This window comes from Lytechinus pictus, chromosome 12 (genome assembly GCF_037042905.1).
Source record: "Lytechinus pictus isolate F3 Inbred chromosome 12, Lp3.0, whole genome shotgun sequence".
In the NCBI taxonomy this organism is placed as follows: Eukaryota; Metazoa; Echinodermata; class Echinoidea; order Temnopleuroida; family Toxopneustidae; genus Lytechinus; species Lytechinus pictus.
Genome location: NC_087256.1, coordinates 25,562,025 through 25,621,446, shown reverse-complemented (window position 1 = coordinate 25,621,446; position 59,422 = coordinate 25,562,025). Strand labels below are relative to the sequence as shown.

At 36.5% G+C, this 59,422-nt stretch overlaps 1 protein-coding gene and 1 long non-coding RNA gene across 2 annotated transcripts; both read left to right on the top strand.

The window, feature by feature from the left end:
- Positions 1 to 27,476: 27,476 nt before the first annotated feature.
- On the top strand, positions 27,477 to 39,932 carry LOC129272623 (uncharacterized). Its single transcript, XM_064107623.1, has 4 exons — positions 27,477 to 28,316; positions 29,509 to 29,661; positions 34,121 to 34,351; positions 35,471 to 39,932. The coding sequence occupies exons 1-4, from the start codon at positions 28,281 to 28,283 to the stop codon at positions 35,732 to 35,734; spliced, it is 684 nt and encodes a 227-aa protein (XP_063963693.1). The 5' UTR covers positions 27,477 to 28,280; the 3' UTR covers positions 35,735 to 39,932.
- A 4,045-nt stretch (positions 39,933 to 43,977) lies between these two features.
- LOC135156154 (uncharacterized) lies at positions 43,978 to 56,525 on the top strand. Its single transcript, XR_010295304.1, has 3 exons — positions 43,978 to 44,228; positions 50,890 to 51,048; positions 53,947 to 56,525. It is a non-coding gene; the product is annotated as an uncharacterized LOC135156154 (long non-coding RNA).
- The last annotated feature ends 2,897 nt before the right edge of the window (positions 56,526 to 59,422 follow it).

Below are 59,422 nucleotides of genomic sequence, written 5' to 3'. Positions count from 1 at the left end.
CAGAAATACATTTGACTGCCCCCCCCCCCTTTCTGGTTCTTCTCCTCCTCCACCTCCTGAATTTCTTATTATTCTTCTTTTACTTTATTTCCCTAGACTAGACTCCATTGTTTTTTCTCATTCCCTTCTTCTTCTTCTTCATTTGGTTGGTTTACCAAAAATAGATTTAAACTGATTGACTGATTTATAGTTTTTTCTAAGCCGTTTAGTTTTATTTCTTCTTCAGGGGCGGTATTCTGAAAATCGTGTTAACTTTGGTGTTAAATATCGTGTTATCTCTCTGATTTAACACGCCCCTAACATACCCCCAAATCGGTATTCTGAAAACCGTGTTATCTGCGTGTTATCTCATTTCGTGTTATCTTCGGCTCCTCCCACTCTGCATTTATTTAATCCAATCAAATGCGATGTTGCAGAAACAAATCGCGCAAAATTTTCAGGGAAAAAGGGGAGTGCGCGCTCGGTGACACGAAGCTTGCATTGTGACATCATTTTTGAAAGCGCATACAGCTAAACAAAAGTTAGAGCAAGAAAGTCAGACGTGGGGAGGGGTGATTGTGACAATTAAGAATGGATTATTTCAGACAGCATGGATACGAAATTATGACAGGAGACAGAGGCCTCGATTGATTGTGGAGCAGGCAGGGGATGATCGCCCCTAAAATATGGGGGCAAGCATAATTTATACATGCCCCCGGCCAATACTAGTAATTTTAAGAACTTGAAAAAATAAATATGTAATGTAAATTTTGAAAAGCATGAAAAGCACCTTAAGAAAAATTAAACCTGACATAGAAATATCAAACATACAAAATTTTTTTTTTCTTTATTAACATTTGATGCGTATAGCAATCAGTCCCCCCCCCCCCAAAAAAAAAGTAATAATTTGCCCCCCTCCCCTATCCGAAGCATATAGATTGACTGGCGGGATAGATGAATTAAGGATAACCTAGAACTAGCATTGAGAGTCAAAAAAAGTGTAATCATTGGAACTATATAACCATTGAAAAGGGGGAAAATTGTGAATATTACAGAAGAGTTCCCCAATCGCCAATTCTATTCCTTTTAATTTCTGTTTGTGACTTTTTTAAAGACGTTTTAAATTTTCTTCCTCTCCTTCTGTCTTTTTTATATTATGGCAGAAAGTAACTAAATAAATAACTCATGAACATTTGTGATAGTGATTTTAATTAATACAAATTAAAGATGCATTTGAAGTGTATTTTCACAGGAAATTCCAAAGAAATTGTTGTTTAATCATTGTTAGTAGAGAGAAAGGTAGATGGAAAATAAAGCTGGAAAAATGAAAGAAAATTACAGTAAATTCTGCCAGACGATAGTTATATGCCCGTTTATGTTCTTTTTGACGTTTGCGTCTGCTAAAAAAAAAGTGCAGCCATCGTCATCCCCAACTTAACCTCTCCTTAACGCAGTGTTAAATGTTCGTGTTATTGTAGGATTGTTAATTTGTCATTTACCTATTTTGTTTATTTCCTTTGACTTGTGTTTTCTTCAGGTGTTTTACATTTCTGTTCTGTCTAGACTTTAGTTCATTTGCATTTCTTTTCAGTACTGCCCTTGCAGTCTGGACTTAGGTTATTTGAGTTTAATGATATTCAGTTGTCATTCATTCATTCTACTCTGAATGCCTTTCCTGTGTTTCTCTTGTCATCTTCATTCCTTCTCTATTCTCTCTTCAGGTGTTCCACTCATTCCATCCCTCACCTGACTCCTTAGTTTCTACTTCCATTATTACATAATCACCAGACATCTTTGTCATCTCATCTCATTCCTTATTGGTTTATCTTATGAATTGGGTTCTTACATTTTAGTTCGATCCTTCCATTTTCTTTAGTTTGATTGGTTGCTATTTCTAATTTAAATATTTATGTAAAATATAGAATGATTTGATTTTATAGCTGAGGCAAAGCAGCCCAGATATTAAACAGTGCACTACCAGACTTCTTCGGTTTAAGTTCTCTTCATTTTGTGTCTGTTTCACTTATTCCCCCTTCAGCATGATTGATTGAGTTTGTTGATTTAGAACTTCATTTATTTTCAACTCCAAACATATAATTTTCTTCAACCCTACAACTGGTAGCAGCGGTGTTTCGAACCTTATGCCTCGCTTATCTGTTCGCCACAAACTTTCAATCATATTTCGTCAACTTTATCGTCATCATGTTCCTGTTGGAGAAACATTTAGCCCTTCACACTTCTGTTCAGCCGTTACCTCTTGCCTGATTGATGCTAGCCAGCAGCTCGCCTACAACTTCAACGTCAATGCTGTGGCTTGTCTAGTAGGATGATGCTACTACCAGCCAGTCTTCGCCTTTAGCTCTATACGTGAGTGGGTGAAAGCCTTGCCTGAGTACCAGCTCGGATCTTCGCCTATTGCTCTTCGTGAGTGGATGAACGTTCTGCCTGATTACCAGCCAACCTTTGCCTTTTTCTCAACGTGAGTAGATGAAAGTTCTGCCTGCGAGTCGGCCTCTCGCCTTTAACTACAACCATTGCCCGACTACATGGAGTGGATGACGTCGCTGCCTATTTTTCTTCATTCAGTCTCTTCGGCTCAACAGTCCCCCACCTTTGCCTCATGATGCCTTCCAGCCTCTCGCCTTGCTTCTCTTCGTCGAGTGAATGATGCTGCCTTTTGGTCTTCATGTTGCTTTGTCCCTTTATCTTCGCTCGATGCATGACACCTTCCAGCCTCTCGCCTGTTACTCTGTCGCCTACGCATCTAGAGTTGATGACGCTCTGCTTTGATCTTCGAAGCCAGCCGCCACCTTTTGCTCTTCAGTTGCTCCAGCCCATGAGTGGATGATGCTGTTCCCCTGGTCTTCATGCATACAGTGAAAACTTTTCGCCCCCTAAGAAGGTTCGATATTCAACAACTTGAACTTGATGTCTCCATTTTACCACCAGACTACATTCTTCTCTCAAACTCAAACTTTATTTGGAACTTTTGGACAATTTATTTCCCTGATGGTGAGAACACTAACAAATCTCTAAATCTGAAAATAATGTGAACTAAGTGCAATATATGAAATCGTAAAACTAAAGGAAATTATGACAAACTAAACTTTTGAAATATTTCATTTGTATATACCTTAATGCTCAAAACTATTTCAATTTTAATCACTGTATATTTATTAAAGTTTTATCAATGATATTGCACAAAGTCAGACTTAGTTCAATGTTCAATCTAAATCATTTCTTATTTTTTACTATTGAAGTTTCATCATTGTAATTTTACAAATTATACAAAATAAGTCTTTTTTATTTGTATTACTCAGTACTTTCTTTTTCCAACATTCAGTTAAAATTCCTAGATTTTTGATACCCCTAGTTTAATGTCTTTTTTTAAAGTAAAGTCAAAGATTTTCACAGATGTACTTTGTCATATAATTTCAGAAAATATGGCTTTATATAAATTCAAACGTTTGATTTTTCATAATTTCTGGTAATTATGTTATTTGCTGAACGTCATATGTTTAATTTTTGTAAAGTTCAGTAGTATTTTGTCCTGCACTTTTCAATGTTCAATATTCCTTTGAGCTACCATAATTGTTTTTATCTATTTGTCTAGTGGTGCTCTCATATAAGTTTTTCATTTTTTTTGTAAGTCCAGGAGATACATTTTTCCAGTTGGCAAGACATGCATAAATTTAACAAAAACAGAAATCTTTAATAATTTGAAAAATATATATATATATTCAAGATTATAACATTTTTTCTTTTCCGAAATCAGACAAAAATTTTCAATTCTTGTTTTTTTTTCTTATTGATACGGTATTTCATTTCATGGCATGCAAGTATAAGATATACATTGAAATTATTTGCATGTTCATTTTCCATAGAAGTTACTCATATGATGCCAAAAAGGAAAAGTTCAAAATTCTGATAAAATATATTTTTTTTCAATTTTTCCATCCTCTCCTATTCACATTTATTGTAAATATTGAATTAAGTCATGGTTACGTTACTTCTTTTTAAATACTTTTATGTAAATAATTTTAGATGTTCCTTGTCAAATTCTGGTTTTGCAGCTTTATTTTATATTTTAATTCTTTCCTTTATGAAAATTGAGGACAATTTTTTGGAAGGAGAAAGTTTATGTAGGATTGTTAATTTGTCATTTACCTATTTTGTTTATTTCCTTTGACTTGTGTTTTCTTCAGGTGTTTTACATTTCTGTTCTGTCTAGACTTTAGTTCATTTGCATTTCTTTTCAGTACTGCCCTTGCAGTCTGGACTTAGGTTATTTGAGTTTAATGATATTCAGTTGTCATTCATTCATTCTACTCTGAATGCCTTTCCTGTGTTTCTCTTGTCATCTTCATTCCTTCTCTATTCTCTCTTCAGGTGTTCCACTCATTCCATCCCTCACCTGACTCCTTAGTTTCTACTTCCATTATTACATAATCACCAGACATCTTTGTCATCTCATCTCATTCCTTATTGGTTTATCTTATGAATTGGGTTCTTACATTTTAGTTCGATCCTTCCATTTTCTTTAGTTTGATTGGTTGCTATTTCTAATTTAAATATTTATGTAAAATATAGAATGATTTGATTTTATAGCTGAGGCAAAGCAGCCCAGATATTAAACAGTGCACTACCAGACTTCTTCGGTTTAAGTTCTCTTCATTTTGTGTCTGTTTTATTTTCAACTCCAAACATATAATTTTCTTCAACCCTACATTATCTTTGAACAAAATTTTAGCTAACACCATTTTTAGAATACAAAATTTCGTGTTATCTTCCTCCCTAACACCGCGTATGGGGGTTGCTCGTTGCGCTCTGCGTATTTCATGACCTGCGTGGTGTTACCACTTGTTTTTCATGCTAACACAATTTTCAGAATACCAATCGTGTTAGCTAACACCGTTTTTGTGCTAACACGGTTTTCATAATACCGCCCCTGAACTATAATATTATTCAACTTAGGCCTAATTTAGATCTTTGACTTATTTTCATTGATTCTTACAAAACAATAGATGCCAGACATATTTGAATTTCATTTTTTTTTAGCTTTTTATTGCCTTTAGTTTAATTCAATTAGATTGATAATGATAAGTACACTGGGCCTACACATTTCAAATCGAAACATAAACCTGGTTAAGTTTCTGTTTGTGCCAAACCAAAGACATAAAGAATGAAGCGGAAATGTGCTGTTGATAGTGTGGTAAAATGTACCACAGTCTGGGGCACGCGCGACTGCTCCCTACATACATGTACTACTGTGGGATGGGTTGGAGCAACTACCTCCTTGAATGGAGCATAGAATATACATGTATATGTACTATGGGCTAGAGGCTGTGTGCACACAACAATAGACCCAAACCCCAAGCCCTGTGCATTCTTCCATGCTTGGGTGCACAACTCAGGTCTCAGCATAGCTGCATAGTCAGGCCAGCCAAGGGATCTAATGACCACTTGAGAGTCGACCGGTGCGAGACGAGGACGTCTGTGATTAGATAATATCTACACAAATCAACCTTCGCCCTTTCGCCTAGCTGCAGCAACTATATATCACACCAATAGCCATCTACAGCAAGAATACCAGTAATATCTACAAGTTACTTTGGGCCTGCTTTTTGGTTACCGTATCTATATTTCACCGTGCCTTGCACCAACTCCTGTCTGGTGAGTATATCTAAAGTTTCCTTCTGTTAATCCCACTTTCCCCCTTTTCCCTCACAGGTGATATATATATTAATATACCCCAAAAATTACCACAGTGGCGTTGCGAACCTTACTTTGCGCGAATTGGTATCCCATTGGATTTCGATTCATTCATTTTCATTTTGATTTATTTTGAGTGTGTTTTGGGAGTGTTCTGCTTCCTTCATAAATTTTTGGAAGGGGGTAGATATTGGATTTATTTAGAGTGTTTAAAAGATCAAAAATACATTGTGCTTTTGATTTTGTATTGCTTGTGATCATATGATAGTGATATTCTGATTATATTTCTGAATGCTTGTTGTGTTGCATGGGAGTGAGACTCCACAAATAAATTTGTATTTTTGACATTTTGCAAAGCATTATCTTTACATTGGCTTTGAACGTGGTGTCTTGTATTGAGTTAGATGGTCAGTCCATCTTCCTTTAATAGCATTTGTACCACACGCCCAAAGTCAACCCTTGTCTTTTGCAATTCCTATTTTGGATTCAAAACTTGTACTAATTTTACTGTCCAACTTCAGTGGGATAATTGTATCAAATTTGTTTCCAGATTATCCCAGCTATCAATTTTGTAACATTTCCCAAATTGCAAGATTTTGGAATTTTGATTTTCAAATCTCTTTCCCATGTTTTGTTTGTGTCATTTTTGAGTGATTCAGAGTGCTGAATTTTCATGCTCTTTGCTGTGTTTTGTTTGTGAATTTTTGCCTTGGGCGTGGCTCAGTTAGTGAATGGACCAAGCTGAATTGTGCTTGTTTTCTTTCACTTGTCTAGCTGAGCATTAATTCAATAGTTTGGTGATTGTTATATTTTATGTATAGTCACCACATTTTCCAATTTGAAATTATTCTGTTTTCTGGTTTAAAATAAAATAGGTGGATACTTATTTTCAACCATTTTCCAAGGAAGTTCCTTATTTAAAAAAAAGATAGGCTAACTGTTTGGATACTTGGAATTGAAATCAGGATAGACTATATTTGATTTTCTTGGGTAAATTGTCTTGCTATCAAATCTCAAGGTGGAATTAGGAATTGTATTTTCTGCTTGGAAATCCATGTTATCGAATCTCAAATTGTTCTGCACTGAATGCAATTTAGTAGGAAGGTATTTTCAACCTGGAATTTTATATTCTACTTATATTCCTTCACTGTGATTGGTTTAAGTTTAAGGACTAGGCGAAATTGCTGTTAGGTCAAATTGGGTTTCATGTTTTTGAAATATGGTTGTTTGAAATACTTTTGATCAAACTGTGGAGGATACCACATGTTTTATAGAAGTTGATGGCAGACCTCTTCCACTTGGTTTACTAAAGAAAAAGTTTCTGTTTTAGACAAACCAATTTATGATGGCATTAATGGAAGTTGGGAAGTTTTTCTTCAACAATTTTCTCGGTATGCCGATAAGGCAGGTTGGACCGCCAGGCAGAGAATCAATAATTTATACTTGTGTTTGCAGGGGCAAGCTGCTGAACTTTGCGCGGCTGTATTTGAATGTGACCCCAAAATTGATTACTTTGATTTAGTTTTTGAATTGGGTCAAAGGTTTGGACGTGATTCACCTAAATCATACCCTCAGAATGTCCAAACTCACCGAGGGCATCCTGCTTTTGTTAGCCAATTTTCTTCATATTATTTTCCCAACCCCAGAACACAATGTCCAGTTCAGGCTACCCCTGATATTTTGCGGGATTCTACCCCAAAGTCATGTAACTATAATTCAAGGGACTCTGATGGAGTCGGAAAGTCTCAATGGAAAACTGAGATGGTCTCTATTAATAACAAGTTAGACAATCTCATTAGTAAGCTTTCTAAACTTTCCAAATCTAATAATCACCCAAACTGGGAATGGTTGAAGAGAGAGGCCGACCTTCAACCTTAATAACAGAAGGCCAGGGTTCCATAAGCAAAAAGAAATTGGATCCACCCAAATCTGGTAGTCTGATCTCTGGCAATGGGGAGGGCTTTGACCCAATAGTTGAAACAGATGTGGCTTCGACCACTTTGCATCAAACTGAGGACTTCAAATCCAATGGGGAGGGTCTTGTCCCGAAAGTTGATTCAGATGTGGCTTTGACCACATCTCTTGATACTGAGGGCTTCCAATCCATTGAGAAGAGCTTTGACCCAACAGTTCAGACAGATATGGCTTTGACCACTTCGCATCAAACTGAGGGCTTCAAATCCAATGGGGAGGGTCTTGTCCCGAAAGTTGATTCAGATGTGGCTTTGACCACATCTCTTCAAATTGAGGGCTCCCAATCCATACCTGACCAGGGACCGACTTCATCCGCAAGAGCGAATCTTGATTTGAGTAACAAATTAGATAACGCTTTTTCCTCACCAATTTCTAGCGAGGGCCCATGTTTAGTTATTAATTCTCCTATAGTTTCTGAATCTGCAAAGGAGCAGTGTAATTCCATTATTTCTGATCCTTTATTTCAAAGTTATGAAATGGCAAAAAGAGAAGCCACTCCAGCCAAAACAGAGTTGAGAGCTAACACTGTAAATAATAAGACTTTCAACTCTGATGACATTTCTGATAGTTCAGAAATTACCATTCAATCTAAGCCGAATTTGTATGATGTAAATATGTGTAAGATTGGGTTGAATTTGTTAGGATTTAATCCTAACCCACATAAGCATGCATTGTACTGGGATAGCGCTGTAGCTTTTCAGCTGCATCAAAGTCACGGGTGGAGTGACCCACTACTGTATTTTGGCATTGAGCGTGATCACCGTTGCTATCCTTTTAGGTTGTACGGTACTACATTGGTACCACCGTGGTATTGCGTAGATCTATGCTTTATTTTGCTCGCATACATTCAAGAGGATGTATTTTGGCATTGATCATTTTATGTTGCTATAATTTGATTTTCCCAAGTTCGATTAGGGATTTGAATGCTAGAGAGAATTCTCGTAACATTCCTTTTACAGTTATTACTTAGAGACAAATTGTCTTGTAATCATTGATTAATTTTTGACTATTAAAAGAATTTACACCATTGCTTGATATTCATATTTTGTACGAAAATTGATTTAAATTTAAAAGCATGGTGTTCTAAATATCCAAACCTGAAGATTGACTTCCAGTTGTGATTAGGAATCAAGAGCTGAGAAGCAGAGAAAAGTATTTCTTTTGCTCAATGACTCTAACCCTAATCATGATTTGATTTTAACTTCATAAAAAGATTTCAAGGGAAAATTATCACGAAGTGTATTATTTTCATCTTTTGCATCTAGAATGACCATTCATTCTTTTTACGATGCACTAAAACAAGTGAGTGAAAACCATTGCTCTGATATTTTATTATTCACAGCATATTTTTCTGGGAATATTACCCCTGAATCCTCAAAAATAAAAAGGAGGAGGTAGGGGATAATGAAAATTTCTTTAAATATTATTCAGTGATTTTATTAATTCAAAGTAAACCGTGTCTGTGAACATTGTTACTTTATCCCTTTAAAGTTTAAATGATTATACTGAGGAATGCTTTTAAAGTCAAGTTTCTTCCATCCAAGCTTAACATGCGCATATAACATACAGCACACCCTTTAGGTTTTATCAAAAGGGGTAAAAGGCTTTTGAATTCAAAATGATTCAAAGTTATTTCCATTGATAATGTTTGTAAGCAGATTCCTCAGGTAATTGTGTTCAAAGCTTTTATACAAAACTACTCCCCTTTTAATTAAGCAGATGCTAGATAATTTCATTCAGTGCTTTCTGTAGAAAGTTATTTCCACTGATCAACAGGAACTTCAATGAATGAAGATCTGCAGAAATCATCCCAAAATAAGCTATTGATCAATTTCCATCAAATATTACAAATGTATTTCTTTTGTTTCTTAAGCAGACCCTCTGAATACTTGAGAGCAGACTTGAGAAACATCCAAATTTATTGTCTTCAACCCTGGTATTTCTTCCATTTAATTGCAGAACATAAATAATAGGTTGGAATTGCTATTGTCTATAGAAAGGTAGGGCAATCTAATTGTTTAAGGGTGATCCCAACTTTTCAGACTAAAGGTGAAAGCATTGTAAATGGCTCACCTTTGGAGCAATTCCTCTTCCAGGGCAATGAGTTATGTAATTTGCATTCTTTTAAAAATCTTCCAGGGTTACAGTAGATACAATAGTTCATAGGAAGCCAAGTCTATCCGAATTAATCTTAAATATTAATCACAGGTGTTACCGGGGAGTTCAAATTCAGTTGGTTTATTCAGCACATATTTATTTTGAGAGTACTTGTTATTTCCCATGTGCTTGTCCATGGTCAAAATACATGTAGTTACCTCAGAATATTTTTTGTGCTGACGAACTATCAATGTCTTTGTCAGAGTAGCTGCAAAATTGACATTCATTTTCTAAAATCTGACATTTTTACTATCACTCTGAATGTCATTGACATCATTGAATACAATTCTTTTTTAACATTGACATAAGTCACTTAAAATAATGGGACACATTTTTTATCATTATGCTATGAATCATTAATTAAGTTGAAAAGCTGACACTGTTTTAACATTTAATGTAATTGGAGACAAGAGTTACATGAATGTAAACACTTGTCAATAATCTATATATCTTTTTGATAGATGGGGGTTTAATTTGTGGCCTTTTCTTAAATTAGTTAATGAATAGAACTTATACCTTGAGCAAATTAGTTTCCAGTCCATTGCTTCCAAAATGTTTGAGTAGTTTACAAATCAGGTGAAAAATATTATGCTACTTCACATTTGGGTGCAATATTCCTGGGATTATTAACTCTTTAAACGCCATTGGCAGCTATGCGTGCCCTTAGCCCTCAAATGCCATTGGCACGTATACGTGCCCAAATAACTTTTTTTTTTTAAACCAATTTTACAGCCAGAAAATCAACACCATATTCTCTGTTTTTTATGTTGTTATACTAGCAAGGAATTCACAATTCATTTTATCATATAAAAAATAGTGGTTTACATAGACATTTTTTGAGTAAAATTGTATTTTTTCATCATTATTTTGAAGAATTGATTTCGGATATTGCCGCGATCTGAATCAAGATTTCCCCTATAGACACGTGTAATATAACGGTTGTGTGTAGCAATACACGTACTTCTATGGGCAGAGCACAGGCGAATGTGCGGAGACATTCAGCTCGGAATTGACCAATGACCGAGCGGTACGATGTTCCCCACCCAACGCTACTCGCCCATTCGCTATTGTCACATGAATATTCATGAGCTATCGATCGGGTCTTTTGCAGGCCGGTATGGTAGTATTCTTGAGTCAAGGCTTTTTTCTGCCTGCAAATGTGCACGGTTTGGGGGAGATTTTTTTTTTTTGGGGGGGGGGGCAAAGGTCTTATACATTGTTTTTAGCATTCTCACAAAATTTTTCGCGTTATAAATACATGAGTAAAGAAGCCTGTCATTTCCAACTCTCGTCTGCGCACTGCAATCATCACACTCATTATTTATTTATTCATTTATTATCGTTATTAATATTATTAATATTATCATTATTAGTATTACTATTATCATAATCATTATTATCATTATTGTTATTATAATTATTATTATCATTATCATTATTCTTCTCCTTCACCTTCTTCTTAGTATTAAAGGGATGGTCCGGGCTGAAAGTATTTATAGTTTTATAAATAGAGCAGAATTCACTAAGCAAAATACCGAAAATTTCATCAAAATCGGATAACAAATAACAAAGTTATTGAATTTTAAAGTTTAGCAATATTTTATGAAAACAGTCGTCATGAATATTCATTAGGTTGGCTGATGATGTCACATCTCCACTTGTTCCTCTGTATTTTATCATATGAAATTAGGTTTATTCAATTTTTTTCCTCCAAGCACTAGAAAAATTGAATTGACAACTGATTTAATGCATTAGATATTTATTGCTGCAACTTATCTCATTATAAGGGAGACATATTATTCACACAAGTATGAAATAATTATGATTTTATGTTGCCAGCAAAAAGATGATGGGTAAATTCCCCTACACGCTGAGCTCATATGTCAAATCTGATAGCATGTACTACTAAATGAAAACAAGTGGAATGCCTCTGGCCGTCTCACCTGCATCACGCGATTCAATATAGCAGCAGTGCTGATTTTGAAAACTACTATAACTCGCACAAGATGTTCAGTGATACTTGGTTACTCTTATTTCCACCTTTTATGAACTAGACCAATACACTTATAGAGATATGATGGCAATTCAACAAATACCCCCAACGTGGCCAAAGTTCTTTGACCTTACATGACCTTTGACCTTGATCATGTGACCTGAAACTCGCACAGGATGTTCAGTGATACTTGATTACTATTATGTCCAAGTTTTATGAACTAGACCAACACACTTTCAAATTTATGGCTGTAATTCAACAAATACCCCAATTTGGCCAAAGTTCATTGACCCTAAATGACCTTTGACCTTGATCATGTGACCTGAAACTTGCACAGGATGTTCAGTAATACTTGATTACTATTATGTCCAAGTTTCATGAATCAGATCCATAAACTTTCAAAGTTATGATGGTAATTCAACAGATACCCCAATTCGGCCAAAGTTCATTGACCCTAAATGACCTTTGACCTTGGTCATGTGACGTGAAACTCATGCAGGATGTTCAGTGATACTTGATTAACCTTATGTATAAGTTTCATGAACTAGGTCCATATATTTTCTAAGTTATGATGACATTTCAAAAACTTAACCTTAGGTTAAGATTTTGATGTTGATTCCCCCAACATGGTCTAAGTTCATTGACCCTAAATGACCTTTGACCTTGGTCATGTGACATGAAACTCAGGCAGGATGTTCAGTAATACTTGATTAACCTTATGGCCAAGTTTCATGAACTAGGTCCATATACTTTCTAAGTTATGCTGTCATTTCAAAAACTTAACCTCAGGTTAAGATTTGGTGTTGACGCCGCCGCCGCCGCCGCCGCCGCCGTCGCCGTCGGAAAAGCGGCGCCTATAGTCTCACTCTGCTATGCAGGTGAGACAAAAATGAATCAAACAAATTTGATAACAACACCAAATTACGTACCAAGTTTGGTGGAAAAAATAAACATCAAATTTGCATCGGTTACGGAAAGAAACCTAAATATTATTTTGATCATCAACAAAATATATGTTGCCAATAAGAAAAGGGTGAAGTAAAAAATATGATGGGTGTAAGGAAGATTTAAAAAAAGAAAAATGTGAGTGAGCGAATCGAGCGATTAAACGCACTTTCCATGATCTTTTATTTACAAAATTCTGTGAATGTCATGCATTTTCCGTAATGCGTTTTTTTTTTGTCATTCTTCCTCATTTGTTTTATTAGCGAGAAATAATTTATATCAATCAATGTATAATTTCTTCCGATGATCCGCTTTCTTTTGTTTCTCCCTTTTTGCCAGCAAAAAAGATAATTAGTATATTCCCCTACATGCTCATATGCCAAATCTGGTAGCATAAACTGGATAACTACTAAATGAAAAAAATAATAAATCAAGCAAATTTGATAATTGGAAATGTGAAATGTACTAACATATCGAGTATGTTGATTGTGCATAAATCCTACCGCATGAATAAAATATTGAAAATGCACGCTATAAAATTTAGTGGTGTCACTTATATATCATTTGAACAGCAAATAATGTTCATATCATTTTTTATTTCAGGGAAGGGGAAGTAAAATTAATCCTTACTAGATTGATATTTTTAATGACGGGGTTATAAATATCACAAATAAAGAGGTGTAGAAAATATAATTTCTGATATTGTCGAAAGCAATATCTTTAATTCATTACAAACATATTATTTGAATCAACAATCGTAAGGTTCAACAAATTATAAAGATCTAAATTTCTATAAATTGTTAGTAATTTCTACCTTCACACCCCATTGCTTCGTTATTTCTGTTTCCTCTTTTATCTTTCAATTTCCTGTATTTTTGATTTGTTAAGGACTATAGCCTATACATTTCTTCAATCTTAAATCTCATCTTTATCCTTTATTTCTAAATATGCAAAATAGGCTTCGGCTACAAGTAAATTTAATTATTTTAAATTATTTGTGTTTTGATAAGTGGAAGTAACGATGCCAGTGTTTGTGCTGGTGGTCGTGGTGGCGGAGGTGTGCTGTTTCCCCCGTGATTTCTTGTTATCATTCTCGACATTATCCATGCCATCTTTACCATCATCCCTATCATCATCATCATCATCATCATTTAGATTACAGGAAATTTGACGCATATTGTCGATGCTAAATGTCTTAAAGTCGAAACAAATATTTGAATAAAAATTATGTATTTTAATGGCAATAAGTCAATGGAAGGTGTTGGGGAAAGAGACAGAGGAATTTTAATCTTGATCTCAACGGAGAGAAAAGTTATTGTTCGTATCGGAACCTTTGAAAGTATTCAATTGTCAAATCAAAAGACGCGCGCGTTGCCCGATTTCTATGAACATCCTGTGCTAAATTGCTCTCCTCGATAATAGGTCAGGAGGGAGCGCGGATTAGACATTCCTCATGAAAGAGAGTCTGGGCATCTATTGTTCATGACTTGGTGGCATGAACAATAAAATGTAGTCGCTATCAGACAGGTGGCTACTTTGGTCGAAAATTATTCTTTTTAATACCGAAGCAGATATAATGAATATTTCACCCCCATCATGAAATGTCCACAGAGTGAATTTTACCTGTTATGTTTATCGTTCTTTCACTGTTCAGCTACGATTTTATATCAAATAGAGATCCCATTGGGCTTCCTGGCATGTCAATGAAGACAGTTTTTTTTTAATTCAAAGTGCTTGCTATGTATGCTCGCTCGCGGAATGAATGAAGCCAAACGTTTGAAAATAATCAATTATTCAAAGACATTATATGCAATGAGGCCCTTTTCTTGTCTAAAATTGTCATTATATTTCCATATTTATATTGCATTATATTTTCCACACGAAAAAGAATATCCGGCATCTATTGTCCATTCCTTGGCATGTACGAGATGCATAGTTGGCCCAGATTAATATCCTTTTATAGATGCAGCTACAAAGATCAGATATGATCATATTTCAAAATATTTTTTTTTCCAGAGATTTTTATCTCCTCTCTATACAAATCATCTTTATTTCATTAAAAAATAGAGAGAGAGAGAGAGATGTGAGATCAGTTACGTAATAATGATAACGTATGAATATTATGCTAGAATTATGTTTTGTAATAAATACATTTAATTTTGTATTCAACCTGGGTCACCACAAAAAGGGCTAAAAATCAACATAAACACTTCCACCTGACCTCACATTTTTTTAGGCGAGGGGGGGGGGGGGTCAGACCAGAAATACAGAACAAATAGGCCTATTTTCTTTTTGAAAACCAAACTTTACACTGATTCATGCTTTAGAACGATAGTTGAGTGGGTCGCAAATGTTTGTTGCCGACACTGGATAGAAATCGCCTACATTATCCAAAACAGTATATAGTTGAGTGCATCGCACACCACATATCGTATCCAGGTTACGATTTTTCTAAAACATGTTTTGCATTACGACAATATTGACAAGAATTTAAATGACATAAAATTTACTCTGCACTAATAATTTTGTTTCCCCCACAGCGGTTGTTGCGGAATACCGCGCATTCTGAAAAATTACAGGGTCTTGTTTTGAAGACTACACGAATGTAAGGGTACGGTTGGCTGCACTGTGAAGATACATGGCTCTAATATATTATTGTGTGTGTTTGCGTGGAGATCGCAGCTGTGCTGTGATTGGTCACTTGATCGACGACAATGCCCTTGTTTGGAAAAGCTCGGTTTCAATTGCGTGTGTATAAACCCTCTCGTATTTCAGAGGAAATAACTTGAATAGCAAAATACTATTTCATTCAAAAGAGCATTATTTTTCATATTTCTGTTTGTTCAATTTCATCAATAGATACGTCATTTGAAAGGGTAAACATTGAACTTTCATTTTATCTTCTTAATTTCTTGGTATCTCTTCAATTACTCAGGTTATTAACTCTTTGAAATGTTCATGAAATCATAATTTTCTAGGTTTTACTTATTTAAAAAAACGATGTAAAATATTTCATCTTTTCTTAATTTTTCCAATTGCAAATATGAAAGGTCATAACATGATCATAAAGTCCATGAACCATGCATCATTTCATTTGTAGAAGGTTTGATTATACAACGTACGGGTAAAGAGTTATGACCGTTTAAAAATCAGTCTCTGCTTACGTTTCGGTCAATTTAGGATTCCCTCGAATATCCCTGGCACTAGAGGGGTATTGGGCCTGGCATAGTAAGAGTTAATGTAGGTTAGATGTGTGTGAGGTCTTGAATTTTATGACTTCAGACTTCATCATTGTGCAGGGGTATTCATTTTTAAACAACCAGAATGTCTTTTTCTTTATTCTGATTATAACCTCCTTGGGAATCTGTTAACTTATGGATTTTCTGCAAGGAAGATATAAGAATCGTTAAAACTAAGCAAATTGATAGAGTTCAATAAGGTTCTCTTTTTACTGGATAGATGACAAATATTAACAGATTCTCCTGAATTTGATTGTTCGTCTCTTGGCAATGAGGGCTTAGATCCATTGTGTAAAACCGTGGACTGTCGACCCAAATCTGTCTGAGGACTAGCCTCAGAAATTGGGATTTGTGTTTATTCAGTAATAATAATCAAGCCCCAAATCCTCACAAGTCTAAGAATTTATCTTCATGGAAGGGGCTTAGTGTAAAACAAATTTTATAGAAATTTTGTGAGACCTTTGGGCCCGGGGGGGCCACTTCCATTCACGAGTGGATACCATGCGCGACCATGGTGTCTCGAAAAGCACCCTAAACACGTAATTTCCATATTCTGAAAATGCACCCCTTAACAAGTATTGGCGTGTGAAACCCTACCCTTAACAAGTATTGGAAACAAAACGATACTCTTGGCAAATGTTCCCTGAAATGAACCCCTAAACAAGTACAGGAATGTTTGATTGTTACGGGTCCTTCGGTCGTCGGCTTTACCTTATTGGTTTAGTACGACCCCACCTTCTACACCTCGCGCAAATCGGACTCTAAACACGAAGTGTTGGGGCAAAAAGGACATCCTTTATAAAACATTTTAATTTTGTTTTATCATCCCCGCGAATTCTACCCTAAACACGTAATTTTCATAGCGAAATAGATACCCTATTTTCATTATTTTTGTGTTTTTGACACCCTTATCACGTTACGTACGTAACGTGCCCTGTCGTGAAAAAGACATCCTTTTTACGTGTTTTTTTGGTCGCGCATGGTATCCACTCGTCAATGTAAGTGGCCCCCCCGGGCCTTTGGGTCAACCATTTTGCTGGCTGCTGCAAGCATGCGTTCATATGTACATTACAAATTTTAGATATTCCAGTATTCCTGGGATGAGGTTAAGCTTGTCAAGTGAAAGGTTTAACAATCAAAGGATCCTTTCACAAATTCACATTGATGAGCTACCCCATTAACCGTCTGCTCAAAAAGCTTAGACTTTTTCATAAGAATTATTTTTCTGGTTTAAAATGAAATGTGCATATCGGCTTTTGTAAACAATTGTTCGGGTGTCTTTCCCTTACAGGAGTAAAGATTTCTAGATCTTGACTTGTGTGGGGTGATAACAAGCCAACAAAGTCATTCTCCCTAGATTTCTTATTTACATTGGTCAAGTTCTTTACAATTGACCACGTTTTCATCTATGAATATGAGATATCATCTCCTGGGATTTCCTCTTGGAAGTCAAGTTCCAATAATGATGGGATTAAGACTTGCAACAATTGTTGTAGCATATCCAGTCGTTTGGCTAGAACTTGCCGCGAAAGTCAAGTCTAGAACTTGCAGAGAAACTCGTGGTCTAGAACTTGCAGGGAAAGTCAGGTCTAGAACTTGCAGAGAAACTCGTGGTCTAGAACTTGCAGGGAAAGTCAGGTCTAGAACTTGCAGAGAAACTCGTGGTCTAGAACTTGCAGCGAAGTCAAGTCTAGCAGTGCAATCAGTTGCAGACAATCTAGTACAGAACTAGAGTCAAGACACAGCTATGACTTGTGCTAGACTTCAAATCTCGTACTACATTGTGTTTTTTTTATCTGGTCAGTTTCTGACCTGTCGCAATACTTCGGCAGCAACATCTGTATTTGACGCAATTGCGTGGAAGCATTAAGTAAGTCTTCCAAAGCATTTTAGAAAATATGCATTCATGTATTCTTTTTATCCCTTGCGGGCGTAAGGCTTGACCTTCGCTCTTTTGGCATATATATATATATATATATATTTGCAAAACTTTAGAAATGCCCTTGTAGTCTCGGTATTAGCATCAAGTTTATCATGTGGCAGCGTTTGTTTGATTAAAATACTTGTATCCAAAAGTCACATTGATAAGTCTCCCCTTGACCTTTTACCTGAGAAGTTGGATAGTTGTTTTATTTAAAATAAATTTGGGCATATAAATATACCGACTAAATGGCATGTTCATCCTCTGACCCTTGCGACTCCAGACAGTTTCTTACAAACCTCTGAGAGCGGCAGTGGATTAACATTTATCGTTCCCTCCTTTCACTGAGGACTGCTTAGATCCACATGTGTACATATGACATATGGCCGGACGGCAACAGTCCAAAAATAGAGGAAGTAACGATGTCCTAAAGTCGGGGGGAGTGTGGTAAAATGTACCACAGTCTGGGGCACGCGCGACTGCTCCCTACATACTTGTACTAGGGATCCCAAAACGAAAATCTATTTTTTAAAATCTATGTTTAAAAGCATTGAAAAGTACCTCACCTGAATCAGCATATTCAAAAACCCCAAGTGAATGACTTTTAGTGTTCCAAAGAGATCTAAATATCTGTTAATCTGAGGCTAAAGTTGGTCCGAATTGTGACAGATTTGTGTACAAATTTAATTTTGAAATTTCGTCGACACGTATTCACAGAGCTCGGCACTGAACGAGGGATTGTGGGCGTGTCCTTTCTCGCCTCGGCGTATTGTTACGTAAATACACAACTCGAACGAAAGTGCGTTCACCGTCCCAGTTAGTCTCGGATCCGAGCTTATCCAAATAAACAATGATTAAATAACAACAAAAAATAGAAAGAAGAGAAAAGAGAAAATAAATGGCTCAAATGCAGTCGTTTGGTGACGGATAGTATGCTGTGACCTCTTGCTGATATAAGGATTAGATATGACAAGTTTTATGCCATGATAACTAAAGCATGGGGGGGCGGGGGCACTCTGACTTTCAAAATAATTAATTCTTTAAACATCTATATCTAGGCAAGGGAGGGTCCAGGATTTTCCAAAGGGGGGGGGGGCACTATTAGTGGCGGCAGTCAAAAAATTTAGGGGGGCACCAAAATCTTTGACAAAAAAAGGTTATCAAAGGGGGGGGGGACCGAAAAAAAAATTAGCAAAAAAAGGGTAACAACGTCCCCCCATAGGCAGCGGGGGGGGGGTCGTGTCCCCCCTAAATTTGAGGTGGGGGGACAATCGCCCCCCCCCCTAATTTTTTTGTTGATAACCTTTTTTTTTGCTTGACAATTTTTTTTCCTGCGTGCCCCCTAAATTCCAGTGGACCCCCCCCCCCTAAAAATTTCATGTGGTCTCCCCTGGGTTGATAAACTTTTTTTTTGGTGGGGGGCCTATGGAGGGCATATTTTCCCGATGCAAATTTGATAAGCATTACAAAATGTTTTTACAAAAAATTCAAAGTCATTTCGTCCCTAAAAATTTACAAGCAAAAAAATTGGGCCTATATATATATATATATATATATATATCCTCACTTTCAAGGGGGCATGCTTGGGTAAAAAGGGCATGCTAATGTTACAAATTACAATTTTGGCTCTCGATAATTATGCCCCTTGGATCCACCAGTAATCTAAGGGGAATTTTTTGTTTTTAGTTTTGATATGGCTACCTTCTCGGAGGGCGTCCTCGCCGCGGTAGCTGGATAGTGCTGCAAAAGAGTAGGCCTTATACATCTTTTGCAGCATTAACTGACACTCCGAGACTTATAATTTAACCTTATACTTAAAAATGAATAATACAAAATAAAACATAACACTTGTTTTTAGAGAAAGTTGATGTCAAAATATATTCAGTCTGGGGCATGAAGACTTGGAACTCTGCCCCATATCATTGTACTTGCCTCGCTCGATTTGTATCATAATGTTTTTTTAATGTTTCCACAATAAAATATAGATCTAAGTACAATGGCCAGAAATAATAGTACGAATAAACTAGCAGAATTTGTATCATATCACCCATATTATTGAACGCCAATAAAGGCAGTCTCTAAAACTTGTTTGCTTTATCCCACTTTTCCACTAAGATCTATCCCTTTTGCGTGTCATATAAAAGCAATTTTGTGCGCAGATCTAGCGTAACGGTGGGACCACATGCAGTCATTAATAGGTCTCTTTAATTTTTTTTCAACATATGATGTCTCATGCTTTCTTTAAAATTAATAAATTAGAATCCTTGTATATGGCCCTGAGAAGTGGGGTGCTCGGGTTGTTACCCCCAAGATTTTTTTTTTTTTTGGCTGGTGGTGCGTTTTTTGTACACGTACGGCAGGGGGAGTGGAGCGAAGTTGGGGGAACAGAAAAGGGGCACTTTTTAGTGCTTTTAGAAGTGGGGCATTGAGCCCGTGCCTATCCCCTGGATCGCCGCCCCTGCACCAGAGGCAGCACCCCCTGGAAATCAGTTTAGTATGATATTCGACCAAAATCAACTTATCTTTAGAGAGATAATCTCTTTCTTTTGGCTTTTTTTTCAAAGCCAGCAACCCCTCTTTAAAAGATTTCTTTTCGGGCAATCCTCATGATTATCTCAAAAATTTGAACATTTTTTCTTCAAAGCATCTTTATAGTGACGGATGGTATAATCATATTACTAGCAGTGGCGGTATGGCCAACCCCCCCCCCCCCTCCCAGTTTTTTTTTTCAAGTAGTTTAAAACAGGAAGAAGAATTACATAGATTTTTGTACCGAATTATTTTCATTAATGATTTTATTGGTAAAAATACCCAAAAAAAAAAACAAAAAAAAAAAAATCAATTTTTCATGTTTAACCCCACTTTCAAAACTATTCCTCGGTTCCTGGAAGAATGGAGAGATGGATGGAAGGAGAGAAATAAATAGGATGAAGGGTGGATCCAGCTTTCGCCAAGGGGGGGGGGGTTCTTTCACCCATATTTTTCCCCAATCGGCCGCGCGAAGATGATTTAGGTTTGTTTCTTTGAATAAAATGTCACTTCTTAGCTTTTGTCTTATAAATCAACATAAATATATAATATCATAACTCTTTTTTATATAATGCGAGCGCAAAGCGCGAGCTAATTTATCATTAAAAAATATGTGTTTTTTCCCCAAAGTTTGAAATTTCTGGGCAATGTTTATCATGAAAAAGATGTGTATGCAACTAAATAATTACTAAGAACGCGAAGCGCGAGCAGAATTGAAATAATAGGCACTTTTTGTAACTTAAACAGGATAGGTATATAACTTAGCAATTGATGCGAAGTGCGAGCACAAAATTTGAAGATTTAGACCTAAAAACAAGACATGTCTATTCATGTATTTTAAATCATGCATGGAAAGGATATCAAATTTCCGATCTTTGTTAAAGCGCGAGCATAAGATTTTTGTTTACGTTTTCAACTGATCAAAAAGGTACCTGTTAAGGACTGCTTATTTCACTTAGCCATGGGGAGACGTTACATATTTCAACAATAAAATCATGCAAGCGCGAGCCGATTTTTTTTGGGGGACACTTCTACATAAAGAATGGAAAATTTAAATCAATTGTAACCATGAACAGGATCGTCGCTATAAAACAATTAATGCGAGCGCGAAGAGCGAGCGGAAAAAAAAATCGAGATTTAGACCTAAAAATGGGACACTCTATTCATGTTTTATATATCATGAAAAGGATGAGATAAGAAAGAAGTAGTAGTGCATGGGCGGTATCGCCAATAGGGGGGGGGGTGCCAATTCGTCTACGGCAAACTCGTCCACTCACTACATGGTCTATTTTCATTAAGTCTAATGCCAATCTGTCCATCAACATTTCGTCTAACAGCCATTGGTCCATTAACCATTTGGTCCAATCATCACTTCTTCTAATAACCATCTCGTCGATGACCATTTAGTCACATAACCGGTTGGTCTAATAGCCATTTTATTTTCATAACATTTATAGTCCAATTAGATGAAATGGTATATGGACCAAATGGCTTTTGGGTCCACTGGTCATTAGACGAAATGGCATTATACTAAATGAAAAAAAGACTATGTGGTGAGTTGACGAACTGATGGACCAAACGATAGTAGACGAGTTGGCAATTAAACAAATTAGAAATAAACCGGGGAAGGGGCCGAAAAATATTTGCTCTGCTCAAAGTTAATAGGGGTAGTCCTAACAGTCACTTCTTTATTCTCATTAAACAGCATACACAAAACACAATATATAATAATCTCATAGCCCCTATAGTGCGAGTGAGAAGCGCGAGCTAAAATATCTTTGAAATTTCATGTTTTTTATCCTCAAAATTGAACATTCTGGGCAATGTTTGTGAACTTGAACAATATGCGTATTTTAATAAAATTTCTGCGAGCGCGAAGGAGGAGCAAAAAAAGAAAGAAAAGAGAGAAATATACATTCTGGTCTGATCGAAGAGGGACTTGCTAATGGCGGTTTACAGTTCAATCAAAATAATGCGAGCGCAAAGCGAGCTAAAAATGTTTGAAATTCTGACCATAAAAATGGACATTCCAAGCACTTTGTGTATGAACAGAACAGAATAGGGCCTAAGTAATATTTTAGGTACAAAGTGGGAGCACGAAGCGTGAGCGGATAAAAATTGAGATATATAGACCTAAAAAAGGAACACTATTTTATATTCATGTTTTCTAAATCGTGAAAAGGATGGGTACTTGGTTACACCTTTACTTGTATAATGCAAGCGCGAGAAGAAAATTTTTGATATTCTAATCTGAAGCGAGATACATGTAATTTAAGCATGCTGTTTTCAATACAGGATAAGCAGCCCGTCTCAATAAACATGCATGTTCTAGAATTTGCGCATTCTTAATACAGTACTTTTTATCACGGAAATCAATAATGCGAGCGCGAAGCGCGAACTGAAAATATTGGATATTCCGATGTGAAAAGGTCAAATTAAGCACTGCACTGTGTAGGAAAATAATCGTGAAGTGGACATGGATTGCTCTTAAAAATGAGGCGAATGCAAAGCATGTCGAGCTGAAGTTATTCTGGACCGTAGGACCGGGACATTCTAAGGACATTTTTTCATCATTATGAATGACTGTCTTCCGATTCCTCTTCCCAAGCGCAAAAAGACATGTCGATCTTCCATTCTGAAAAAAGTGACAACTTAATTACGGTATTAGGAATTAATGAAATGTTATCAATATCTTATTTACTAATCTAATAAGCCTAATGAGAGCGCTAAATTTGTTAATTTTAAAGTGTTAACCTCGGAGATTATAAGCACTTTTGTCATTATGAATAGGATGCATTAATTAACGTACTTAACGAAATTAATGCGAACGGCAATTGCGAGCAAATTTTTAATTTAATAAACTTATTATTAACTAAAAAAATTGTAATGAAAAGGGGAATGTGAGTACTTTGATTTATATATATTAGGTATACATGACTCACCAATTCTAGCACGTGCGCGCAATATAGCTGATAAGATATGACAATCAGACCTTAAAAGTTATATTTTGAGAAATTTATGGAATAGGGCCTACACGAAGAGGAGGTACTCCACAAATCAAATAATGCTATAGGGCACAGCGTGAGCTAAAAATGTTGATACTCGGATCATAAAACAAATATTTTACAAAGCACTTTTTATTGATTCGTTATACCTCAGTCACATTTTTTCTACGGCGGCCGTACGGCGAGTCGAAAACAGTCGTTTTAACATTTTTTTTGTACCAGCTTAATATAGGTGGTTTGAATAAAAATGAATAAAACGGCTGCTTTCGACTCTCCGTACGGCCGCCGTAGAGCAAATGTGACCGAGGTATAAATAAAAAAGAATAATGAAATATCCTAGCTGACCGTACAGTATATGTTTTGTATTTTGACTGCAAAGCTTGAAATGTCAAGCTCATATATATCAGCCTATTGAGCAATATGTATAGCTCATCGAAAATGAGCAATGTGATGTTTTTTTTTTAATCATCAAAGTCTCCCCTCCCTAGTTTTATTCACTTTTCTCCCTCCCTTCCCCCCTTTTCCTTTTCCCCTCTCTTTTCCTTCTGTTTCTTCTTCCTTCTCCATTTTTTTGTCTTTAATCCGCCAACAGAGGGGGGGGGGGTGACCGGCCCCTCTGGATCCTTCTATGGTAGCGATGGTGAAAGCATTTGAATTATTCACCTCACAGTGTTAAACTGGGAAAATAGGAAATGGCTAAATTTTGAAAATCATCAATGTGGAGCCCTATTCAAGTTTAGTTTAGTTTAATCTATATACACCTTCGACAGGGGCTGATCCAGGATTTTCCAAAGTGGGGCATTCAATACAAAAAATAAACAAGACCTAGTATACTAGAAATTTTGCTAGGAAAAAAATCATTCCATACACAAAATTCCTGGGAAAAGTTGAAAAATAAGTCCTCATCTGAGAATGAACGACAAAATCCACTAACAAATATTTGATATATTACGGGAAGGGACACCTTTATCTTTCTCCCCTTTCCTTATTCCTCATCCATTCCATAGGCAGATCCAGGTGCCGGACCCAATTATGGGCGGCGGCACCCCCTCTTACTGGCGGTGCGAAAATTAAAAAGAAAAGTTAGATCGTGCCGTTTTGTTAAAGAAAAAAAAATCGGCTTTTAACGGCGCCGATCGGGGAAAAAAATTGTTGTCCCCCCCCCCATTGGAAAAAAATTGATCTACACCGGGTATTTGTCTGTCGTACCTCCCAGCATTGGCGGCGGAAGCCAAGGGGGGGGGGGGGGTCTACCTGAAATTTTGTGATGGACACAGGTAAAAAATAATTTGACAAGCAAAAAAAAAAAAAAGGTTATCAACCCCAATTTTAGGGGGGGGGGCCGTCCCCCCCCCCCACCGCAAATTTAGGGGGGACCTCCCCCCACTTCCGCCGCCTATGCCTCCCAGTAAATGAAACAACAAAATCAACAAATCACCGTTGCACTAGTACTAAAAATTTTGCGAGTCTTTATTTTTTTAATATTTTTGTTTATAATGGTATTCATTAATTATATAGTGGAGGTTCGCATCCCGAGAATGTGAAATGAAAAAAAAAATGCACAGAACAGGAAACACTAAATGTTCTTTTCAATTCCAAATTTACTCAGTCATTCAAATAAAAAAATAAGCATCATTTTTTGATACCTTAACTTGTTCATCACGAATACAATAAAGCCGACAATTATTTGCTTTGTTTTAATTGGATTAATCTTTATAATATTATTAATTCACTTCAAATAAAATTCATACATAAACAGGAAAATATCACAGAAAATAATGTAACAAATTAATTGCAGTTGTATAAAACATCATAGAAAATAACATGACAGATAAATTTTATGTCGATAGGCACACTGTTCATTCGATCATAAAACAATCGCGCTGTTTCACTCCTTGTACACGCACAACTCTATCAGTATTGTTTCATCTTCATCTGTCCTCAATGGCAAGGACACCAGCATAATTCATTCACTTCAAATAAAATTCATACAGAAAAATATCAAAGAAAATAAAATAAAAAATCAACTTGCAGTTGCATAAAACATGATAGAAAAAACATGGCAGATGAATTTTATCTCGACAGGCACACTGTTTCATTCGATCATGAAACGATCGCGCTTTTCCACTCATTGGACACGCGCGACTATATCAGAATTGTTTCATCTGTCCTCAATGCGGCAAACACCAGAAGTGATGATAAGTGCACAAGTTGCAGTTGCACGTGCGCGGAGAATGAATTAAATTCGGCGGCTGAGTAAAGTCTAGCGAGAGAGACAAGTCACCAACGAACTTCACGATAGACCACGCCTACTTGCCGAGGTAACCAACGTTGATTGACGGCCCATTTAGTTTTTTGAGTAGTATGAAAAAGTACAGGCATGTATAAACATCATTTTAGTGTGAATTCATTCCAAAAACACATTTTTCTTTTAATATAGATGTTTCAAACATATTCCATGTGAAAAACATTATTTTTAAAACATTTATTGCTATATTTTTATCATGAAAAAAGGGTTTCTTACGCAACAGTCAGTATGATATGTGTGGGCACGAGATCTGCCGTTTAAGCCATAAAGTATATTTTTTATGATTTTATTGTGAGCCTACTCAAAGGATTTTTGTTTATTTTTTATGAATTTCCAGACCAAGTTCAACAGCGCCATCTCGAGCTTGCAACAACGCATGCGATCGCACGCATTTTTCTCCATAGCTAATACACGCGACGTTACTCTGTGGATTTCTCGTGGATTTAACCTCCAAACGTCACTTTCGATACCACATGAAGGTAAGACACTTCATCCCACATAAGTCAATTTTAATATAGAAAGCACAGGGAATAACATTTGTAACTAAGATGAACTAATTTGCTGAGGAAAAGCATTTCAATGCTCATTTTTGCCGTCGAGAACAGACGATGGTGGCAATGCACACTGTTTACGCACTTGCAATTGGCTTTTCATTTGCCCATAGCAATTTTGCTCAGTGGATCGGCCGACCTTTTGGTAACTCTACTTGTACTACTGTGGGATGGGTTGGAGCAACTACCTCCTTGAATGGAGCATAGAATATACATGTACATGTACTATGGGCTAGAGGCTGTGTGCACACAACAATAGACCCAAACCCCAAGCCCTGTGCATTCATCCATGCTTGGGTGCACAACTCAGGTCTCAGCATAGCTGCATAGTCAGGCCAGCCAAGGGATCTGATAATGACTTGAGAGTCGACCGGTGCAAGACGAGGACGTCTGTGACTAGATAATATCTACACAAATCAACCTTTGCTTCGCCCTTCGAGTTTCAACTAGCTGCAGCAACTATATATCACACCAATAGCCATCTACAGCAAGAATACCAGTAATATCTACAAGTTACTTGGGCCTGCTCTTAGACTTTAGTTTGACATTCATTTCACCGCTGTCTTACACCAACTTTCGTCTGGTGAGTATCCCTAAAGTTTCCTTCTGTTAACCCCACTTTCCACCCTCTTTCCCTCACAGGTTATATATACGAATATAGGCCTACCTAATTTTACCACAATAGTGATACTGATTATAGTCCAAAAGCTTCATTTCAGTCTCTGTATTTTGGTTGTTCCTCTGAACTGCGTTGGCTCACTCACTTATACATATGAATGGGAATGGGGATTATAGTAAAATGTCAGAAATTGTTAAATAAATCCCCAGAAACGACGGTTATTCCTGTCTAAGCTGGCCTAAGGCAAAGCTAACGCAAACTGTTACATATGGGACTGTATTAAGAATTAACTGGACCTACCTGGTGGAAATTCAACACTTGCAGTTTTACTGTCCTTTTCAGCTAATCGCTGCAGTTGCTTTTCGATCAAGGTTTTTCTTGCATCTGGAGATTCAGCTTTCAGTAAGGCAGAACTGATAAACTGGATAGTTTTATCCATAATTCTATGATTCTCTAGCCCCAATTCTTCTTATGCGGATGTGGTGTGGTCCAGTGAGTGCACTGAATTGAACCAATATCACCATACACGCCGCGCCCAATACGGGGATTTCCCTCTTGCTATTAACGTTAGCTGGTATGGTACAGCCTACCGGTACGTAGTTGTTGTTTGTTGTACCAGTCATATTTGATTTGACTATTACCGCCAACTCGTTAGTCCACATTTAGTAGTGGCGAGGTCGAGGAAGAACTGTAAAAAGAGCTGTGACTTTGTCTTGAATTGCCAAATTCGAATTCTTTCGGACATCATCTACGAATTTTCAAATATTTTGACCTGACGAGAATAAGTTGAAATGGCACTTTTGTGTTCTAGCTATAACTTTAGAATTTGCTCGAGTACAGTGGCAGCAGCCGCAAGATTCTGTCGTAATGCATGATAGTTAAGTTCATTATCAACAAGTACTCCTAGGTCTCTCTCAGCCTTGGTCTCTTCAAGTATCTGGTCGTCGATGTAGTATGTAGAGTTATTGTTGTTGCGACCCATGTGCATAACTTTACATTTGGACAGATTGAAGTTAAGGAGCCAGGAGTTTGCCCATTTTGTGGCTTCATACAGATCTTTTTGTAGTGATAGATGTTGGCTATTTGAAAATACCTCTCCATAAATCTTGGTATCGTCAGCATAGATCTGAATATCATTGAAAACTCTGTACGGAAGATCATTGACATAGAGGATGAAAAGCTGGGGCCCGAGGATGCTACCTTGCGCTACTCCACTGACTACCTGAGACCAGTCAGAATACTCTCCTCTTAGGGCGTCTCTCTGGATTCTTCCTACAAGAAAGGCCTCAATCCATTTCAAGACATGACCATCTATTCCGTATGCTTTCAATTTCATGAGTAAGCGTTGATGAGGGACTGTGTCAAAAGCTTTTCTAACATCAAGGTACAGTATATCAATCGGTCTTCCATGGTCAAGGAGATCAGTCCATTTTTCCATTTGAGCCATTAGTTGAGTGCAACAGGATCTGCCTGGAGTAAAACCATGCTGAGCATTGTTTGAACATCACATCTTTACAGGGAATTACTTAATTGTCTTATAGTTGAAAATAAGTGGAATAAAGTGGAAAATAAACAGGGAAAATACAGAAAGGGACATGAAAAAAGTTGAAGAAACAAAAGAACTAACAATTTAAGAAATGTAATTACCAAGACTAGTATACAAATGTTTACTTTGGATGAGTTGGAATCCAGACTGGAGGATTTGATGAAGTACTGGGTAGCTTAATACCATTGTGGCCAGAATATAAAATGGGAAATAGAGACACACACTATGCAAGGAAAGGATGAAAAATTCTTTAAAAATAAGCCCATTAATATAATGGTTTAATAATAATAGTTTAATAGACAGCGCACGCTGTGCGGGGCGAACATTATTTCTAGAGTCACTCCAAGAATTGTTACTGTAAACAATATTCAAGATTATTTAGAAAATCTTAATTCTATCTTTATGGCAGAGTAGTGATAGTTGCTTTTACTGCATAATTGCTTGTTACCCCTAAAAAATAGCCCTTAAAATGAAAGAAATAGCCCCAAAAATTCTGTGATGACTCCAATGTGGAAAAAAAAGGGAGCCCCTAAAAAATAGAAATAATTTCTTACCCTGGTTTAAGATCAGCATTTTGTAAAAGATACTCAATCAGGGATCATAATTGCTATCAGTACCGGTAGCTTACCTGTTTCCTGTAACTTGAGTAATAACCCCGCACCCAACAGTCCAACACAAAGTGGTATTATTGGCCAGTTTTGGTTGACTACATGTGCCAGTCTTGTCTTTGAACCATTTTTTCCAGATATATCTTCATCAATTATTCAATCACTTACCTATATTTAATTTGAATGATAATGTGATACATGTTTATTTTACCTAATGCACAGACAATTACTCTTGACTGGCAATCAGTATAGGAGAGGTTTAAATCCTGCTTGTTTCAAGATTTTTGAAGACTTATTTTTCAGATCGAATATATGCAATCTTATTCACTGGTGAAAGCCAAAATTGTATATCAACATGAACCTTCCCCAATGCTCAAGCCTTTAACATTCAAATCTCCACCCACTCTTATTGCTTCATTTAGTGCACTCGGCTCTTAGGAAGGACTCGACCGATCTGCACATCGTCTTCTAACTTGCAAAGTGACAGCTCCCCTCCTATCAGTCGTTTCCCGATTCCAGATAGAAAGACCCTTCCTGATGATCTACAGGAAGTTATGGATGAAGTAGAGGAGAAGGTGACAATAAGCTTGTAGGGAAACTCAAGGCTGACAATCCGTCGGCGGTCATCCGAACCGTCGTATCACACATACGACGGTGCAAACTCATTTCAGAGAAAATCAACTTCAAAGTTTACTATAATTTTCACACTTAGTTCCTCAGCCTAACATCATATTCATTGCTTGAAAAATACATGGTTGGAAAGACCAAGAAAATTGCCTGACATTGGTATCTTTATTTTTACACAAAAGTAAGGATCCAAGAAAATATGGCAAAAGAGCTACATGCTTGCGTTTTCGATTTGAGCGACTTAGATTTTCCCTGTACAAAAACGCCATAGGGAAAAAGCGATACAACGTTTTGACTGACCGCGATTTCAATGCGCGCGATCAGTCAAAACGTTGTATCGCTTTTCATGTGCAAAGTCGAAAATCCCCTCATATCTCAGAAAATGAAATAAATTGCTGCCTATAATTAGTTATAAATAGAGTAGGACTTGTACTTTCATTTTCTGCAAAAATATCAAAATCAATTTTTTGACCAAAATTGACTTGTACGACGGTTCAGATGACTGCCGACGAATTGTCACTTTTTTAACAGGGCTCAAATAAATCCATGGCCACAGCCTCCGATGCCCTCAGAAGTAGCTTTGATGCCCTTCCAAATATTTGTGGACTTAAGGACGTTCCACAGTTATGTTTGTGCGCATCATTATCTGCGCATATTTTACACTCTGCGCGCTGACGTCACAATGGATGAACTTGTGATTTAATCAGCTGTAGGTAATGTGAGCTGATTTTTCTCCTTATCTACATTAACTGCAGATCTGATGTGTTATTTTATGAAGCTAATAAACTGGAATTATTCCATGGACCATTTTTTTAAATTCCTCTACAATTTCAAAATAGTTTCTCTGTAGTGCTGCAAAGTATGAAGATTATGACCCCCGAGTATGAATAAATGGAAAAGTGGTTCGGAATTTTTCCTCACAGATACTGCTTTTGGCGCGTTTTCGGGTGTTTTAAGAAGCATATTTGCTCTAATCAGAGTGCTGATAGTTTCAAAACAAGCACATGAACCCATATTTTTTAATGTTTGCACCTCTTAGGTATACCTTCCTGAACAACTTTGCAAAGTTTGGTGAAAATGACATGGATTTTGAATAAAGTGCAGCATTTCTTATACTTCTCAAGTTTGTTATTGAAATTTGAAATTTTTGAGGTTATATCTTTCCCGCAATTGCTAAGAACTGAGAGTGTTGTTAGACTTAAATGAGCAAACAATTGACAGCAATCGATAGATTATCCATCTTACGGATACAATTATTAATCATATTGCAAAATTTGACGAAATTTTCATGGATTTTGACTGATTAATAGGGCTTTAATCTCAATGTTGTGATCTCGTGAGGTCTAAAAATGCCGAATTCTTTTGGATGCGCAATTCATAAGAACATCATCCATTTTGGGTTAACTTTCAAGCTCTATAGCAAAAAATCAAGCACATGGACCGATGTTAATTTTTGCATATTTGGAATATTCAGGTGCTAAAGTATCTATGTGCAAAGTATGATGAAAACGACATGGATTTTCAATGTTTGGGAGCAAGACTACGGAACCACTCGCATTTTAGACGGTATTAACAGACTTTTGCTTGTTTTCGGTGCATTTTGGGCTGTTTCAAGCCAACGCGCAATATTTTGGACACTGATAATTTGAAAACGAGCACATGGACCCCAAATTTGTAATGTCTTAACTTCTTTAGAATATATTTTTCTACAAATCTAGAGAGTATGATGAAAATTACATGGATTTTGAATGTTTGGGAGCAGGACTAAGGAACCATTCATATTTTAGACATTTTGGACGGTATTAGACTTTTGCCCGTTTTAGGCGCATTAAAGACTGTTTAAAGCCAACTCGCAACACTTTGGACACTGATAATTTGAAAACGAGCGCATGGACCCCATAATTTAAACATCTTTACTTCTTCAGAATATATTCCTTTACAAATCTAGAGAGTATGATGAAAATGACATGGATTTTGAATGTTTGGGAGCAGGACTAAGGAACCATTCGTATTTTAGACATTGTAGACGGTTTTAGACTTTTGCCCGTTTTAGGCGCATTAAAGACTGTTTAAAGCCAACTCGCAACACTTTGGACACTGATAATTTGAAAACGAGCACATGGACCCCATAATTTTAACATCTTAACTTCTTCAGAATATATTCCTTTACAAATCTAGAGAGTATGATGAAAATGACATGGATTTTGAATGTTTGGGAGCAGGACTGAGGAACCATTCGTATTTTAGACATTTTGGACGGTATTAGACTTTTGCCCGTTTTAGGCGCATTATAGACTGTTTTAAGCAAACTCGCAACACTTTGGACCCTGATCATTTGAAAACGAGCACATGAACCCCATAGTTTAAACATCTTAACTTCTTCAGAATATATTCCTCGATAAATATAGAAAGTATGACGAAAATGACATGGATTTTGAATGTTTGGGAGCAGGACTAAGGAACCATTGGCATTTCAGACATTTTTGGACGGTATAATCAGACTTTTACTTGTTTTCGTCCCGCATTTTGGGCTGTTTCAAGCCAACTCGCAACAGTTTAGACACTGATAGCTTTAAAACTAGCAAATGAAACCCATGTTTCTAATATTTTAACGTCATCAGAATATATTCCTCTGTAAATCTAGAGAATATGTTGAAATTGACATGGATTTTGAATGTTTGGGAGCAAAACTACGGAACTATTCACATTTTAGACGGTATTATTAGACGTTTGCACGTTTTCGGCGCATTTTAGGTGGATTTCAATATTTTCAAGCCAACTCGCAACACTTTGGACACTGATAGTTTAAAAACGAGCACATGGACCCCATATTTTTTATATCTTAATGTCTTTAGAATATATTCCCCTACAAATCTAGAGAGTATGATGAAAATGACATGGATTTTGAATGTTTTGGAGCGAAATATGGAACCATTCGCATTTTAGACGGCATTATTAGACTTTTGCACGTTTTGGGCGCATTTGGGCGATTTCCATGCCAACTCGCATCACTTTGAACACTCATAGTTAAAAAACGAGCACATGGACCCTATATTTTCAATATTTTTATGTCTTCAGAATATATTCTTCAACAAATCTGGAGAGAATGATGAAAATGACATGGATTTTGAATGTTTGGGGGCAAAACTACGGAACCATTCGCATTTTAGACGGCATTATTAGACTTTTGCACGTTTTGGGCGCATTTGGGCGATTTTCATGCCAACTCGCATCACTTTGAACACTCATAGTTAAAAAACGAGCACATGGACCCCATATTTTTAACATCCCTACACCTTCGATATGCATTCCTCTACAATTTAGCCGAATTTGATGAAAATGACATGGATTTTGAAAAAAGTGCAGCTTACAAAATACTTTTTTAATTTTTGAGTAGATTCACGTCTTTGAAGATTTGTTTTTTCCGAGTTTTTGCACCATTCTTGCCAAATGAGGGCGCTGCTGACTCCAAATAGATATAGTTCTACCAATTAAAAGACTTTCTCTTTCTTTTGTATACACTTTGTTATATATCTTGAAAATTTGATGAAGTTTGATGCGGTATCTACTGAGTAAAGATGATTTACACTCATTTGAAGAATTCGTGAGGTCTAAGAGAGGCATAATTCTCTTGATTGCGCAATATTGCATATCATTCAAATACGGCGACTTTGAAGACCCGTAGAAAAAAAATAAGCACATGAACCTATGTTATTTTTTGCATTTTCATAATGCATAGATACCAAAGTAACTCTCTGCAAAATTTGGTGAAAATGACATGGAATTCATTTTAACTGTGGAACGTCCTTAAAGGGATGCTCCGGGCTGAAAATATTTGTATTTAAATAAATATCTAAATTCACAGAGCAAAATGCTGAAAATTTCATCAAAATCTGATAACAAATATTGAAGTTATTATTTTAAAGTTTAGCAATTTATTGTGTAAACAGTTTAACTGTATATGCACGTCATCATGAATATTCATTAGATGGGCTGATGATGTCATGTCCCCACTTCCCTTTTTCTTTGTTATTACATGTAATCATAATTGTTTCATTTGTTCATACATGTTTGAATGATATGTCTCCCTTATAATGAAATAACTTGCAGCAAAGAATATCTAATGCACTTAACCAGTTGTTATTCCAATATTTTTGGTTCTTGAAGGAAAAAAATTGAATAAAACCTAATTTCATATGAAATACACAAGAACAAGTGGGGATATGACATCAGTTTGCTCATTGACTATGAAGACATGCCAAGAACTGTTTCACCAGAATAATGCAAATTTTTAAAATCCATTTTCATTAACTAGAAGAAAAAAACAATTTGGTGATCAGGATTTGTTCTAAACCTGCTGGAGCTCTTTCTTCTTATTATATTGATCACCTTTACCGTGAATCACAGGGTGGATTTCTACCAAACGTCTTCAAGATGTTGTCCTACCACCCCGACTCCTTCCGCTCGTTCTTCAAGTATTACAATGTCTTGATGGAGGACAGCGGTGGCAACCTCACCAAGGCCGATAAAGAGATGATTGTGGTGGCAACGAGCTCCGTCAACAACTGCATGTACTGCATCGTTGCTCACAGTGCACTGCATAGAATTTACAGCAAGAATCAGACCTTGGCAGATGAGGTGAGAAGGAATTTTGCACCCCATCAAAATGAAAATGAAAATCCGTATTTTATTGTTTGAAATAGAAATGAAATGAAATACTCTGAAAATTTGTCAGATTCGCCAGATCGCCGAGGCTCTAACCCTTTTAATTGTTGAACGCCAAACAGGGTAATAGCAACTCCCATCTTTTAATGTTGTTTCGTCTGACGCGGCCGGGGTTTGAACCCCCGACCTCCCGGTTGTGAGACGGACGCTCTACCAACTGAGCCAACACACCGGTACATTCTGAAATAGTACATTTTAGTGGGAACAAATTTGTACATGTATGACCACCATAGGAGATGGTTGGAACTAAATTTTATTTTGGGATCGATTTGGAGATGGATGAAACACTTATCAGACCATGCTTTAATTTATTAGGAAAAATGAGAGAAAAAAGTAAGAAGCTCAACAGTAATGACTATTAATTTTACATATTTAGATTGGTGTGTTACCAGTAGAATAATTGATTTTAAGCAGAATGAAATACCCCTCTGATAATACGTTTATGAGAAATGAATATTCAATTATGGGCCTACTAAAATATAAAAGTATGATAAATGTAGAATGTATATTAAAGTCATCAGCCATGCTTATTAACCTATGTTTGTACTGGTTTTGATAGATCTTGAACTAAATAAGAAATTAACTTTAATGATACCATGAGACCAAATAATTTGATCAAATTATTATAAGATCATTTCAGAATAAAATGAACTTACTGGTCACTTAGTAGCGTAGTAAATAAACTTATTAATGAGACCATGATTAAGGGGAGTAATAATTAGGGGTCTGATTGCATATTGCATTTAAATGCAACTTTTCAATTAATCAAAAGCACATATTTTAGAATTCTGCTTGATTTGTAGGCTATTTTGAAACCTATCTCTTTTTTAACGGGCCATTGATTTGATAAATTGAAAGCTCTAGGTAAGTTTGAAAAATGTGATATATAGGCGGTTATGACATTTTCGCACTGAGCTGCATTTTGTCAGTGCACTGAGCTGCATTTTGTCAGTGCCTGTAAGAAACATGAGAATTGTCTTGTCTGTTTAGAAGTGCATTCACTTTTTGTACGTTCTATTCTACCCCCCACAGATCGTTGCAAATGAGCACATGGCAGCCTTGGACTCCCGTCAGAGGGCCATCCTGGACCTGGCCTTGGCCGTCTGCAAGAACGAGCCCATCACCGGAGAACACTTCTCCAACCTTGAGGCCCATGGACTGGACCAGGAGGATGCCTTCATGGTAGGCAGCGTGGCCGCTTTCTTCGCCATGTCCAATCGCCTGGCCCACCTGACGAGCTGCAGACCCAACAAAGAGTTTCACCTGCTTGGACGGATTCCGAGGGAGAAGAAATAGCGAACCTTGACACATGGGCGGAAATCCCAGGGGGGACGTGCCCCCCCCCCCCCTACTCCAAATAGTAGGGGGGACACAATATCAAATGTCCCCCCTACTATTTGTGGTCTTTCATGATGGTAAGAAATGCATCATTAAAAATCGAAATAAAACATGTATTTTAGGATGAGATATGAAGTAAATAGTCGACTTTTCACTGACCTATTTCTTCCGGGCCAATCAGGCGAGCCTTACATGACAGGACTTGTCAGACATTTCATCCGACATTTACTATACTAAAAGAGCTTCCAGCTAATCTAAGCCAAGGAAAATCAGATCTGACAACTGTCCCATGAAGTAAAGAATCAGCAATTTTCATTGACTTATTTCTTCTGAGCCAATCAGATGCAAGGATTTTAGTAGCTTATAACAGTTCTCAGTGAAAAATCACCATTTATTGTTTTCATGTATTGCTCTCCAGGGGCCCTGGTGGGTGTTTCAGAAAGCTGTTCGTAAGATACGAATTACTTTATGCACGACTGGTTTTCCTTTCTTGTGCTATGTGATATCCCTACATAATTGAGTGATGACCTAAGAACATGTTCCAGTCGTGCGTAAAGTCGTTCGTAACTTTACGGGCAGCTTTTTGAAACACCCACCTGGTTCATAAAGACTTACAATTGTGGTAAATTTGCGTTTATTGTAACTTCCATGGAAACCTTGATTGTGATTGGCTGCTGAACCCCGTTACCACGGTCGTTGGGACAATGGCAAAGTTGGCCTAGTTGCAATTCTTTTTGAAGCAGTCACCGGGTCCAAGTGTCTGAAATAGTCTTCCCAGTGGCAGACGCTCTCGTCTATTAAAATCATCTGAAACAAACTCAAGGGCACCAACTGTTTTTTTTTTTTTACACATGCTAACGGGGTCTGCATTTTTTAGCCTACCATTGCCTCAGAAGAATTTTCAGTGTACTAAACGTTCACTCTTTTGATCTGAGTTTGTTTGAACCTGTGCTAGACTTCGGGGTCTGTGCCTGCAGACTACCTCGAAAGCATGATGGAATAACTGTCAAATTCTTAATTTTTGTTGGTTTTTTTTTTTTTTTTTTTTTTGGGGGGGTTAATTATGAAGATTCTATGGTACAAATTTACTAAGAAGTTTAAACCTGGGTTATAGGTTTACCTCGGAAAGTGAACTGAATTAATCCAGGATATTAGGCACATGTACACATAATAATTAGAGAATTGGATTTTAATAACCCCATGCATTCAGACTGCAGGTCCCTATGCTAATGAGCAAATAGGCCAGATTCATCCAAATCCTCTAGTGGCTGAATCCGCCTCCCTGCAAGATCTCCTGAATCATGAGATTTTCTTTCTCTAAGAATTTACCTTCTTTATCCTTAAGTCAAATTAAATATCTTTGCACAATTGGACAGAGTAAAAAAAAAATTTCTTTCAGATTGGACATTTATTTTGTATAAAATATTTTGATAAGTAGTGAATTTCAGGCCTGAAAATATGCCTCAAAACTGAATTTTCTTCCTTTGTTTTCTTTTACAAATTGTGCAATATTTTTCTTTTGAGCCTCGAAGATATCAATATCACCACAAAGCTGAATTTCTGTACTTTCTCACAATGTCACTCTTAATATGCAGCACCTATTAATCGGGTCAAGATCACACTTTTCCCACCAAGGTACACGACGAGATTTCAAAAATTTTGGAGTAGCATGAAATCTAGAGTTCTGATTGGCTGGATAAGGCTTCAAATCAACAAGCGCAGGTAATTTGATGAGATTACCACATGGGAAGTGTGACCTTGCCGTGAATCCAGCACTGGAACCGTTGAGTGTATGGTGTCTTTGACCAATCAGAGTGCAGTATTCTTGTTTTCAAGCTGCTTAATGTACTTGGCCAATGAAAAGTGTGATCTTGATCCGATTAAACCAATTCTTGTTTTGAAACCTATACCATTTTAAAGCATAGGTATTAAGCTTTATCATGATCTAAAAATCATTTGGGCTCAAACAAAATATAGTGTGAAAATAACTTTTGTCAGGTGAAAACGATTATTTTGTAGCATATTTTAGTTAAACAGTTTCACCTACATTACAAAATCTTTGAATAAAATTCAAACACATGACCTGAAAGAATTATTTTTCTTCTCTAAATTGATACCAAAATCATGAAATTTGATTTATATTTAGAGCAGCAATGACTGAATTACAAAGCGGCGTTTTGGTCTGCATCAACCTCATTAAATATGCAAATCCTCTCGAGTCATGAATATCACTTGGATGATAGAAGCCACTTGTTGGGGACCTCCCTACTGACTGCATGGCTTGAAAACTTTCTTGTCAATATGTATATTCATATATTCATGGGAAATTATATGGAGTGAATAATTATTGAAAGTGTACATGTATGTATTACGTATCACCATACTGGTGTGTTGACTCAGTTGGTAGGGTGTCCGTCTCACAACTGGGAGGTCGGGAGTTAAAGCCCCGGCCGCGTCAGACCAAAAGACGCTAAAAGATGGGAGTTGCCGTAACTCGATTTGATATTCAACGATTTAAGGGCAAATGTTGCCAACATCGATCTGGCGCTGCATAGTGGCTGTAGGGTCCAGGATCAATTTGGTAAAATTAATTTTTGGTCATGTCACACACTATTTCATTCGTATTTTACAAAACATTAAAATTTTCTATTTTTGTAGATTTGACTACTGAATCATAATAAGAAAGAATAATTACCCACGTTTTCAGGTGGAGTCAGACCCTCTCTTACACTTCAAGAGGAAGAAGTGAAATATTTTTTTGTATAATATTGAAACAGAATATTAATAGTGAGTACTAGGCATATTTGTTGCATGCTACCCATACACGGTGCGTCCCACATAAAGGAAACCTGTTTTTAGAAATGCATTTCAAATTATTAAATATGTTTCTATTACAGATTTGACACGTATGGTAAGAGTGGAATCTCTTCTTTAATTTGAGACCAACAGCTTAGCAAATCATTCACACATGGCAGATTGCAAACAATAAATACTGAGGCATATCAGAGACGAATAGTGCAGAAACTCATGTGTGAATTTGAATCCACTCTCATTTAGAGGTCAGTGACAGAAACTTAACAAAGATTACAAAAGAAATGCGAATGAGCCTATAGTCGAATAAGCACAATCGTCATATCGTTAACCAATCTTTTCCGATTTTTCTACGCAACCTGGTTTTTAATTAAAATTTCAAACTTGTCTTGCTCATTAATGCGTGAAGTGTTCGTCTCATATCAGGTATCAAAATATAGAGGAATAACTGAATCTTATGATGATGAAAATGAAATATCATAATTTACTTGCCTTTGAAGAAAAATAGGTGAATCCTTGTTTCATTTTTTCTGGGATGCACTGTATATGTTTTATCAAAATAAGTGAAAATCTAGCCTATTCTTACGAGATCTTCAGCTATGATTGTTTTATTTCTATTTTTTATCAACTTGTTGTTGGAGTGGACTTGGACTTTAAGTATGCAGATCTGATGATTTTATCTCTAATCATTTGAAATTAATATAATCATGCAATACCTAATTTTTGCACTATCTGTTAAAACAAATGATATGCATTATGACTGAGCTAACAGTGTAATCGAAATTTTGTGTTATACATGTATTCCATTATCTGAAATCTGGAATCATTCGTTCATTCATCCATCCATCCATTTATTAATTTATTATAGTTATGATAAATGTGCAGTATATATTATGTTGATCTTTTAATGTGGGTGTATTTGATTTACAGTAAGTTCTAGGGGAATTGTGTTTTTCACTTTGGTGGGGGGGGTCCTTACTTCTCTCCATGCATAGTAAGTATAATTTCCTTGTATATATAAAAATGAAAAAAAGTTTACAGGATAAGGCTATATTAGGAAGCAATGTTATAATAATGGACTCATAACATCACCATAACAGTTTATATAGAAGCTCCTGTAATTGATTCAAATGCAATGATCAAAGTGCATTGTAATTTAAAAGAAGGGTGTGCTCATCACAGCCAGCAGAAATTGTGCTCTTATATATTCCGACATCTGTTGGAATTATTTCTTGATTCCTAATGTATTCATAAATTGTGCAGATATTTATTTGGTTGTGGTATCTTATTGAGATTAATATATCAAAAATACTTTATTCAATAAAGGGCATCTTTTGTACTGAAATCATCATGACAATTGTGTTGAATGTTCATGTTATTTCCAAGTTGTGGTATTACTTGTTTATTTGACATGAAAGTTATCCTTTCCACATTTCTTTTTTTGTTTCATTGAATAGAATAACAGCATATTTTATCATATCACATTTCATAATTGTTATTTTCCTTTTCATTCTTTCCTTTTCCTTCTTACTCATTAAAAGTTTATTGGGGGGGGGGGGGGGGTCTGCTCCCCAGCCCCATCCAGACCCCCCCCCCCCTTCTGCATGTGAGTGGGTGTTGTTTCCTTATGTCCTCCATCCAGGCCTGCTTCAATCATGTATCTACTTTTCAATTATCAGTGTATATCACTTCCTTTAAGTTCCGATGTTGTTTGATCTTTTTTGCATACAGTAATTTCTACTTAACACCACGTAAAAGATTTTTAGAATCTCGTTCATTGATTAAACGTAATTTGAAAGACAGACATTGCTTTGAAAGGATGAAAGTCTTTACATACCATTTCAGTCCAATAGAGGGCGTCTTTGAACTTAGCCTGACAAGAAAAAAGTGGGGCTCTGTCAGTCTCAAATACAGCTCCGGACTCGCACGACAAAGATTCAGATGAACCCCTCCTCTAATACAGGGGCAGTGATCCTGGGGTGGGGGGAGGCCGGGGGCATGGTGCCCCCACTTTTTAAAGCACTGAAAAAGTGCCCTTTTTTACGCAAGAAAAATGCCCCCTCATGAACGTGTGCTGTGCCTCTTTCACCTGAGTAGGACACGTTCTTGGTGTTACCAAGTGCCCTTTCTCGTGTAAGTGTCAATTCTTACCCCCAAAATGCCCCCAATCGAACGTGTTCTGTGCCCCTTTCATCTGAAAATGACCCGTTTTATGTGTTAGTAAGTGCCATTTCTCGTATCAGTGCCAATCTTTAACAAAATATGCGCCCTCACGAGCGTGTTCTATATATATTCCTTTCACCTAAGAAGGACCCGTTTTATGTATGAGCAAGTGCCCTTGCCTTCTTATAAATGTCGTTTCTCGAATCAGTGCCCCTTTTTCTCAAGAAAAGTGCCTCTCACGAATGTGTTCTGTGCCCCTTTCACCTTAGAAGTGCCCGTTTTATGTGTGAACAAGTGCCACTTGCCTTGTAAGTGCCCTTCTCGAATCAGTGCCCCCCCCCCTCACGAACGTGTTCTGTGCCCCCCATCTGAGAAGGGTCCGTTTTATATATGAGCAATTGTCCCCTTGCCTTCTTGTAAGTGCCTTTTCTCGAATCAGTGCCCCTTAATTTTTACCCAAGAAAAGTGCCCCTCTCGAACGTGTTCTGTACCCATTTCATACCTGTTTTATGCCGTTAGCAAGTGCCCCTTTGCCTTCTTATAAATGCCCTTTCTCGAATCTGTGCCCCTTTTTACCCGAGAAAAGTGCCCCTCACGTGTGCCCCTTTCATGCACCTGTGAGAAGGACCCGCTTTATGTGTTAACGAACGCCATTTGAAACAAGTAAACATTATTCTCATATTTAGATGTTACTACTTATGAAGGAAAAAGCTTGTAAGAATAATCATTCGTGCCTCGTTCATGACTCATGTGAGTGGGGTAGATAAGCAGTGGCATACAGATTGGGGGGCTCTTCCCCCAATTCTTTTTTAACGACCAAGAAAAAAAGGGAAAAGGAAAGAAAATGAAAGGGAGAAGGATAAAATATGATATTATTTTCTTTTATATTATGTCGAAATCTATCACAAAATTGGATTTTCGTCTGAAAAATGTCAAAATTTTGGCTCGCTCGCTTCGCTTTCTCGCAGCTTATAACAATTTGACGTGATACGACATATCTAGCCCCCCCCCCCCAGAAATTGTTAGCTCATTGCACCACTGTAGATAAGTCATTTTTCTTTGTTTTAAGATAGTGCCCTTTTCGAAAGAAAGTGCCTTTTTTCCCTGTGCCCCCCCCCCCCACTTTCAACTTCGCTCCGCCGCCCCTGCCCTAATATCTGCGATGATTCCCCATTTGATAAGCTGATGATAGGCCGTTATTGCCCCTTTAAAACTATGAATCCCTATCGAGGGGCAGATTCAGCATTGACCAGATTGGGGGGGGGGGCATTTTTGCAAATAATGAAAAATCAAGCAATATACAAATACTGGTCTTGCATTTAAAAAAAAAAACTTATCACCACCCAGTGAGAAAATTTTCTGTCCACACTTTTTCCTAGCAAAACGAGGGCAGCGATAGAGGGAAAAACGATGTGCGCTCACCCCTCCCCCCCCCCCCGATCCTCGTCTGTCCTTATCCTCCTCTTTTCTCACCCATGGCTGGGCCCATAATTTCCTTCACATTTTGTCTCTATTTTTTACAGAGCCGTACAAAATGGAAGTGTTACCCACCCTTCCCAAAATTGAATTTAGGCAAAAATATGTTTGGAAAGGGAAGAATGAAGTTTAAAAAAGATAGAATTAAGGAATGGGGTAAAACATCTGTTAGAGTAGTATTATAGAGCGCTGTTCAGGAGTGGCACCACCCCCCCCCCCGTGTTTTTTGATAAAAAAGGATGAGATGAGCTTTCCCGAAGGGGTTAAAACATGACAGAATAATACTCTGACTTTATTGATTATAGTTTATACCACTGCAATTGGACCTCGAGGAAGAACAGAGCCATTTATCAACGGCTCTATGATCCATCCGTATCTTTTTAAGTGTTTATGTATATTAAATCTTATATAATGTACAATGTATTTTGTTGTGATTTTTATACAGTAAATAAAATCAAACCAAACAATCTGTCACTCTAAACGGGGGGGGGGGGGGATGTCGTTAGAGTGCAAAATCAGCATCAGACGGAGATGTGGACTTATCGTGCATTGAAATAGCCTTATCTCAAATTAAAAAGAAACTTATCAAAAGGTAAAGTAATGTCGAGTTTAAGTGAAGATAACATTAAATATCTTACATTGACCACTTTATAATTTGAATATACAGTGCAGACAAAGAAAACACGCAATTTCGATGATTTGACACAAAAGAAGCATAATTTTTTCAATACTGTATCCATATTCATTTATTTTTGTACTTTATATAATACATATAAAAAGAATGTCAATTAGTGGGAGAAAATAAATGTTTTACTTGAATTGAAATGAATTGTATTTGAAATGAAATGAATAGGCTCTAATAGACAATTTATTCGTACAACACGAACACTGATCAATTGTTAGGTTCAATCGGCAACTTTTCAGAATGTGAAATAGAGAAAAAAAAAACAATAGGAAGATAATTATATGGCGATAATCGACAAGAAAAGATAACACTTTTCTCATATAGAATTTTGGGTACCTCAGATAGCACTATAGGCCAATTACGATTAAACTGGCCACTGATGGGCATTGATCAGACGAAAATATGGTATTTTCAAACAGAGTGCTATTATGTTCAATCGATTACTTTACAGAATTAAAAATAGAGAAAGGATCACTACACTGCAAAAACTCCGGTGTTGATTTAACACCAGCCCGGAATCTATATATGTCTACACCAGAGAAGGGTTAAACAACACCAGTTTCGTTTTGGTCTAACACCAGATAGGTGTTTATACAACGCCAATTAGTATTAAAACAGCATCGGTTTGATTCCAAACTGGTGTTAATTGTTTTAATACTTCTCTGGTGTGGACATATATAGAATCCGGGCTGATGTTAAATCAACACCGGAGTTTATGCAGTGTATAAGAAGAAAAGTGTGCACTTAACAGTAATAGAAGGGGGCACTTATCCAAGATAGAATTTTCAGACACCACAAAAGTGCGCATGGGACCCTCACCCCCCCCCCCCCCCCCCCGCCTCCTAGAGAGCCAACTCGGCTCTTTATACAGCATATATTAAATCCTTTGAGTCGAGCATCGACGAGCAAGGCAACCAATATGATACCAGCAAACGCAATTTGATGATGAGCAAAATATCTGTGTTGACTTCATCACGACAGATCAAAGTGCGATGGACCGTATGGCGCTCCATTCACCGCGTACTCCTGCTCAAATATTAAAACCCAGGTCAGCGGGCAATGCGGCGTAGTTTTGAAATGTTAGCCGAGCTGACGTCTACCTACTAGCGGGAAAATCAAGAATATGTTTTCTTGAATTCGACGACATACCAGCTTGTTATCTGTGAAACAGACATTCATCGTTTCCATCTCCAAAGTTTTAGACCGAGAACAGCGATGGCGTTATCCGCTTGTAAAATGGTCTCTCGCTCACGACCAGCTCTTAGTATTGGACTCCTTAGGCAGGCACTCTCTCCCCCTACGCACGCCACAAGCCAGGTAAGGAATATATATCCCCCTATTCGTTTCATTTTATTTTAAGTCGTAAGACATACAAACCACAAATTCATATTTGTTTCTTCATTTTGTTTCGATATAAAGACCTTTCTGTCAAATGATGAGTTCCGAATTTATTAGAACTAATCGATAAAGCATCCAATCGAAAAAGAATATATGACTTCAAACTTTTGTTTTGATTTATGATTGTAGTGTATCATCTTAGCTGTAGGTGCATCATCATCTCCATGGTGGCAGTCACACAAATGTAAACGATTTCAAACCGATCACTGCTGCGTTATTCAAATAATCGCTGATCCTGTTGATCGGTAATTGGAAGTGAGGTTAACTGATATGACTGCAACATATAGAGAACAGAGACTTATAGTTGCGGGAAAAGAATACTACGCATGTGATTAACATGTTTAAAGTGTTTCAATGTAATATGTGGTAATGGTGTATCTGTAAATTTATAAATGCGGATTATAATAATGTTATCATAAAATCATCGTCGTGACTACATGTACCCCACCCACCCTTCAAACAGCCTTATCTCTTCCCTCTTTCTTGGCAACGATTTCTTATATTTTACAAGGATGTAGGCTATAAACTTGTTCTCACGGCTTCATTGGATATAAGACCAGGATATATGACTCTTTATTGAAAATGAATAATGTCATGGGAGTCCCTGCATGCGAGAATTAATATTTATCATTAGTAATTGGTTTTTTGAATCTATTGAATTCTGTTCATATTATGAAAAGGGGCGGATCCAGGAATTTCTAAAAGGGAGGGGCACATTAATTTTTCCCGATGAAAATTGACAAGCAAAAATTATTTTTTTTTTAAGAAAAAAAAAACATTTGGGTAAAAACGGTATATTTACATTACACATTTTGATTATGGCTCTCAAGGCTGTGCCCCCCCCCCCCTCCCCGGATCCGCCATTGGTTATGATAAATAGCATCGATTTAGAGTTTGTCACAAGGTTGTAATGAATTAAGGTCCAGCTCGGTATAATGTATATCTAAAATCATTCGAGCTTATCCTAGTCTATTCTCCGAATACAACGACTAATACAGCCCTGTCCCAGTTATACCAAGGTTGCCCGCGACTTGACACAGTTACTATTCTAAGTCGACCATGCCTTAACACTGCCTTTTCGGCTGTCAGCAAATAACAAAAACAATTATAACACTCTTTTGGAGGTTTCCCGGTGAGGAGCTGTGAAAACTGGTAACAATCGTGAATGGATGTTCACAGTATAACCCTTTCGATGACGAGCCCAATGTCAGTTACATACGTAAAACATTAATACATTTTAGTATCTTACATAGCGCCTTTTTTCATTTAAATATGCCCAAAGCGCTTTTTAAAGTTCATCAATTAATATTTCTTTTTTACACTTGAAGTGCTTACAATGTACATGTATAAACTGGATCTTCCATAGAATTAAAATGAATAGTTTTTAAGCTCGTGTTTGAATAATTGTACTTCGGGACATGAACGGATTTGGCTTGGGAAACTATTCCAAATAATATGGGACCAGTAAAATTCATATGCTGTCCTGGAAGTTCATTCTGGGAATTTGTAAAGAAACGTATATCATAGTGAGTGAAGTGAGATATGTTTTCAGGATTCATCATGAAATTCAATTATTTGATGATCATCTGGATTCTGGAAGATGGCCGGATTTGAAACATTTTCTTCAGAGCAAACATTATTCCACTGAATGGTTTAGTGTTTGAGTGTTCAAGGTTTAAGGTTTACGGCTAAATGAGCCAAATTATTATGTTATATTATGTTTTTTTATCAGTAATGAATGTTAATGAGAGAGTAGCCTAGATAGGTCTATTTGGCTTTTGCTATTCTCTCACATCGCATTCATTACCCTATGTATTTTGTTATTTTTGTTAATTTGTCATTTAAAAATATTACTATGAAAATTTTTTTTATTGATCTCGATGTATTGTATCTTGTATTTTTTTTTTTTTAGAGATGTGAAATAAATGAATTTGAAATTTGAAAGACAACATGACCGCCGCACGCATCTGGTATATTTTTTAAGGGACTCTGGCAAATTCCACCTTAAATTTTAAATATGAAACCAGTAAACCCGTTCTAACGACAGCTCGGTCGCTTCGCTTCCTCACTTACCCCCTCTCCGCTTTTAATCCTGCTAAATGAGATGGACACAAATTTTCCCTGATGTCTCAACAAATATGACAAAATTTCATATAAGTCCCATCAAAAAAGAAATAATAAATTTTGCATTCAAGTATATTAAGCTACAGATCATATCACTTTGGCTGATTAGAGTTAAGATGATCGAAAATTTTATTTACTATATACCCCAAAACATATTCTAGTCGTTCGTTTAAACCTGCGTAAATAATATTGTAAACATCTTTATGACCGGGATATGGAACCCCAAAAATCTCTCAAACGCTAGGTCAATTTTTCAATGAATATATTTTGTAGCATAGTAAAAGGAAGCAATGTAAAATAAAAATTGATTTATGTATATACCTACCGTATCCATTTTGGTAATTTTCTTATCAGGAATATGATATTAAAAACAAAAGCTAATGGACTAAGTTTGTGAACAATCTTATGAGGATAAGATTACTCCGACATTGAATTTTTTGAACGAAGGCATTTATTTCCATAAATTACGCACGATTTTCTTTTATCGTGAATGATTGTTTAATTCCATTAAAATTCAATCAAGTTCGAGTACTGTCAGTGGGCAGCTTATCGCAGAGGTGTATAGTGGCGCCACGTAATGGTTTTAATCAGATGAAGGGTTGCATAAAGGGGCAAACCGCCGTTAACAAAATATATATGTGATGGATCCACACTCAATAAGCCCTGCTTTTAATTGATCCTTCAATTTCCTCAACTTTTATTTTATTGAAAAAAAAAGATATGTAAAAGTAGCCTTGCAAATTGTTTTATTTAGAATGTTCTACAGTTATTTTTTTCTTCTTTGTATATATCGTTATTTATTAATATGATTATCACACTGTTGTATATCATAATCACCTATTTCTCTTGTCATATTGCTTCCGATGTATATTTATTTGTATTGATTTGTATGGTTATCTTTTTATAAATGTGTAATTATTTGCCATGTTGTTGAGAAATGAAATAAACCAAACTTGAAATTTGAACTTAATGAAAATTTATTTACGCCTCGAATCTGATCAGATTGTTTAGGCGCCATGCACTGATATGTTATTTCTTGGAGGTTCAATTCTAGCTGAAGACATTTAATGCCAACTAATATCTTGTCAACAGGTCGTTAATTGTATAAGGAGCAAATTTTACCGCATGCATTTGAGTGTGAACTCAATGAATAGCGCTTTTCAAAAAAGAACAAAGATGTGAAATAATGAAGTAAGATGACGGGCGAATTTTGATTCAATTTTGAGTTTGCATGTACTTTCCAAATCTCGAAGAAAAGTTCATCGCATGTTATCATCCTTTTGGTGGGCAATTAAAACTGTGTTTGACGAACATTGTGGATGAAGGTCACACCTTTGGGAGCTTTTCAGGACAGGGACATTTCCCTGGCAAATGCGCGCTCAGCCAATCAAATGACTGGATTTCGATAGCTTATAACAAATCCACAGTGAGAAACGCTCCCAGAAGTCTAGTTCATGGTATCGCATCATTTGACAAACATATAAGGACGAGATACCGGATTAAGAATACATTAGCAGCTTCTATGGGAAAATGTCTATCTTCACTTCAGTTTGGAATATTCGTGACTGCTCGTGTATTGTTATCAAAGGACCATTATCCCTCGGCATGATGAAATAACATTTCCATTCTATAGAACCCAAGCCCGATGCCTAATCTTTGAAATATTACTCGAGAATGGTTTGATGAATTGGTGAGTGCATGCGACAGAACTGGCAAATGAACCGGCATTGTTACTTAACTCGTTCGCTTTTGCGATATTTTGTTGTTGTCCCCCCGGGTGCAAAATGATGAATGAGAAAGAAATAAAAAGAAACGTCCTTCAAAACGTACCGTATTGTTCATACTTCAATTTGGTGTGGATTATTATTTATTTGTTTGCTACCGGTGCAGGTTTTTTTTTTATTATCATACCAATGCATCTTATTTCCAAACGAATTCCTCCACTCTGTATTTGCCACAGCTCAGTGAAGTTTTTGAGGTTGTTACCTTGTCATTTGTGTCAAGTGCATAGTTCCGAACTCGGAGCATCACGTTCTAATAAGGCACAATAACGAAATACCTTGTGGGCCTGAATCTGAAGGTCTTTCTTTCTATTCTAACTTTTTAGTGAGATAGAAATATTATTACCATTGTCTCTGAAAATATGGCTAATGTACTTTTTGCCTCCCCTGAGCCGACTATACGGGCTGATTCAAGATTGAGGGCTCTGCCACTCCGTGCCATCTCGAATTCCATGAATATGATTGTTCCAAACACAATATTCTGTGTCATTACTTTTTTGGATAATATATTACTGGGTATGTCCGTGTACATTTAACTTAAGTCTAGTTTTATTACCATTGCTAGTAAAGTTTACTGCTTCCAGATTGAGGGCCTAGTCAGCAAGTGACATCTCGAGTTCCATGAATATAATTGTTCCAAACAAAGTATTCTGTGTCATGACTATTTTGGATATATAATAATGGGCAATTCCATAAAATAATCAACCTTTTTGTACGTCCGACCCCCAATTTTCTCAAGTCTTACTTTACTTCATAAACTGACCAAGTCATGGTCCATTGAGAACATTACAGACTGTCAAAAGAACAAGAAATCAGAGACAGAAAATTTCATTTTATGGAATTACCCTAATAATAATAATAATGGTCCATTTATATAGCGCAGCTACGATAATAAAAATATTGCATATATACTCTACTGCGCTTGACTTGGTATCATAATATTATTACCCCGGCTGTAGCTGAGCCGCCATATAGGCGCTAAAGCATTCAAGGAATAAATCATATACCCATTCACCTCACCTGGGTCGAGTGCAGCACAATGTGGGTAAATTTCTTGCTGAAGAAAACACGCCATGAAAATGGCTGGTTTTCGAACCCACGTCGTAACCACTAGACCATGACGCCCCCACATCATTGGGTACATCTGCATGCATGTGTACATTTAACTTTAGTCTAGTTCTATTACCATTGATAGCAAAGTTTATTGAATTATATATTGTAAATGGGTACAGCAAGTAAAGAAAGCCTTTTTAGTTTTCCTCACAGAACGTAAATTAAAACTCATTTGGAAAATGAGTATGGTTGAAATTAATGATTAGATAGATCTAGAATGAAATAAATAGTTACACAAAATAATCAATGGTATATAGTAGCTTACGGCAGCCTATAACGTGTCTGGACACTGTCTTACAAAGAACTACGATTGATCCGATCAACCTCAATTATATCGAAATCCATAAAGGACATATTTTTCTGCAAGAAATGTGCACAGTGTTATTTATAAAGAAAGAGAGGCACACTTAATTTTCAAGTAAGTGATGAATGTATGAATATACAGCACATCTAGAAAATATTTTGCACAAACATGCATTTTGGATGCTGGTGTTGCTGGCTCTCCATACTTGTGGTTGATCGGATCAATCGCAATTCTTTGTAAGACGGGGCACTGATCTCTTTTATGATGGGTATGACAAATTTGGAGCACCTTGACATTTTTGTTACTTATGACCCTGCCACCCCCCCCCCCCCCATTTCACCATGTAGAAATGCTTTAAAATAATGCTATTTATAATTATACAGCATCATTATGTAAATTGTTCGATATGATATTCATAGAAGTAAGCTATATGATGATAATCATTTGGATCAAATATAGGTCAAAATTATGGCAGTACTATATTGAACACTCTGAAAAAGGGTTTACCTAACTTGAGGAAGAAACATATATCTTTCTGGTTGACTAGTCTGACTTGCGCTACAGTATATTAATGGTACGTAGGCCAATACTTATCATTCTATTTTATTCTTCTAATTTTATTTTACCAGATTTCATTCTCCCATATTTATTATGTCGTTTATATGTGAATGAATTCTCAGATTTCTTCAATAAGTGTATTACATAATCATTATTTAATTTGCTACGTTCTACAAACAGTGCTTCTTATAATGGAACTACGCATTTTCACACGTTTGATATTATTTTGTACAAGCTTTTGTAATCATATACTAGTATGTTAAAATTGTACAATTCTTAATCATTGATCTGCAATTGATTTGTACTTATATTTGATATGTATTTGTAATTACCTATATCTATGATTGGAATGAAATAAACTTCTTGAATTTTGAATCTTGAGCAGGTTTTATGTTACTCTATATTACTCAACACTGGGTAATTTCTTACCCAACCTCTCCTAGAGTGTAAGTCATATACACTGTAAAAACATTTTAAGCACGTTGTTTAAGCCCGTCACTCTAACAACTTCTGTTTAAACTTTTTACACAACTTGTTTAAACTTTTAAACAATTTGTTTAAAATGTTTAAACAATGACAAAAAAGTTTAAACAACTTGTTGTTAGAGTGACAGGCTTAAACAGCGTGCTATTTTTTTTTTACTGTGCTTATACACGTGTCGCTAAATTGTTTGTTGTTCATTCCTTTCGCATAATTATAGGAGTCCTTATTACGGTGCTTGAACCGTTTCCAGGGGACCTCCTCCAAGCTCCACGAATCCCCTTCCCCGGATTCGAAGCCGATCAGTCGCTTTCCAATACCAGATCGAGATACGCTCCCGGGTGATATTCAGAGGGTGATGAAGGAAGTTGAAAAACAGGTGAGAATTTCAATTTGATTTGATTTTGATTTGCTTTCTTTAACATTCATATGTTTCGTGTAATAATACATATTTATAAATTACATGACGAACATAATATGGTGATTGCTTTTTTTTTGCGTGGATCATAGATTAAGGGTACTAAAAATGTTATTACAACGAGCCTTAATTAGGTAATGAGTGAAACCTGACAAAATGGTATTTCATTAATATATACAGTTTTATAACACGGTTTGTTATAAGAATTGTTTTAGAAGAAATACATTTTTTGTTTTTGCTTTCAAAGTTTGCTATCGGGGGGCAAATTACTGTCTTGGTCATATTTCCTCGCATTTTCACTGAATCTTATTTAACAATGATATAATATTCAAAGCCATGTCGTTGTTTTCTCCTCAATGGCGACTTTTCGTCATATTCTTTGCTTTCTCATCTTCCCCATTCGCGCGTCCTAACCAAATATGTTTTCATCCTTCACCTTGCTCCGTTGCTGTTCTATATTTGTGTAGTCTATATTCAGATGGCAACGAATTTTGCTTTAACTACAACCATATGATGAGAGGCATGTTGACGATGAGTGGGGTAGTATAGCTCGGGTGCAGAGCGCGGGTGGTGGAAGGGGGAGGGGCCGGTACCCCCTGTGTAAAATATTTGTAAAGTTTTATCATTAGGTTAAACCAATCTTTCATGAGAAATTGCTTTATTTTTAAACTTATGTATCCCCTATTTCCTGATAAAAGCTTGGAGTTTATTGCTAAGCGTTGGGATTTGTTTCTTTAATTTTCGTTCATTTAAACTTTTGTAAAATACAAACTAGGTTTTCATTGTACAGTCCCACCAACGAAACCGGCTCCAAAATTGACAGATGATCTGTCATAATTATATTGGTGATACCATAAAAATGTTTTATCGGTCTGCAGTTCATTTAACCAGTGTGACTAAAGCCTTAAAGTATACATCCGAAGAATCAAAAGTATTTTATAATGACTTTATGTGGTCATCATTGTAAAGGGGAAGTATTACTAATCAGATATATAACTTCACTTTTCAAAATAGTGATCAGAGATTGCAGAAATCAGCTCTCAAAAATGATTTATTTTCATGCCATATTTCTGCCTTCCACCGGTCCTCTTGCGAGCTCCAGCTGAGTGACGTCACACAATGAGCAGTGAGCAGCTGAGCTGACAGCAGCCCATTGGAGACGATCTTTCCAATCAGCGTTTTTTGCTCTTAGAATTGTTTATTCCTCTTAAGATTGGTCTTGTTATATAGATAAAAGTTTGAATTTACTGAACAGTGAAAAAAAGTGCACATTTAACGTATTTTGGTAACCGATATTTAGCTTAGAATTTTTTTTTTCAAGAAATATATGTGAATAAACAAAGCATATTTTCACGTAGAAATCACACTTGCGACACATTAATGTTATAATCAATATAAAGCATAGACATTCTTCTTTATGACTGAACAAAAATTATGAAATTTCATTAAGTAGCAAAGTCAGGAACCACAAAAAAAACACGGCAATATCCATCGCGAAATGACTGAAATTGCAGTTGAATTGCCGAAGCATTATTAGGAAACAGCGGCGAGCGGACTTTCTTTCATATATCTTAAAAATGCCCTTTCTATTGGGCGATGGTCTGTGGCCAAATGCGTGGGCCATTGTTTTGTCATGTGCGAGGACACTGGTTCGAAACTCGGATTTTTTTTCTGGGTATTTTTTTTTTAATTCCTTCCGCGTCCCTACCCATCTTTTTTTCTCTTTTTATTTTCTTGTGAAATTCTATTCAGACCTGTATTTATCAAATCTTGCTTCTTAATTGCTGCTTTTGATTTTCAAGTTCTTGATTAGATTATTTCTACTCTTATTTGGGATGGGAGGGGTAGAGTTAAAAGTCAAGTCCACATCATCTAAAAATTATTTGAATAGAGTAATTTCCCTTGTTGTTTTTACTCAAAACAGTCATATACACAAAACAATGATATGCAAATTAGAGTTGTCACTCACATCACATTCGTTTCTATTTTTTGTGGCATTTTGTTTTTTATTCTTTGCAGATTTGACGATAGGAAACTCTTCATCTGATCACAATAGGGTATATTTACGGAACTGTTAAAATAGTAATTATATAAATTTGAATCAAAGTTTTTATGAAATTTCCTGCAATATCTTGTTATTTTCCTTTAAATTCAAATGAATTTTTGATTGCGTGGACTTCTCCTTTACTCTTAATGTAGGGAATGCATAGCAAAATTTATCCAGAAACAAAATTGTCTTAGAATATGCAAATCAGTAATTGGACACATGTTCACTTTTCTTTCATCCAGGCCACTTCCTCACATCCACCAGGCTTTTAGTCTTATAACAAAAATGATGAACCATCACACAACAGCACACAACATTCACAGTGCTTCACAATAAATATTTCACTTCTGTTCATACATGCAATAAATATTGTGGAAAACAAATAAAAGGCGTACCCATATTCAAATACCGTTAAAAAGGACAAATATATTATACCTTTCGAGAAAAATCAGCACGTTAAATATCTGATAACAAAACATAATTACGGGGCACTGCAAGAAACTTATGTTCAATTGCAAATCAAGCGTAAGTCTTAAATTCAAATTCAAGCGTAATAAGGTCGAGTTGCAATCGCAATTCAACTACATGTTTAATCAAATGACTTACCCTTGATTTGGGACGTGTGATTGAGTATCACATTTCTCGCAAAATGCCCTAGTAACATTAAACTTGTTCTTTCGTTTAAATTGTGTGTTATTATTTTTGACAAGCTGTATTCCTGTCCAAGTCAAATTTCTTAGTTCTCTCCAAAACTGTGCTCAAAATTGTTTCCAAGATTGATAAAGAAAATTTTTCTTTTGTATCATTATCAGTCCACAACTTGCAAACCGTAGGTCCTGGAAAGAGTGAAGAAAAAAATGGCTATATCCAAATCATAGTAAAAGGACATGATGGAATCTCCCAGATTGAGGTAGCAAGCAGAGACCAGAAGTCACCAGAGTCAGCAAGTCTGCAGATCTGTGTGTAGAAGAGAGAAAAAAAGAAATAGTTTAAATAATCAAATCAAAGTATGAATTTAATTATCGTGATGATTGATGACGTGCGGTGGCATGTAATTCCCGGTCAACAACAAATGATAGTAGGTTTAGACACCTGAAAAGTTCCACTCAGAACACTGGTGCTCTACCTCAAGTGATGTTTGTGTAGGCCCCACTCCACTTCACTACCGCTACACTACCGTACATGTACGCCACACCTACCCGGGTAGGTGTGTAGCGTAGTGTAGGCTGTAGCAGTAGTGAAGTGGAGACTACACGAACATCACTTGAGGTACGGTGCTCTCTGAGTCTCTGTGTCATTACAAAGATTGCATTTATCTTCATTGTTGAAGGCATTACGCATACATATATGCAGCAACACTCTAATCAGAAAGAAACACCAGACTCTAATTTTGGCCCACCCAAGGGTTCATTACATGCCACCGCGCACAGAAAATTCAAGCCATAGAAGTCGTGGACCCAAGAAGTGAGATCCCAGCACGCGCGACCCACTAGTTAGAAATCCACTGCCAAACGCGGTTCGTGGTGCGAGGTTAGTATACTAATACTAACCTCGCAATACGTGTGAGTGATTTTGGCCAGGAATCAGGGTAATCACTGCTGAAAATTTGTCTGGCTTCATGACATCGGCATCATGGTGATATAATTCTGTGTATAATAAAAACTTAAACATTCCTCTGAAACAGCAGATTTTCAGCCATGGTCCATACCAGTGCTCCTAAATAATTTAATCGCCTGCCTGAGTCCTGACCAGTTTTAGAAATCTGAAGAAAAAATCTGCTGGAATTGTGCAAAAACATTATTTCTAAAATAAAAACTTTTTAATTTTAATAGTAGTTATGCCAAAATGCATGATTCTAAACTTATATCAGATCTGTATCTGTCATCTGACCTGAATGCATCGTCAGAACAAGTACAGTTTCCAAACATGCTTACCTTGACTTTTGACTGGATCAAACAGCGTAGCCTGCAACATGCATCGGGAGCAAGTGAATGGGACCGTGCAGCTTGGAGTTTTTCAATAGTTAGTAGGCCTAGACGAGCAACACAACGAAGACTGTCGAGTGGACAAAAGCGATCTTTCCAGTTCACAATTCAATAAAAAACGGGCAAAATAACACAGTTCTGGTTCCCTTATAGTCTGAAGTTGTCGAAAACAGAATTTGGATATCACAATACATGAAGAAAACGGTAAATTCGAAGAAAAATAGAGACCAGGAACGTGAATCAGCTATCAGCGTACTGCTGGCTTGCACAGAGTGAGTCGATCATGTGACGTCACTATTCTCGACTGTTTTTGATCGCGTGACTGTCTGTCTGGGGGCGGCTGGGGGGCTGAGAAGGGTCTCTAATAATTTCATTTCTTGCATTTCCACGACATCAATAAGACTTTTTAGTGACATATTTGTGTATAACAAGACAAGACCTTTCCATTCGTATATAATTTGTCTATAATCATCACTTTCGTGAATTTTCTTTGGATGTATACTTTAAAGAAATAGCGTATATCTTTTTTTCTTGCTTGTTTAAGCAAATGAATATCGATCGACTTTCTGTGCCCCCCCCCCTTATACTAATACCCAATGTTTATAACGATTTATAACGCGCTTTTCCCAAATGGCCCAAAAGCGTTCACAATTTCGATTTAGGATCCTGTTCACAGGATGAAGATGAAGAGTTGACCACTAAGCGTTTGATATATACACACACAAAAAAAACACGACGACAAACACAAATGTATATAAATGAAGGCAGTTATCTAAAACAAAAGCAAAAGAATTGTTATAGGGACTCCTTCATTTATCAAATCCCGGATCCGCCCCTGGTGTAAAGCTGGAGGGAAGTTGTCAACGGATTGGTATAGCTTGTCAGTGATCCAAACTTTATCGCACAATGCGTATAGTACTGTTCCAGTAAGTAGTTCAGACCACGAAGCTGGTCGTACAGTCGATTTTATAATTGATTTGAAGAACGATTTTAAGAAAGATCTTACGAAAGATCATTGAAAATCAATCTGGGTTCCTTAATCGGGTTTAATCTCATTTTACTGAACTTCACTATTTGTGAAACAAGGTTTGATTTCTCCTTGAATTTGTGAAATTGACATAATTGCTGAAACATATTGAGTGATTCAATGAGAATGCTTCCTTATGTTGATCCGCAGAAATTAAATAATAACATATTTCACATATTGAAGTAGGTAAAGAAATATTGAGTGTGTGACATCAACTCTCTCATTCGCATATCATCTGTGCTGTGCACTTCACTGTTCTGTTAAAATATTTTAACTTTAAAATGTAATTTTTAAAATTATATTTTGATGAAACTTTATGCAGTTTTGTTTGATTTTGCTCTATTAAAATCCACTTTTGATGGAGTGGACTTGCCGTTTCAGGGTTACTGAGTAACTATTTTTTATTCAACCACATAGTCGTTGTTGTCATTTTCAAGAAGCATGAAAGAGAGTGTGACTCAGAAATGTGTTTCCATTGCCCATGGAATAAATAAAAGGGGTCAAAATGGAACCTTGAGGTACAAGCAAGTAATAACTTTAGTTTATTTTAACAATGCATGCCCAACCTGAAATAAATAAAAGTGGATCTTAAGAAACTTACAAAATTTAAACAGCAATGGGTTTAAATCTTTATTATAGATAAATTGATCCATGTTTGAAAAACTCTAACTGAATGTATTGTTTCCCACAAATTCGATATAGTCCTTCATAGATCGATAGTCAATTAAAAAGTTCGATTCTATAAATTAGCATCCAAATTCAAAACGGTGCCCACACGATGGATGCGTGTGTAGATATACACCTATTCAATATTTCGAGGGAGATCGCTTGTTATTCATTTTCATTTGAAAACAAAATTGCGGGCATTCTTGAAATAGTCCCAAAGTTCCCCGATAAGTAGGCAGAGTTCAAGCCAAGATGTTGGCTTCTGCGTGAGCAGTATATTTACCGCATCTGTCATCATAGCCTGAATGATACTGCGTATAATGGTCAAGGACAAGTTCCACCAGCTGTATGCTAGTCTTTCTTTCTAGACTGTTTCCTGATTGTCAAGTTCAGGGGTGCACGCCACGGACAGGGAAGTTTATGTAGATAACACATGTAGTATATTAGGATGTCCACCCAACAGCATATCATAATTGTATTACCTACCCGAAGAGCATGCAAGTGGAACGCGTCCTGAGCTGAACTTTTGACATTGTATATACATTGTCACCTTAAAGGTCAGACCACAACATCAACGACAGCAATAACAACAACAACAACAATAACAACAACATCAACGACACCATCGGCAGTGTCGTGATGTGGCGGTTCTGACTCTCGCCTTGCAATCAGAGGGTCGCGAGTTCGAACCCCACTGCGGCTTAACCTCATTTGGTAAGGAGATAATTAATCCACACTTTGCCGATGCAAAAGCATGTAGTATACCTAGCAATTGAGTTGGAAAACTCTTTTTAGAATGCTCCCCAGGGAATGGAGAAAGTGCATGCATAGTATGCGGGCATACGGGGATCCAATGACAGGGGTAATTGTAAAGCGCTTAGAGGCGTCGCGATGACGCGTCGTTCCGATGTATATCCAATATAAAAAAACAGACTATTAACATTACGAACAACAGCAACAACAACAAACAAACAACATATCAGTAAAAAATTTATGACTATAAGAACTGAAGGGAGAGAAGACACACTTTCCAGCAACGAATAACAACAATAACATCAACATAAACAAACGTTTCAAATTTTAGACTGAAGGAGAAAGGGCACACTTTAACGACAATATAACAACATCATCAACAACATTAAGATTTAAGACAAAAATGATATCAATACCAAAGTAATGATTTTTTAGACTTGAGAGTATAGAAGACACACTTTCCATATCCTGCATGGTATCTTAACCCGATAAACGCCATTGATAGCAATATCTTTTACACGATGTATTTTTTGAAGAAAAAAAATTATTTGATTTTTCTCATTTCGTCAAAAAATATATTTAAAGATAATACCCATATTTTTGATAATCGTTATGATCAGGGTTGTAATAAAAAACGTTTTTTATTAAAAAAAACAAATAAAACGTTTTTTATTGTTTTAAAACGTTTTAAATCGTTTAAAAACGTTTTTTTTCCAACGAATGATGCAATTTTCTGTAAATCAATTAAACTATACACTAAATACAGTATGATTTAAGCTCTTGATGTTTTAAATAAGAGATGACCACAATTTTGTTAATGAATTTCCAACAGAAAAGTTCATATTTCCCCCAAAATTACTAAATCATGGTATTGAATGCCTACAAAAAAAGAACACAGTAATTTGACATTTTATTCCTAATCCATGAACATATACATGTCGCCCCGAGGTATACTGAGTCTTGTCAATCGAGGGGGGGGGGGGCAAGGAGAATTTGCACAATGGAATAAATTTACGTACATGGGGTTTCAAAGCTTAATTTCATTACTGGTAAATCAATATGCTTTATTTCATTTGAATCAATTATACCAATTTTAGTGCATGAAATACAAATTCAATTCAAATCTATAAATAAAGCCCTTGAACTACTTATTTTTTCAATTCAGGAATTCTGATCAAATTTATATTAAAAAAACAATCAGTAGGCCTATAGAATGTTTTTTAACCCTAATAAGACTGGGGGGGGGGCCTGACCTCGTCATTTTTTACGATAAATCCACTGCGAATTTTTTTTACCGCGTCACAGACTTTCCTTTTTCGAGTCTCACGCAACTTTTGAGACCAAAATAAATTGCGACCCCCTGGTATGCGGTTCCGAAATTATGCAACATTTTGTAAGTGCATGCAGACCCAAAATTGCTCCAAAAAATGTGAATTTGTATACAAATGAAATACAAATATAATTCATAAATGTGCCATTATTTTTCCTTTTACTGATTAAAATCAATTAATTTCACCTTGTTTGTGGTCAGAATATAGTCCCTGACTATTTCCATTGAAAAAACAATAAAATAAATGTGATGTTGAAATTTTTTAAAAGAACATTTTCATCAGAATCCTATAAAGAGTCTGTGAACCAAAAATGATAATTTCAGGGGCATTATTTAACTAATTAGAGCAAACTTGATTTTACGCATAAATTAGCAATCGGAGATTTATGCAAAATTTGATTTATAGTTTTTTAGATTATGCCATGGGTAATGCGTGAGCCAATTTTCGTTGTGATCCCGAAATCGACGGCCCAGATCATAAGGGGCCCCCCGCCCTTAGTCTTCTTAGGAAACGAAATAGCCCAGTC

Coding starts and splice junctions, on each gene's coding strand:
- LOC129272623 (XM_064107623.1), top strand. CDS start 28,281: ATGAGGGACTGTGTCAAAAGCTTTTCTAACATCAAG. Junction 29,662..34,120: donor TGGATGAAGTAGAGGAGAAG/GTGACAATAAGC, acceptor CGTGAATCACAG/GGTGGATTTCTACCAAACGT. Junction 34,352..35,470: donor ATCAGACCTTGGCAGATGAG/GTGAGAAGGAAT, acceptor TACCCCCCACAG/ATCGTTGCAAATGAGCACAT.